This window comes from Sinohyriopsis cumingii, unplaced genomic scaffold (assembly GCF_028554795.1).
Source record: "Sinohyriopsis cumingii isolate HCF-2022 unplaced genomic scaffold, ASM2855479v2 utg001518l, whole genome shotgun sequence".
NCBI lineage: Eukaryota > Metazoa > Mollusca > Bivalvia > Unionida > Unionidae > Sinohyriopsis > Sinohyriopsis cumingii.
The window spans coordinates 155,870-227,958 of record NW_028316010.1 but is presented as its reverse complement, the minus strand read 5'-3'; the positions used below and the strand labels follow the sequence as shown (position 1 = coordinate 227,958).

Here is a 72,089-nt window from a genome sequence, read left to right as displayed (position 1 = left end):
CATACTCAACAGGCTGCAGTTGCTGGCAGACCGTGTGTACCCGGAATCACAGTGCGGCTTCAGAGCAGGCAGGTCGACGACAGACATGATCTTCTCCCTACGACAACTCCAAGAGAAGAGCAGAGAGCAAGGTCAACCACTCTACATGATGTTCATCGACCTCACCAAGGCCTTTGACTTGGTCAGCAGGAAGGGCCTTTTTGAACTTCTGAGTAAGATCGGTTGCCCCCCAAAACTCCTCAGCATGATAATCTCTTTCCATGCAGATATGAAGGGAACAGTCCTGTATGATGGATCATCCTCAACTTCCTTCCCAATTAACAGTGGTGTGAAGCAGGGCTGCGTGCTGGCACCAACACTTTTTGGGATCTTCTTCTCCCTGCTCCTGTCCTATGCCTTCGACACGTCCACGGATGGCATATATCTACACACCAGGTCCGATGGGAGGCTGTTCAACCTGGCACGACTGCGCTCAAAGACCAAAGTGAGAGCTGTGCTCATCAGGGAGATGCTTTTTGCAGATGACGCAGCTCTTGTGGCCCACACCGAGGAAGCCCTCCAGAGACTGGGAGACCGTTTTGCTGTTGCCTGCACGCAGTTTGGTCTCACAATCAGCTTGGAAAAAACAAATGTCAGCGTGCAAGATACCACCATTGCCCCTTCAATCAAAATCAACGGTGTCACCCTGGAAGCAGTCAACAATTTTACCTACCTAGGGTCAACCATCAGCAACACTCTCTCGATTGATATGGAGCTGGACAGAAGGCTTGGAAAGGCAAACACCATCATGGCTCGATTAACAAAGAGGGTTTGGGAAAACAACGCGCTGACAGAGCACACCAAGGTCCAAGTCTACCAGGCCTGCGTTCTCAGCACCCTTCTATATGGAAGTGAGACGTGGAGTACCTACATGAGGCAAGAACGCAGGCTCAACTCCTTCCATATACGGTGCCTAAAACGCATCCTGAAAATCAGCTGGCAAGACCGTGTTCCACACAGTGAGATCCTGCAGCGTGCAAGTACCCCCAGCATGTACTCCCTGCTAATTAAACGCCACCTTCGATGGCTGGGTCACGTCCGACGCATGAAGGATGGAAGGCTGCCAAAGGACATCTTATATGGACAACTGGCCACTGGCACAAGAAGAGTCGGACGCCCCTCACTCCGTTTCAAAGATGTGTGCAAGAGGGACAAGAAGGCATGCAACATTTCACCCGATGGCTGGGAAGAGCTGGCTGAGGACCGAGGCACCTGGAGACTGATGGTAAACAATGGTATATCAGTCGCTGATGTGAGGAGAGGCCAGTTGGCGGCAGAGAAACGTAAGAGAAAGAAGAACGCAACAGAAACCACAGTAACACAGACTTCCCAGTATGTCTGCACCAACTGCAGTAGGGACTGTCACTCACGTATAGGCCTGCACAGCCACAGCAAACGATGCCAACGGAGACAGACAACACCCCAAGGGCGCTATTCGCATGGTCTTTCGAGACCGAGTCACCAATGATGATGATGATGATGATCTGGACGAAGCTTGGAGTCTCATCTCGAACAAAGACGTATTGCATCAGTGGTATAAAGACTTGCGTGAACATTCTTGTCCACCATTAACCACTCAAGAGATCCATCGTATCGAAGCTCTCCTGAATCAGAGTGAGGAAACAGAACGAATAACCGTTTATTCGTCAGACATTTTCAAACAAAAAGTCAGGATCGAATTGACGACTTATTATTACCTGTGAAGAAGAAAAAAGCACACACAAATCAATGGATACCTGGGAACTTCATTACCTTTTGAACCACAGTTCGTATACGTCTTCTTGGAATCCTGTCGTCTGTGCTAAAGATGAACTCCCTCATCGCAAACCTAAAGACCATCTAGCTTACGTGATCAACACGGACGACAGTCATCTCCCAGGAACCCACTGGGTAGCCGTCTACTTTCCTCAAGAAGGATGTGTGGAATATTTCGATTCGTACGGATTGCCCCCTTTGGAAGACGATATCATCGACTTTATGAGAAGAAATGCTCAGACCACCCGATTCAATAATGTGAAATTACAAGACACAGATTCCTTGGTGTGTGGACAGTACTGTGTGTATTTTCTGCATCATCGCAGCCTGGGCTATTCCTTAGAACATTTAGTGACTCATTTTGATCCTCGTTCTTCTTCAAGAAATGATGTGAAAGTAGATCGATGGTTTTGTGACCATTATGCTTATCTTTTGTCTCAAGCTAGGAAACGTAGTGTCCATCAATGGCCTAATGATTTCCAACAGTGGAAATCACAATTTCATTCACAACGTTGTCAGCCCTGTTTAAAGTAGAGTGTGAATTAAAAAAACGTTTGGTATTTGAAAAAAATGTTTGATGTTATAGTGTTAGATTATTGTTAAAAAATGTTAGAGTTGTTGTTTAGTGTTAAGTGATTTTTGAAGCCTACGCGAATTTGCATAGGGTCAGACACAGTCTGATACCGAAGCCAGAAGAAATAGAGAATGTGAGAATGTTAAAAATCACTGAAGACCTGATAGAAGAGCTCTTCAGAGAAGAAATGAACAGGGAAAAAGAAGAATGGACAGAGAAGTACAGACTTCAGAGACAGCAGCAACAGCAGCAACAGGAGCAACAACATCAACAACAGCAGCAACCTGAAGCTGACAGAGGCTTTGTCGATTGCCGTATCGACACCAAAGAGTTCTTCTTCTCTTTCCGAAGAAGCAGACCTATCGCCAGAAAGTCTATCCTCAGAGGACATCGCATTCTTAGAAACTAAAAAAGAATGCCATAGCAAACAAAAAAACAGCCCTTTTCAGGGCTACCCAATACTCTAGAAAAGAAATAACTATTAATTTGCCAATGTGAGTAGGTAGAGTAGAGTAGTGTGAAAATAAACACTAACTTTTTCATAAAAAAATGTGAGGGTATGTGTTTGTGTGTTTGTGTTTGTAAGAGCTAACGTAAGTTGGTGTGGATAGTAGATTAAAATCATGTTTTTTGGGTTTTTGAGGTGTATATTTGGAGTTAGATTGGATTGCTTTGCGTATGTGGATAGTCAATGGAAGTGATTTATAAAAAAAAAATTAAAATAGTGATGGGTAGCATAAAAAGTGAGTGAGTGTTTCTTTTAGGTCCGCGCGTTGTTGTTTTTTTTTTGGTCATGGTCTAGGTAAGATGAATTTTATGTTTTTAGGGGGATGTTTTCCATCACGTCCGCGCTTTCAGTATAAATTGAAACTCGCACGGCAGTCCAGCTACCCTTGTTGTTTGATCAACACAAGAATGAATAGCAGAATAGTGAAACTGTTAGAACTCCAGATGCACCTGGAATATGCCAGGCGCATAGTAAACGAACTATCAGCGGAGGCTATCGTAGAAGAAGCAAGAATAAAGAAGGAAGAGGAGGAGAGAAGAGAGAAGGAAGAAGAGGAAAAGAAAATAGAAGAGAGGATGTCTTACAATATTCCCGAGACAGAGGATTGGGGTGCTGAGGCGAATCATCCCGCCTCTGCACTCTCAAGACAAAAAGTAAAAAGAGACTGGAGTCAAAGATGCGTGTGCGGCGCCAGGCCTGGAAGGTGCAACCATTAGATAGGTGCATCTGGAGTTAAAAAAAACAGCCCTTTTAAGGGCTACCCAATACTCTAGAAAAGAAATAACTATAGATTTGCCAATGTGTAGGTAGAGTAGTGTGAATATAAACACTAACTCTTTATTAATAGTGGAAGTGTATGTGTTTGTGTGTTTGTGTTTGTAAATGCTGAAGTAAGTTTGTGTGTTTGTGTTTGTGTTTGTAAATGCTGAAGTAAGTTTGTGTGAATAGTAGATTATGGGTTTATTTATTGATTCTTAGCGTATGTAGAGAGTATAGTTGTGGTTATATTATATGAAATGAGAAAGTAGGGGATGTTTTCCTTCACGTCCGCGCGTTGTTGGGTCATGATCTAGGTAAGATCAATTTTATGTTTTAGGGGGATGTTTTCCTTCACGTACGCGCTTTTATTATAAAACTAACAGTGTTGGCCATTGGAACCCATTCTACGGAATAAGCAAAGAAGAAGATGCCAGCAGCTTCAGCTTTATACAACGATCTTATGGGAAGTTGGTATTGGATGGTAGATGGATTGAGTGTAGTAGAAAGGGTTGAACAGGAATGGAGGTATGCAGTGACAAAAGACTTCGTCTCAAGACAAGTAACCAGCCTCCACTTATCCGTAAATATTGTAAAAGAAATGATAGAGGATGAGGAGAAGAGAATCCGAGGTTTAATTAACCCACCGTATGTCAAAGTGGGTAAGTTAAAAGAAGCGATAGATCATGTGACGAGTGCAAGGTGCTTTCTAGAAGACATTGTAGAATGGACAGATTGGTGTTTCGCGAAGTGGGGGTTAGAAAAACTTAAGAAAGCTGAAGAACTAATGAGGAATGTGCTGACCGAAGAGGTCAAGAAGATCAAAGAAAAGTGGTCAAAGGAAAGAAAAGAAGAGGAAAATAGAAAAAAAAGGGATGAATTCGAAAAACTGAACACAAACTGGATGAAAATCCAAGAGAAGTTCCGGGCTATGGGCCACCCGGACTGGCTGCCGGAAACAGAAAAGAAAAAGAAGAAAGGAATGATGGACAAAATAAGAGGATGGTGGAAGAAGTTAAGAAGTTAAAAGAAGAAGAAGAAAAACCCAAAGGCCCTTTTCAGGGCCAGCCATATTTCTCGAAAAGAGATAGCCTTTCCATTGCCTACCCCTTTTTTATTTTGTTTTTTATTTTTTTTTTTAAAATAGAGACCCTCCCTGTTTCAATTTTACATAGACCCTATACAGTCCCAAAGGTTTTTGGCCATGTTAATTCCCATAGACCCTATATTGTCCCACGATTTTTCTCCATGTTAAATTTACATAGACCCTATATTGTCCCAGGGGTGTTTTTAATGATAAGTCCCATAGACCCTATACTATCCCTATTCACTACTTTTGGGTCTATTTTTGAAAATGTATTCCAAAACCAAATTTTTCTAGCACTTTCTGCATTTACTTATATTCTAATTTGTCAGAGGCTTTCTCTTGTTTAAAAAGTACCATGCCAAATTTTTACCAGTTTCATTTAAAAAATAAATATAAATATGATTTGGATATTCTTTCATTCCCCCCCCCCCCAATAATTATTTCAGTTATATCTTTCTTAACCCTATTTGCTAAGTCCCTGCTTAAAATGTTATAGTTCATGTTAAGAAGGGAGATGGGCCTCCATTTTTTTAATTCTTCCCTATTCCCCTTCCCATTATATATTAACGCTAGAAATCCCTCCCTCGTTGAATATGACATAGTGTCATTTCCTAATAGAATATTGGTATATAAACCCTTTGGAGTTTATGATAGAACTCCGCAGTGAGACAATCTTTACCTGGGGATTTACCTCCCATTAGTTGGTTTATGGTGTTCTTAATTTACTCCCTGGATATAAAATCCTCACATAAAGCTATATGGTATGACGATATCTGCACACACGTGATTCGTTCTAAATATTCTAATATATTATTATGACTTATATTTTGAGACGAGTATAATTATGAGTAGTATTCTCTGATTTTATCCATAATGTTTATTTTCTCGGTCATTTCCCTGCCATTTCCTAATACGTTTTCAATATTTTTCGACTCCACTTCTCATTTTCTCCATTGTATACAAACTATCTGCTCGTTTATAAATGTTGTTAATTTCCCAGCTCTTATTTCCCTCCCTTTTTTCTCCTATTCTAGTAGTTTGTTTAACCTGTCTTTTTGCACGTTTTTGTAATTCTTCTGAATTTGGTTTATCTAATTCAGCTTTTATTTCTTCCTTCTCCATTTTTTTGGAGTTCCTTTTTTCTGTTGGAGTATATGATCGCTTTATTATTAAATTTATATTTTAAGACATCCCATTATTCAATTAATTCATTACTTCCCCTGTTTTTGATGTCTAATATTAAGTTACTTATTTTCCTTTCGCAAATTCTTCTTCCTCTAGTATCTTTTTATTTATTTTCCATAACCACTTTCCCTATTTCTTTTTATTTTTAATACTAATTTCTATTTCAATAAGTCTATCATCTGAAATTTTAAAATCTTTAATCTCTGCGTTTCTGTATATCTTGTTCTCCAATTTGATCACATAACATTTATCTAACCTTCATGCTTTTTCAAGTTTAGTCTTCTGTATATGTCTATTAAAATTTTGTTTTTTCAATACATTTTCCATTGCCCCTTTGGAGCTTATGTCATTTTGTGTTATCCTATCTCTGTTGTACCCCACCCAATTTAAATCGCCTCTCATTATTAATGTTTCCATGGTAAAGTCATTTAGGTGTTCATATAGATTTCGTATAATTTCCTGTTTTTTTACACCTAGTTGCTGGGAAGTACACATGTATTATGTACACTTTCTCTTTAATTACATGTAACATCCTCCCAGTACAAAATTTCCCTTCGTCAACTCCATCTCAATTAATACCCATTCTATTATTTATGATTGTCCCACTCCACCCTTTATGTCATCTTTTTAAAATTATTTACGATGACTATTGAATACTTTGTATCTTCTATCATGGATATGAAACCATCCAAGAAATTATTATGAGTTTCTTGGATACATCTAACATCATAGTCAATTAGTTCGATTAGTTTAAGTAGTTTTACCCTGTCCATTCACTTTGTGATAATTGGTGCTATCCGGACGTTTGCTACTGACCGTTACTAAGTTCTGTCTTTCCTTTAGAATCTCCAACGTTTTCCCGCCAAATTAGGGGTGGCTTTCTATGAGTAATTCTTTTGCTAAGAAATCTTCCCAGGATAACTAAATGTTCGCTTGCTAGTTAGAAGTTATAATTCGGCTCGAAATTGTTATCATACCCTCCGTTTCAATTCCGACTGGATGTCTCTTTGATTCGATCCAATCAACATAGCGGACAATGTCCTTCACGCTGTCTGTCCATGTGGGGACGGTTTTGAAGCACGCTCTGGTCCCTCGCAGTTCCTCTGATCTAGGACAAAACTGCAACACATGGGAAGAAAGTCGCTCGATCTAAAGCCTATGCTAATCCTGTGTCGGGTCGTCTCTCTGGTCACGGTAGCCTTGCGTAAGAGATTAGCTCTAGCCTGCGGAATGTTTAGACAACAACCATGTCCTGTACTAATACGAACGGGGGCTGATGAGCAAACGTGACAGATAGTAAATGTGGTGAGCATTTTGATAGTATGTGTGTATTTTGTTAGTATGTGTGACTCTATCAACATTTTAGACCCGATACACATTCTGGCTCAAAATATCCTCCCACATCTTAAATTTTAGTTAGACCTCATGTGCCGTCTAATGTAAACCTATGGAAATGTTAGCAAAGGATTTTTCGTTGATCCACAGATGTCAATAGATTTCCTATTACCTAGTATTACACCCTCGTATGACACCCAATCTCTTTCAATTATTACTTCAAAGTAGTCCATATGTGACGAAGTGTATGGTTTGGGTGGGGTGCTCCCAATGTTTTATTTAAACTATTACAGAAGTCCCACACAGGCTCTATGTTCTTGGAAGCTAAATTTAGTGCAAGGCTGCATTCATCAATCCCGACGGTTAGATGTTAAATAAACAAAAACTATGAAATTGAGTGAATAGCAATTTAATAACAATTCAATAATCAAATGAGTCAAACTTCCAATTACAACTCCTTCCAATCGATTCTTTAATAAGCCTACTGCATCGCTTGATTATTAGTGTGAGATGATTGATTTCCACCTGTCCTTGTATTTCAACTCATTTGTTGTGTCCTTTCTCTCTTTTATTTCTCCCAATTCCTTCTCCTCCTTCTCCCCGAGCTTTCTCCAAATTCCTTTTCCTCGACTTAATATAGAGCCTTTCTCCTCCTTCTCCTCCACTTTCTCTTCCACGACTTCTCTTCTGTCGACTTCGACTGTCTCTGCTACATTCTCAATTCCGTCTCCAGCTCCTGAAGACTTGGGACTCAATGGTACCGGATGTTCTGTCTAATAGAAAGCTTCCTGTGAAAACACAAGGAAGGTATAATCTTTTTCCTTAGCCATCTCATCTCACACCACACATATCCTATCATCAGATAACAGTTATTAAATTTATTTAGTCATGTATTCATTCACATCGAGATACCGTACGTTTTTTATATGGTAAATCAAATGTCATAATACAGCACTGTATCAATTACTTCTTATTCATACATCAATACATTCCGTCCCATCAGTACCTATTCCTTACCCGTTATGCTAAACAATATAACAATAATCGGATGCAAATTTTTACTTTACAACTCATACAAAATACGCAAATATTCAAATGTACATGCACTGATATATCGATACGTCCATAGTAACTAATCTTACAAACTTCATTAATGTTTCCAAATTCACAATTCAAGCATGTGTAAATTCTAATAAAACGCATTAAAAAATGCACTGTTTTACTGCGAAGTAATCTAATAGCGAAGTACAAAATTAATTCTGACTGCTTGCTAACATTCTACATAATTTCGCCTCTCATCTAATAATTTTCTACGTAAGGCTCAAGCACATTTCTCATATACGCATGTAAAGGAAACACTACAAATGTAACTGTACATACCAAACGATCTCAGTAGTTAAGTATGCATGCAAAAATAATTACAGTTATGATGCCGTAATATTCTGCAAATATCGAGCAAATAACTTGCTAACCTTTTCGAAGTTTAGTATTTCCTTAGAATCGACCTCCACCTTTTGCCGCCAAATCAAGAGTGGCTTCTTTCTCAGAATAAAACCTATTGATTTGCAATCCTTCCAGGCTAATACTAAATTTTCTCTTACGAATTCGGACAGTATCATTCGGGTCTGGATTTTAATCACACCCTTTATCTCAATTTCGATTGGAGATTACTGTGAACCTATCCAATCATACTTAGCGGACAATGTCCCTCTCGCTGTCTGTCAACGTGGGAACGGATAAGAACACGTCATGTTCACCCCGTGGACTTCCTTTTAATTCTTCAACATATAGGTATGATAACTGCAAGCCGTTGTTACATGATGAGATCGGTCGCTTTCGCTGACTCAAGTTTCCGGCCTTTCACTGGTCATGGTTACCTTGCGTAAGAGTGCAACAATACTCCCGCGACAATCTTTAGACGTGATACACACTGCAGCGGTAGATTATAGCTTATACACACGACTTTTAACTGGGCCTTAGCAAACATGACACCATACATGTATACCAATTAGTGTATTTATTGACAACTGATGCACAGAGGGAGTGAATAAACAAACTTATAGTGAATACATTGGTAATTTTATCAAAACTAAAAACGTAAATGTTATGTTTATCGATATTGTATGTTTAGTTTTGTATCCATGATTGTATATTCTTATCAACACATATTGCCCTCGAGGCCCCTAGTGGCCGAATGGTTTAAAACGCTCTCCGTTATGGATAACTCTCTGCAAGGGTTCGATTCTCTGGATCGGACAATGTGGGTATGTGAGCAAGCTAGCTGGTAGCTTCTGGTTTTGATTCTCAATCTTGAGAAGTACAGTCTTACTTTATTATTGTCAATGGCACGTATAAAGCAAACCGCCCTAAAGTCCACTGCAGGAAAGGAGCCGATAATACAATTGGCAACCAAGGCTGCTCTTAAGGGCGCACTGTATTAAGGTATATGCTTGCACATTCTTATTTACACTTTGCTTAGAGTTGGGTTTACTTGTTCAATTGCTTCAATTTTTCGATTGCATTTTGCATTTTGTATTATGTGCTTTGTGGCTTTTGCATACCGCAATTTATTCTGCAATTTTAATACAATTAGTACTTGTTATTTCAAACAGTTGTCTTTAATTTTCAAATATGTTTTCATATTTTGTTTAAATTTCCATTTTTCACAATACTTTTTTGTATTTTTGTATTTTTGTAGGTTTGTGATTTGCAGGTTGCATGTCTGCAATTGGCATTTGACATTTCAATTAGGTTTTTTAACTTCAAATTTGTGCTTCGAGTTATTTTTGGTGTGAGACCTCATGAGTGAAATTCACTTTCAAATTATTAGTGAGCTCTACTCGTACGAAACTAATCAGTCAGATAAATCTAATTCCGCCTCGGGAATTGTACCCAAATAGTGTTGTTGCTGTTCTTGTTGTTGTTGTAGAGTTTAACGCCATTTTTCAGCACACGATAGGCTATACATGACAGCCAGTATTAATGGTGGAGGAAGAACCCGGGAAAACCCCGGAAAGAATCACCGACCCACGAGAAGCTAATGGCAAGCTTTCTCACGTACCCACATTGGCCGAATCCGAGACTCGAACCCAGGCAGACAGAGGTGAGATGGCAGTGATCCGTAACGGAACGCTTTAGACCACTCGGCCAGTCGGGCCCCCTGCCCCCAAATAGTGTAGAATGGAGGAAATCTTGACTAGCAAGCACATGTATAAAGCGGCAAAGCTGGATTATTACTTTGCGGTTAAGTTGGTGAAGGGCGTTGGACAAGACTCTAATAGCAGATCACCCAAAGTTAATGACTGCCTCCGCTAATCAGACATACTAACAGCACTAAAACTTAATGGAGTTCCAATAGAACAAATTGAAAGCATACAAAATGGATGGGAAAATAGGTACATAATTTACTCTAAGGAATATGACACTCCTGTACTAGAGTGTAATGAGCTAGAGGTAAAAGGGTTAACAGCATCAGTGGCTGAATTTAACCACCAATCAAAAGACATGTTGAGCCAAAGACAAAGAAGATTTTTTTATATCAGGGCTCCCCTTGGAGGTGGACAACAAAATCTTAGTCGAGAAACTTCAAAAAAAAAAAAAAAGTTTACGATCCAAACAAAGGGACATACAATGGCCACATTTTGGGGTTACTAAACGGTACAAACGGGAGACTAATATCTATAGCGAAATAGGTCACGACGAAATTACCTACCTTCTTTTACGTGTTATGATTTTTGCTAAAATCATGGTACCGAGGGTGCGAACTTGAAAGAGCCTGCCCACGATGCAAAAAACAGGACATGCACCTAACGAGTGTAAAGAACCTTTTGTCCCTGGTACATATGCCGCGGCCGCTGCTTTAGCCAAGGGACCCACACAAAAAGAAATTGCTTTTTGTAGAAGACGAAGCCCAAAATGTGAACACCAATAAACAAGAAGCCCAAAGTGAGGCTAAATATAATCATGAAGCCCAGAACGGGGCACTAATTGACCAAATCAATGCTCAAGATATGACTTACCAAATAAAAGCGCAATCCAACGTGGATACCCCAGACGCAAACAGTGCTCAGGCACAGGCAAGTGACTTAACGGGGGCCCTGGGAGCCAAAGACTTCGAAGAGGGGGACCTTATTACCAAAAAAACACCTATTTTCTACTCCATGTAGAGAAAGATGAAGAAACACTAGAATTGGTGGGGAACCAATCTGAAACAAGTCCGGTCGATCTGATAGGGATTAAACCTCTTACATGGACACCGGCAAAAAAAAAAAACAAAACTCAAATACTCTTCCCAAAGTTCTTCTTTAGACGAGGAGGTGAGTGACACAGAAATCATAACAAAAAAAAAAAAAGGCATACCATCGGTTAGGGCCACAATCATGAAAATAAAAATAAAAAAGAATAGACAAGCTGACGAAACAGACAATGACAATGACAATTTACAATCTCACGGACTCAGGACCTAGGGATGACATGATAACGGAAGACGAATCGGACTCGAACATGATCATGGAAAATTCGGAGAATACAGCCAATCTAGAAAGCGAATTATGAATCCGACATTGAATAAATAACGGAAGAAGAAATTCAGAGATCCAATGCTCAAGATATGACTTATCAAATAAAACAACAACAGTAAATTAACCATAAATAAGAAAATATAAATTTTAAAAAAAATTATTTAAGTGATGCGGCACCTGGTAAAGTGTAGAACAAATGGAAGGAATACACTTCCAAATTGCGACTATAAACAGCAATGAATAGATAAAGAGAACATTGAAAAATTAACCGACGAAATTAACTTTTTGATGTAATTTTGACACAAGAAACACACAATGGATTCACATCTGAACTTAGATATCTAGTAGAAGGTAAACTGAACTCAAAAGTAATTTGTAATGACTACACTGACAAAGACATTAAAGGGGTGGGGTGGCTGCTACAATTATACATAATAAACAGGGTTTAAGCTGGGAGCAATGAGAAGTAGGGGAATACTTTAAAGGACGTCTACTTCATGTAAAGATATATCAGTGGCGTATAATAAATGTATACTTCCCAGCAAACTGAGGCAGATAAGAAAATTTTATTGAAAATTTATTTGCCTACTTACAAAATGTCTCCATGGAAAATGAATATTAAGAAGGGATTTCAGCTGGGCAGGGGAAGAAATTGATAGGATAACAAAATTAAGAAATAACGATAGGTTTTAAAAAATGTAATGCTCAGTTTATCTAATAAACACAAATTGAAGGACATATATAGACAATACATTTTAGTCAAACAAGAGTATATTTTTGAATAAAAGGAGGGCCAGTCAAGCAGGATAGACCGATTTTACGGTACTAACTTTAACCCACTAATATATAACAATGCAAAATTATTGGAGTTTAAATTATCTGACCGTAAACTAGTTTCTATCGAATTATAAATTAAAAACAGATGCAAATGGTGACCGGGGCAATGGAAAATAAACAAAAAAATTCTCAATGATGTAGAATTTGTGAATATAATACAAAGTGAAATCGTAGCTTTTAAAAAAGAAGGAAATACAGATATAATAAAAGAATGGAATAATCTAAAAATTATTGTAAAAAGAAGAGCGATCCAATATTCAAAAACAAGAGCGGAAAAATTTAAAAAAGAAAAGGAACAAGTAAAACAAATTTAGGAAGAACACCATAAGATGAAGCTAAAAAACAAATTGAAAAATAAAAGATAAAAAGAATTGAAGAAGAGGAATTTGAGAGGAAAATGATTCCAGCTGGGAAATTTGCAAACATATATATTATAGCTCAAAATTTTTATAAAAGGAAATTACTAAGAAAGGGTGGATACAAAATGTTAGAGAAAATAAAAATTAACAACGTAACGTAAACTGCAAAAAAAAAAACCGTCATCCTGAATAACATTTTCCAATAATATAAGGATTTATATACGACAGAAAGTATAGATCACGCCACAGTGGATGATTACCTAAGTGAGGTTGAATGTTTGATGATGTAAACAGAGCACAAAAGCTTATGTGATGATTTCATCTCAGACGAAGAAATATCGAAGAATATCGCTACACTTACAAAAAAGATATCAACAGGGAAAGACGGACTCACCGTGGAATTCTATCGAAAATTCCATGCTGAATTAATGCCGATCTTTAACGCCTTACACAATAACATTTTTATAAATAGTAAGAAACAAATATCAAAGTCAGTGAGTGAGGGAATAATAACAATATTATATAAAGGAAAAGGCGACATAGACGATATAAAGAACTTGAGACCCATTTCACTTTTTAATACAGATTATAACATTCTAAGTAGAATTCTAACTAACACAGTAAAAACTGAACATTGGAAAATAATTAATGTTAATCAAACTTGCAGCAGTAAGGGCAAAGACATACAAAGCAATATTTTAAATATCGAAACAATTATTGATTATATAAACGACACAGGATCGACTGGTGGCATGGTACTTTTCAATCAACAAAAAGCTTTTGACCGATTAGAACATAACTATATTCAGAAAGTACTTGATAAACTTGGTTTCGGAACAAAAAAGTTTTGAAAGTGGACCGAAATTCTGTACAAACGAACCACCTCATGCGTACAGATAAACGGAAAATGCACGAAAGATTTTGACATACAACGTTCAGTGATGCAAGATTGCCCACTGTCAATGCTATTATACGTGATGCGATTGAAATACAAAGTCACGAGATTAGGAATACTCTGCAAATACAAGGTATTCAAATTCCAAATCTCAGAGAGATATTTAAAATGTTCCAACATCCTGACAATTGCACAAACGTCATAAGAGAGGCTAAATCTTATCAAGATCTACAGAAAGAATTTGAGAATTTGGTAATGCATCAGGATATGAAATAAACCATGACAAGACCGACATTTTAAAAATAGGAAACTGGCGCGGAAATCACCCTGTAGAACCTCTGCAACTCCTTAGAGACGCAATATAAGCTCTAGGAGTTTTCGTCGGTAAGAAAAATGAATTAGAAAATAATGAGCATGTAAAAAATAAAATTCAAGGAAATGCAAAAATTAGGGCTTTAACGCCACTATGTATAATGGAGTGGGCCCAAGTGGGCAAAACATGCTTGTACTCAACTATTAGCAATACTATTAGGTCTATCATGATGGATAATAAAATCCTGAACAAACTGGATAAAGAGATAATAACTATATGTGGAATTATAAGTCTCGTTTTATTAAAAAAGAAACTATGTATAGAGCCAACTATACCGGGGGGGGGGGGGGAGGGGGGCGGCTGGGAATACCAGTCGCCTAGTACTAAAGCTAGCAAACATAATTAATCAATATATATTGGTTCGGGTTCAGCATGAGAAATAGACCGGAAAGTTATTTTAAAAAATAATAACTTGGCCAAAAATTGGAAGTGCCAAGAGGTTTAAGATATATTAAAGAAATTTTATTAAAATACAGAGTCATAGCAGATTCATGGCAAATATAAAATAACAAAACTTATGAGTGGATTAGGGAGGATATAACTAAAAAAATAAGATGCAGAGTTGAGCAAGATAACAGGGATAAACTGGACTAGAACTTGGTCTAATTGGGAAAAAATAAGATGTAGAGTTGAGCAAGATAACGAGGGATAAACTGGACTAGAAATTTGTCTAATTGGGAAAAAATAAGAAGTAGAGTTGAGCAAGATAACGAGGGATAAACTGGACTAGAAATTTGTTTAATTGGGAAAAAAATAAGATGTAGAGTTGAGCAAGATAACGAGGGATAAACTGGACTAGAACTTGGTCTAATTGGGAAAAAATAAGATGTAGAGTTGAGCAAGATAACGAGGGATAAACTGGACTAGAAATTGGTCCAATTGGGAAAAAATAAGATGTAGAGTTGAGCAAGATAACGAGGGATAAACTGGACTAGAACCTGGTCTAATTGGGGAAAAATAAGATCCTTAAAAATACAAAGTCTATTTTTTAAATACTTAAACAACGCCTGGCTTACATGCGAAGAAGCTGTTGGACATCCCATAATTAGAACAATAAAAAAATGCCCTTTATGTAAAGTAGCGAATTTTAAAAAACTCCATGCGATGACCCAATGTGACATAAATAAGAATAAGAGACTAATGCTAATTATGGAAATTTGCAAACAAATATACGTATCATAGGAACACAATTTTATTTCTAGATGTAAATTATGATAATAAAGTACTTTTAAAAATGAATGACTATATTACAACAATAATGTTATCCTGTGCACAGGTAATACAAATAATAAAATGATTTTGCAAAAATAGAAATAAACAAAATTGGGGGAGATGGGGGTAGGGATTCGGTTTACCACCCCTTACCGGTATTCCACCGACAAGTGCGGACTGGATCCCTCACCTAATCCCCCAACTCAAGAATATGGCTCTTTTTGTTTTAATGTCTGTGGAATGACAAAATAATTTGAAACAAATTCTATAAAAATAGATAAAGAGAAGGTTGGGGGAGGGTGGTTTCGGTTTACTACCCCTTATGGGTGTGCTATTGCCAAGCGCGGGCCGAGACCCTCATCCTCGCCTCATCTTTCGACTCAAAATATGCTGCTTTTATCCTGAGTTTTGTCGGGAATGCAAGATCCTCAAATTGACTGGAATATGACAATGCTGAGGTTTACTCTATGTCTTCTTGACTTGTGTACAAAAAAAATATTATTTTTTTATATTTATATTATTTTACAATTTGTAACCAACACATCTACAATTAACAGGGTAACTATTTAGAGTAGGAAAACAAACATAACACAATCAAAATCGTTTCCTTCTAAATTTAAGATCATATAAAATGTTAGACTAGGACGGATACAGGTGACCTTCATGTGGATGAAGTATGATGCGCATACATCGGAGGGCTACGTCACAAGGCGCCATGCGAAGTGAGCAGGATTGCGAAAGAAGGTCAGGAAAACCCACATGAAGCATATGGACTTTCAAACATAAGCACGGGGATTAACATAAGGTTACCCTTTCTAACATAGGAAGTAACCAATTTTGAACACTTTCTGATTTTTATTAGCAAATGACGATAAATGCTAAAAAGAGAGAGCCTAACCCGAGTCAGGTGAAACGTAACTAAATAAATAAAATGTGTACCCTCACCCGGGTACAGCCTGTCTTACTTATTATAAAACTAGATTAATGCGAGGATCGACACAATATGATCACTCAGATAAAACACTTGGTTTTCTTTTGATAACGACTCTTACACCGTTTACTCGCCAAAACTCTAAATTGGTAAATACAGTTTAAATAAATAATAACTAAACTGGACTTACAAAGTCCAAATATATATGATAAGAAAACTGGGATAAATTTTATGAAGTTTTGCCGTCCCTGCATACAAACTGTATAGCACACATACAATATAGCAATGAGACATATATCACACATGGGACATAGAGGGTCTATGGCAAAGATCACTAAAAATCAAGGGTAATACATCTAAAAAGGGGGATCAACCCCCTTCCAGACGAACAACCCTTCTGAGAACGCTAGGGAAGCAATGAATACGCCATGAAAATTTAGTTTTAAAACTCAAGTTTTGAGCTAGCTTCTTTATTAAATAAAATGAACACGCATGCCTCTAGGGTAACTCAAATATATACAAATAATTATATTTAGTGTTTTTTGGTTAAGTGGGGGTGGCCTGTCTGGTCACCCCCCCCCCCCCCGAAAAAGTAGCTTCTCGTGGGTCGGTGGTTCTTTCCGGAGTTTTCCGGGGTGCTTCCTCCACTACTTATACCGGTCACCATATATAACCTATCTTGTTCTGTAAAAAGGGCGTTAAACCCTATAACAACAACAACAACAACTCTCCCCCACCCCCACAGAATAATATTGCGAGTGCCCTGCCGCTGTCATATGCAAATGAATACAGCCAGGTCGTAATTAACCCTGACACTTGCTATTTGTATTATAGACTGCTAATACTGGGTGACATCTGCCCCACCTGAAGCATGGTCTACAGTACTACACACAACTAGCGACCAGAACTAAAATATACAAAATATAGTATGAATCCACGCCTGGGGATTACATAATCTGCACCGCACGTGTACCTTTTGGATAACTGTTTTATAAGCTGCAACTTTATTTCTAAATTACACAGGTGCTTTAGTTTTGCTAAATTTTCTATAATCCACGAGGTACGTGAAAGATATTGAGCTCCTTAACCTTGACAGATAAAACCAGTTTACTGTATTGATCCGATAATTCTAAGCATTATGGCTAAATATAGACGCAGGACAATTCCTAGCCTCGTTACTATATAAAGTAACATAACGGAATTCTATTCTATTTATAATTAGAATAATTAGAGGCGTCGTCTTTTGGAGGAAGAACGCAGTGGGTACGTAAAATATTGTCTTTATGCATTATTTTCCTACATCAAAACGATTTATATAATTTAGTATTAATTCTTACCACGTATATCTATTATCTTAATGCCAGCATGGTACACAGCACAGGGGCTCGTATCGTTGCTTACAATCGACCTGTCATACATGTACTATATAACATTATACAGTAAATGTATGGCAGGTCGATTTTAAGCAAAGATATACATATATAATGTATGGTATTAACTGAACCAAAACCGTATTTCCATATCTAGGCATACGTTAGTTTTCATTTTCTGCTACTCCTTCTCCGTCAGAATCAATAGATTTTAAAATGTGTCAAAACTGTGTATATTTATGCAATTAATGAGGTGCCTCGCGAAATGCGTTGAAATTGAAACGGCAAAGAGTGGATTTGACTAATCATTTTTAATCATGGACACTATCCGAGTTTCCTTTGCTTTCGAAAAGTTGGGCCTAGGATACTTAACTATGTTACATCGAGTCATTTCTGCTTGAAATCAATAGGAAAATTATATAATTTATGCGAAATTGCGAGTATTATAATCGCCGTATCTTTATTCCACTAACATATGAGACGAACTTACGTGTTTATGAAATGTATTGTCATTTGCATTTCTAGTCACATGACCAAACAACTCTAGCAACCTTCATTTCCTTGACAGCAGTGATCCACTAGTCACGTGATATCAACACTAAAAGATACCCTTTTCAATTTTGTTTACAATTATTCGACAATATAAAATAAAAATGACACGGCTCTTTCAAAAAAAAAAAAAAAAAAAAAAAAAAGACAAACAATCCTTAACATATTTATTTAGAAGACAACGACCAGAAACCTGTCGCTGTCCCATGAGTGTGTAGAAACCAGATTCATCCAACAGTCAGCACATGTCAATTCACGTAAGACAAACATAAACACATCATGGACACGTCCTCTATTCTTGATGAATACGACTTTCTCCAAACAAGTCAGGTCAGTAAAACGGAGTTAGCGTTTACTACCTCTTATTTCCAATAAAAGATTTCAGATAACGTCATAAAAAAATGATAACAAAACGACATGATATTTTGAATACATGGAACATTCATGAAAGTAGTCAATATACTTCACACACACACACACCTTGACAAAACCCGGTACCATCCCATAATCTGAGAATTGAAACAGGGATGGAAGCATTAATGTTGGTAGAAGTGAAATATATTGCACACTCTGTGCCAAGAAAATACCATTTTCATTTAGTATGCTCTGTGCATACTAGCTTGCATATAAAACTAATTTGAAAGTATTTCTGTAAATTAAGAATCCGTTGACAAATACAGTGAATTGTTAACTTCTAGATATAATAAAATATGTTCACTAGCGAAATTTGTTTATGAAACATTTAAAATAAGATATTATTATTTTTATTGGGAACTAATTTCAAAGATTAAATTGTATATATTTGTCAAGCCCCTTTTTAGCATTTGATAACCATGCCATATTTTTAATATTTCTAATATGTAATCTATAAGCATGCAAATGCTTATGACGATAAACTATGGAATTGATAGTCTTTCCTTTTTTCATGTGATAAGGGTAATTTTATTAACACAGTCAAAAATGCTTGCACTTTATTTTATAAACACATTTTCTGTGAATTTGACAATGCTTCTGTTATACAAAGTGATTCTGAACAGTAATATCCTAATTGTATATTATTTGCTTACTAATTGGCATGAATTTGGTTTGAAGTTTGCTTAATATCTCTTTCAGCCCACTCTCTGTTTTAAGTGGATAACTCACTTTAGCTGATAGACCTTGACCTCACAGAATTAGAATGATTCCATGACACTATGGTAGGAGCAAACCCAGTGGACCGCAGTATAGTCCATGTTTGAGGAAGGTATTTTAAATACAAGTGATGTATCAATTTATTCTAATGAGCACATCTTTAGGTGTAAGTGGTGTTTCCAAACATTAAAATGTGATAGGGTGAGTTAGAGATTTGCAGTTTGCAATAACATTGAAACAAGACTGTATAATTTAGGGGTGGTCACATTTTATTTTTTAGTAACTTGTACAGGCAAGTGGTTTCATTTAAATTGTCCTAAATTTTAAATGTTATGCCGAGATTCAGTTTGATGTTTGCATTTTAGTCCACAAAGAAAACAAAAGAATTAATGTTGTTCAACATATAAATTTCTTCAGTGGCTTAATTTTTTCAGTTTTCCATTGTCAGGGTTTTTTCTATACACTATTTCCTGTCTCAACATGCTGTAATCGGTATTTCCATCAGTAAGAATGGAAAGGATTTAGCTAGAATATAGGCTTTCCAAAGCTTCTTTGATAAGGATTTGATAAATTGCCTTGTACAAAGTCTTTTACCTTGAATTTCTTCTTGCAGTTATAACTAAGTTCAATGCACGGTTATTTCCCTCTGGAACACGCACATCATTTCTATCACAGTATACCTATGCAAACACCATGATGTTAAGAATTCAAGAATTTTAAATTTCTGATTGCTGATGATCAAACCTATATTTATCAGTATAGATGCATCATGGTATTCACAGCTTCTGTGCAGAGGAAAGAATATGAGCTGTGGCTTTTTCTGGACCTACATGTCTTTGAAACATGCATTTTCAATTTTGCATCAAAGAGCAAGGTGCTAATTTTAGTGCTCTGAACTTCCAAACTCAAGACTGTTCAAGGACAGAAATTCCATCAATAAAACAAAGTCTCAATTTTTTTGTATGTTACAACTATGATAAACTCTCAATATATATATATACACTTAAGTCTGACTATCATTATCACCGATCCTGACCAGCCAAACACATGTACTCTATTTTATCTTAATCCATTTCTAGATTGGTTAACTGTTTATATTTAGCATGTTATGGCCTTTTGTGCAGCATATTTGGCAGAAATAAAAGAAATCATTTTTGGAAATGCAACAAACTAAAAAAAATAATATATACGTTGACCTATGATTACATTATAAATACTTTGGAGATCATTTTACAAAAATAGTGCTACAGTGTATGAGAATTATTTGCCAAAACCTCAAATTATGTGTTTTAATTATCTGGTTCCCTGCTTTCTATGTACCCTGCATTGCATTGTACTCAGCTATACAAATTTGTAAGATAACAAATATGTCATACAGGGGAGTGCAGCTCAGGGACTATACGAAGCAGGGAACCAGAATATTGTTTTGATAGGTCACCCATGCTAGCAAGAACACTGTAACTCTTCCTGTCACATGGGTACATAACTAATGGCAACAGTACAGCAAAAATTTAGTTATATATAAAAAAACACACACACCATCAATTTATGACAGAAGTGGACATTTTTAACAAGAAAGCAGATTATACAAATGTGTTTTATTCATTATACTAAATATATTACAAAATTTGGGTACAGTATGTGGTTTGTAAAGTATTATTGAGGTTAGACTTGGACTTGTTTAAATGACTGGTGATATTTAGCACAGTTACTCGATGCGGGCTTGATATATTGAAAAAAGTAATGAGATTGTAGTATGATAGACGACGTCATATGTCAGAATGGGTCTGAGATAATTTTGTCACCCTCTATGATTTTTTTCCCTTCAGATTACTGTTTTTTAGTTTTTTAGCATCATGCCTGCTTCAAGCACCTGTGATATCTGGAGGCATCGGTAGGCCTTTTTAATTAAAAATTATCACGTTTGGGTGAAAAGGTGGTAAAATTTAAATTATTTTGAAGAAACAAAAACAAATGCATGGCATTTAACGTGAATATCAATCTATTTTATATATTGACTTTAAAAAGAACAAACAGTTGATCTGTACCATAATCATGTTAATAAAAAAAATGATGATAAATATTTTGTGAGAACTCATTGCCCATACACCTCTTTCACTCTGATTTCACAATTTAATGCTACTTCAAGAAGTGTATAATACTGCTCAAAATTGGTCACAATTACTTAGAAAATATCAAAACCTTTTGACATCCAAAATTTAATGTTGTAACATAGACAATTTACATCATAGAAATTTAGATATAATGTGATAATAAATTAGTGGTAAACCTTTACATTATTAAAAACTGAATGAAAAATTTGTCTTGAGTTTTATCCATATGACTGATAACCTTAGTTGAGCTTTCAAAGTATTGAATGTAAGTTGTTTTCTGTTTATTTTTTGGTCATTAATTTTAAAGATATGAAAATTTACCCAAACAATCTCATCATTACGGTATTTCATTCCAAAATGATTGGTGTGTGTGTGCTTATAATGGGCAGAAAAAGGCTTAAGAAGTACTTGAAACAATGAAAATGTGAATTTATTATTAAAGCTGAATGTTCACAAATCCATTCACATTTCAGCTTGAAATAACTTGAGGTCAAAATTTTGCAAAAGTGGCCAAGACCAATATTACGAATTTTAGACAATGCATGTGTTTGAATAGAGCTCATGAAGATGAGTTCATTTCTTAATTCAGCACACTTGTATTATGCAGAAAATTGTCCATTTTTACTTATTCTAAAATTCTGAAGAAAAAAATCATCCCTAGTGGCTGTTATTATGTTAACCATGCAGATGTGTCCTTTGAAATAGTCAGGTCACACATTCCTGTGACCCTTTTTAATGTTAACTATAACTTCACTCTTCGTTTCTGAAAAATGCATATGTTCAAAAAATATTATGTGTAGTGTAGTAATTGTGTTGATTTTATGTCATAGATTATAGTGTTTTACGAACTTTCATCAATTAGTATTTATTTAGACTAGAAAAATTTCATTTGTTTCTGACTTATTGTGGTAGAGCACACAATGTCAATCTGTCATAAATTGTGTCTGCTATTACCGAAAATAGAAAACTTCTCCCTTGTGCATCAACTGTTGATATTTGCAACTTTTGCAAACCACAAGACTGTTTTCAGCCAAATTTAGCACATTGTCATTTTGACATAAAGGCCTCAATGTTATATACAAATGATGCTAATATGCCCACACCAGTAACAAAAATAGAACAACATTTAAGTACCTTATGGAAAAACCCTCACTGAACATATTTTCATCAATTCTGAAAGAAAGCATCAAGAAACAGACTTTTCATGTTTGTACAAATGTTGCAAATCTACCATCATAGGGACCCTGAGTGGCCGAGTGGTCTAAAGTGCTCACCATTCTGGATCACTGCCATATCACCTCTGTCTGCGTGGGTTCGAGTCCAAGGCTCGGCTAGCGTGTGTACGTGGGAAAGCCTGCCAGTAGCTTCCCGTGGGTCAGTGGTTCTTGCCTGGGTTTTCCAGGGTTCTTCCTCCACCAGTTATACTGGCCGTTATGTATAGCCTATCTTGTGCTGATTTTCACCAGGAAACTATTTCTGAATGAAAATGGGATGACCCTGGGAGGCAGATTGGTCTAAGGTGCTCGCCTTTTCCAATCACTGCCATTTCACAGCAGTCCACATGGGTTTGAATATCAGTCATGGATGATATTGATCCCATGGGTCAGTAGTACTTACTGTGGTTTACTAGGTGTTTACTCTGCCAGTTTCTAATATAGATATATATATATATATATATATATATATATATATATATATATATATATATATATATATATATATATATATAATATTGTATTCATAATCAATAATTTACTTTAGCTTCCAGATACTTGATAAAATTCAATAATAAATCTGTCAGCATTCTACCCGATATCCCTTGGCAATTGCATGGTTCCCATGGTGAAACAAATCATGGTGAATGGCCGAAAACTGTTTGAGCTTAAGTGGACCTGATGACTGCAAACTGAGGAGGGGGTCATCATGACAAAAAAGCTGATAATGTGATTTTCTTTCTTGTTGATCAATGTTGTCATTTTTTCCTGGGTACAGATCTAACTTTCCAATCTTTTGTTTACAAGCATTAAGCAGTTTATTTATGGAAATCAGAAAATTGTCGTGGAGAAGTAATGAAAATATCAAGAGATTTGGGTAAAATCCCTTGAATCGTCTTTGCTCCATCTTAATTCGCATCAAATTCGATTACTATCATCTGATAGTCATTATTAACTTGTCAGAGTGAAAGTACATATACATGTATGTTGCAATCTGACATTAGTTTTAATATATATGTATGTACATTCAGCAATAAATACAAATTGGGAAAATACTCCAGAAATCGTATCTGTGTCATTGTGAATGAATTATCATGAGAATTTCATTCATATTTCAATAAATATCACATACAAATTCAAATTTATATGAATAATTTTATGCAATATCTTTATTTATACCATTATTATCATTTTATTTCAGATCCAGTCATTCCCATAGAGCTTACAAAAATGGATACAAGATCCCTTAAACTTTGCAAAGAGGCTCTGCAAGATGGAAAGGAGAAGGTCCACAAAATCAGGGTCATCGTGGTGGGACCTCCTGGGGCTGGAAAAACAGCGTTGATCAAGCGTCTTTTGGGGGATGCAAATATGATAGAAGGCGCGAGCACTGAGGGGATGGATGTGCATACAGATTTTTGTAAGGTTTCCTTTACAACTAAAGAATGGAAAACACAGGTGAAAGGTAGATATTTTGTCAAACGATTAGGTAGCCATTATTATTTGGATAGAATATTTTGTAACATAATATCTAGAAACATATCCTAGTGTCTGTGATGTCTAACTGTGCCTACAAGAACTCACCATAAAACCAAACCTAGATGTGTCTCGATATCCTGAATAAAGCATCTGTCATGGCATGCTGTCATTAAACATCATGGTTATCATCAGTTCACCTCACCATGTTTGTTATTAGTTTACCTGATCACGGCATTATGTCCATCGTCTGGCATCTTTCCATTTGTTTGGAAATACGTTGGAGGTGATGTTTTTCATCTAGTTTTGATCAGAGACAGAATATTTTCTTACAGATAATATCTTGGAAAGGATTGCCCATAAGTGCATGTTTTGCATATTAATGAGGTAATCTGATTGGTTGAACTTCTTGCCATCCTGGGGCCATATTTTTAATTTGGTTTTATGATTTTAAATGTTTTGCCTTTTTATCTTTATATTATTCATTTTTAATAATTGGCACCATAGCCATGATTATGCTGAGGTTAAAAGCTTACATATGAATGCAGGATCCAAGTTTGATCAAATATGAAATATATACTTGCATTATCAAGGTCTTGGATGAGTTATGTAATGAACAAGATCCATGCATACTAATAAGGTGATGTCTCATCCATTTGCCTGAGCTGGTTGCTATGGTGGCTTTATTTTGATCCTGTTTTTAAGATCCATGCTTATTAATGATGTACTTGTGCATCTGATTGGCTGAGCTTGCTTGCACTCAGGAAGCCATTTTTATTTTATTGGAATCTGATTATAATTGGAATAAAAGCTTGTTTGATCAATATCTTAGTCTTGATACAGAGAAAAACACATTTATATTAATGAGGTGATCTTGCATGTGATTTGCTAAGCTTATTACTATTCTGAAAGCCATAGTTTTGATCCAGTTTTCTTCAGAATTAGAATTTGGATTTAAATTGGCAAAATGTTGGACGGTTTCTAAAGTGAGTGAAATGCATGCCTATTAATGAGGTGATCATCCATCAGATTGGCTGTGCCATATTTTTTAAAATCTGTTTTGATCAGATTTCAGATATAGACTTATATGATCACAATCTTGCAAGAGTTGGATAAAGTGTGCAGCATCTGTGCATATTAATGAGGTGATCTTGTATGTGATTGGCGGGGTTTGTTACCATTCTAGAGACTGCATCCAGTTTTGATCAGACATGGTCACTAGAAGCTTTTGAGTAGTGTGTTTATGAGCAAGGTCCATGCATAATAATGATGTATGTTTGTATCACTTGAGTTCAGCATGTCAGTTTTTTAGTGACTGAACATTTTGTTTCCCCAATTCGTTATAGCTAAGCCACACTTCTTTATTGATCAAGATGAAAATGTTTTTCTGATAATTTCACTATTTGTATAGAGCAGACTGGATTGGATCGCAGTGGTCCATGAATTGTTGAACTTGCTCCTTCTGTAATAACAAAGTGATTTTTGTTTTCTTGACTTAAATTGTTTGATTTTGTTGAACATGGTTTCCTGCAGGAAAGTGAAACTGTTATAGGTTTGACAATCTTCAAACTACTATAGACCCTACCTAAACCAAAGGTCTCAGTAAGTAACCTTTGTCAGTATTAGCCCACAAAGATGGTAACTGCTCATTCTGGGGTCCCTCAAGGCTCTGTTTATAGCTGTCTCATATATCTTTTTATGCAGTATCTATATAGTAACATGTTAAACTATAGTAGAACAACAGTGAATACATGGTGCCAACTAAAGGTAAAGTTTGAAAAATGTGAAACTAATTGCACAAAATATTGTAAAGATAAACCATTCCAAATAAATGTAAATATGAGGTATGAACAAATACAATATGAAATATACAGATGCTAAAATTCTGTAAAATGTATCAGAAATAAGACTAATGGTAACACATGTGAAATCCTTTCAAACATATGGTCAGTATTTGCTATTATACAAGTTGCAATCCCTCAAAAAAGTCGAAAGATGTTTTTGGATGTTGTCTAAATATTTCTGTCTCACAGTGTGAAAATCAACACTCTTGATATCTTATTTATGCAAATGATCTTCCATTAAGTAACCAATTCACAAAAATACCAGATTGTTTGCAGATGATACACTTTTGTATGTGCCTATGTTGGTTGCCAATGTTATCCAATCAAGATTAAACCATATCCAGACCTTATTACACAAAATCACAATTAAATTAATTAGCAATATATTAAGGAAAAACAAAAATGTATGATTTGGGGGACATACAAAATATTTTTATATTAATAAATATTAAACTATTTCTTACAAAAAATGCTCATTGCTTAAAAATGTAAAGGATGAAGAACTTTTAAGTGTATTAGCAGATAACAATTTAGAATAGGTTGACCGTTATTGTTGACAATATTTTAAAAGCATTTTCATCCAGAATTGCCCTACTCAGTAGAGTAAAGAAATGTGTCAGCACCAACATGCATTCTATACTGTTATGTATACCAGGTAGATTTTGCCAACTCTGGATTATTGGGAAACTGTGTCAGGGAAATGGCCAAATCTCAGATTGACAGGATGTATCAATTTCATTTTTAGATGCATTCATTGATTATTCACAAGAAGCATTGTTTACGGAACTAAAATGGCTTGCAGTGTATGAAAGGACTGGTTTTTACAAGGCAGTTATGTCGCTGAATCAGTGTACATACAGGATTTATTTCTGTCTTATTCAACTCCTGATTTGTCAGCATCACATGAAAATGTTCATCCTTCAGAATTTTGAGCAGGGCATTTAGTGAAATCTTGCATTGCTCTTGGTACACTTCTGTGAAGTACACTTCCATTGCATGTTAAATCAGCAGAAAATGCTATTATATTGTTTAAGTAAAGATATCTTAAGTTGTTATAGTGGACAAGGACATTGTAGCAAACCTGGTCCTACAATGTTAGGTGTCCACCTTGACATCTTGGAGCCAAACAACATAAATATCAGGATATATGTCTTACAATGTAGGACTATAACAAGCCATGGTACAGAGTCTGTAATCAATTTGTTTTCTATTTTTAAGTAACTTTCTTCCCTGGCTAAGGAAACTAAGGGAAGTAACCCATGATACAGTATTGACTATTGAGAAGCAAGGTAACACTACACAACATTAGACAAGGTCCATATGCCTGCATGTAACATGTAGGTTGAAAATACACCCCCTGGAATACAATACATTGCAATACAATGATTAGCATTGTATGATGTTTTTTCCATACATGAGCTTTAAAACAGTAAATAAATTATTTGTATGGCAAACATTTCTTCAGGTTATTTGACCCATTTATTGTCATACCCATCCATCCACCCATCAGCTGTGAGTGAAAATCTATAAAACTCTACATTTGCAACCACATCGCAAATGAATACCCCTCACCCATTTTAGCGGGGAAATGATAGTATTAAAGTATTGTCAGATGAGATTGATAGTAAAGTGTGACCTTGCTATATGTAGATTCACATTCATGACATTTTTGCAAATAAAGACTGAGTTATATTAGAATAATTTATTCATACCTCAGGTATTAAAATCTACCGTATATTCTCGCGTATAAGCCTCTTCGCTTATAAGCTGACCCCCCCCAACCTGAATAGGTATAAACAATAAAAAGTGCATGACCCACGTATAAGTCGACCCACAACATCATAAGATGCATGTGGTAAGTTCTAAATGCACTTATTTAGGCAAACTTGTATTAGCATAAATTGCACATATACTTTTCTCGGTTGGCATCTGTGATTATTTTTAAAAAATGGTAAAAAACTTGTTTGAAAAGTAATTTATTTAATTTTCTGTTTTCTTATTGTTTCTGTCTAATTTAGATTTGTGTATAACTTGATTGAATGATGACAAGAATTAAGCATTCATGAGTTACTGTCACACTACCCCTCCATTTTGACTCAATTGTTGTTTGTTTATGCATTATTGCATTGGACATTTTATATCAGTGTGCCAGTAATTACGTTTTTATTTTGCCTTGAAATTGTAAATACCTAACTCATTAAAATGTGATCTCAGTATGACAACTCAATGAACAACAAAATGGTTTGATTCAATGCTCTCAATTAGTCTACTGAACATATTTATGTAATGGCACAACTGCATGTGCATTGTAGGTTTAAACATGTGCTAAATGAAGCACATTCTGATGAACTAAGTACATCTCTTGGAGTCAAATCATGGGCACCACTGCACTAAACTTGAATGATATCTCCGAAATACAATAATGAAGTTTCAGAAATAAAGCTTTGAAAATTATGCTAATGCCATAAAAGCTGCGGGCTGTAGTTTACTGTGATGTATGCGACCTTACAGCATACCTGTCAACTCTCACACTGGGAGGAATACAAAAAAAAAGATTTTTAGGGTCGTTCCTCGCCAACCTCCCAATTTCATACTATCTCTTGAATTTTGCTGAGAACTCCTGATTGTTACAATTAGTGTTTGATTTTCATTTATCCTTAAAAAGAAAAGTCCTACATACATAGATAATAACGTATGCAATCCGTGGAAGCCAATTTCTGTTGTATCACCTGTGAATATTGTGGTGATGAAATAATTACTTTACTAGAAAGAATTTGTATCTTCAATAAATGGAATGTTAAGTTTAAACATTATCCATGTAAATTTATGAATATTTTTACCTCTACAAGAATACAAAAGTCAGAAAATAAACCAGAACAAAAAATAAACCACAACAATATAATTGCTGACAATTAATTTCAATCCCAAGAATGATCACTATGAATGCTGTAACTCCAAATAATATAGCGCCATTCCCACCAAAAATACTTACATGAGTGAACACCTGGCATTTTTATACCATATATACGAATGTTAATTATCATCGTTAAATTAAAAGGAATGAATGAAAATGCATAACACGTAAAATATTTGTCCTCAAAAACTAACTCAGAATACATATTTTTTATTGTAAGCAATACTAAATGTCTTACAAGTTGACAATAAGGAAATAAGGTCAGATATACAATGAAGGGAACATAGTTGCCACATGTACGGTACCATGAGGCTGCCTATTTAGATACCTTTAGTTCAACAGAATTGGGAATCTTTTTATTTGCCAATCAATTGCTGGTACTTGCATAACACATATTAGTATAGAACATAGTTTCTTTGAATTATGATGGTTGGCCAGTCGTTTTCACAAAATATTTGCATCATAAGCAGGAATAATTTCTAATTAGTAGCGCTGGCTTTCTTGCTTGTTTAATCTTTAGCTATTGTGCAGTTTGGCCACAGCTGACCAGAATATGAAAATAGGGCATGTCCTGTGGGTAAATATGTGGCGTCACAGGGAAAAACAGTGCGTCCTTTGCAAATTTCGTGCATATTGGACCCAGAGGAAAGGTCAATATTTAGTGAAACCAAGGCTTTAAAAATGCTACAAAAAAACCTCCCGATTTTAGGTCCCAATTACCATAATTTTTTATTCAGTCTCTTACCTGGATTTTGGAAAGCTTACAGGTGTGCCTTACATTTTGTTTAAATAAAATACAGTAATCATGCTAATATTATGGAATGAAAGGCAATTACACATCAATGTACTGGTATAATTGCCAGTCAAAATTCCCTATTAACACAAGCCAGTTTCAGGGTTTTAATGATTAACTGGCCTGTATTGTTGCCGGAAAACAAAAGACAAATCCAGCCAACTATCAACAAAGAAGATGCCAAAACATCAAGCTTTCCATTGTGTGGAAAGTTATGATAGTGTTCAGCCAAAACACAAAACTAAAGTAGATTGATGATGATCTTTAAGCTGATTATAATGAGAATTTTAGCTTTTATTGTTACCACTCCTCATGAACATGTACATTATATTGGTTATGTGCCTTGTATAATTAAACATGCATACCTTTTCATAAATATTACCTCAGTTTGTACTATCGCTTGTATCATTGAAAGTGAGTGATTCAGCATAAAGGAAAGAGCTGTTAAGGACTAGCTAAAATGTTATCTGGAAGACTGCAATTTGATCTAAACAAAGAATAAAGCAAAATCTGCATCAATTTGGAAATAAATAAGGAATTAAGTGATGCTATGCACACTTTGCACTGTGTAAGTACTCTACATTATAATTTCAGCCTGGTCTCCCAGGTAAACTCAACCGGCCTGCGAATTATGAAGTCTGCATTTACCTTTTTTTAATTTAGTGTTGGAAAATTCAGAAAATATGCACATGCAAAATAATGACGAAATCAATCATAGTACTTTATGACAGTTAAATAAGTGTCAGGAGACTGAATATTTTTGTTTTACATATGTCTTAGGACACTGACAAAAATAATGTTTCATGTCCCAAGATATACAGCCATTACAGTAGTCAACAAAAAGACTTATAAACTATCAAGTTTAGACATTGGCCTGCAAATAAGCTGACCTTCCCCGCCTTCTTCCAGGGCTTTATTTTGTCCTAAATTATTTGGCTTATATGCGAGTATATATGGTACCCCATGTCCACTCATATGAAACTGTTTAGTGCTGCCTTAAGGGTTTCGGACACATCTCATCAACAACTCTTCCTATTAAACAAGTTACAATGAAATAAACATTTTGGTGTATAGATGATGAAAATCTCTGAAAATGTTTATAGCATTATCTTTGAATTGATCTTAACCCTTTACCTCAAAAAAACTCTTTTGAGTGACTGCTGCATTTTAGTGGAAGCATATTCCAACACCATAATCTGATTCACATAAAAGTGTGCACCATTATAATAATAATAATAATAATAATAATGAAGACTTTGTTTAATGAGGGGAACTCAGCTAGTTACAGAATGGAACTAATCTACCCTGAGGCCTACACAGATATATGTATAGATATATACAGAGTGTAGTCCATTACAGTCCATCTCACAAAAATATATCACATACAATAGTCTTATGTTATGTGTATAGGCTTGAATAAACAGTAACAAAAGAAAGAGTGAAAACAATGTAATAAGCTTTGAAAAATTTTACAAATAATTTATTTCTCTGGAAAAACACTATAAAATTAAAAAAATAAGAACTTACGGTTTTAAGAGTCAAATCCAAAAATAATCCAAGAATAATCCATGAATTGAATTTTAGAAGTCCTAATAATGATATGTTCTAATGAATTCAAGTTCAAGTCTTGACGAAAAATCCAAAATGGAAGGTGATGACATATACTGTAGTCAGTATGTCATTGTATCGTCTACAGAGTTTATTTTTATTCCAGACAATAATATTCCGATGTTTAAATTTCAGAATAAAATTTAAATAAATGTCTTTGTTCAGTAATTCTGTATGAGCACTCAAATATTTCCAGGAAAAAGAATAAATCTTTTAGAATCCAAATAATCTGAATAAAAATTATAACTCCACCTGACACAACAGACACTTTCCAATGTAGAGAAAAAAAAAACAACTGACTAATATCTCTGTAAATGAAGATTATACATTGACTTGAAATGCAGAACAGATTCCCAGATGAGGGTCAACTTTCCATGATCTTGAGAAGTATTTATGTCTGAAAACACATAGTCCCAGTTTGACCTTGACAAAAACAATCATTTTACTCTAAGAGTAAGACATAAAATAAAGTTGTTTACTTGTCCAGTGATTTCTGAATTCAGGTCGGGAACTAGGTCAGAAAAAGAATCAGGGTTTCTATTAACTGTAAGTTCAATCTAATTTCTGGAAAATATCAAATTCCTAGAAAACAAAATTACATTATTTTAACAAATAATGAAATTTTTAAAAATAAAAAGATTTTAAAACTACAAACAATTAAATTAAATAAAATATAAATTAAATCAAATATACATGACAATAGTAATATATATATATATATATATATATATATATATATATATATATATATATATATATATATATATATATATATATATATTTCAGACCCAAACTAGTTAGCTATATATGACAATTGTAAACACACTGTCAGATGAAATTATTGTCCTGTGCTCACTAATCAAAGTTAAACTCTTGCATAACACATTAGATACTGACATATAGTTATGTACAAAAATGTAGCTGGCTACTGGGCATGTGGTATTCATTAAGGTTTAGATTTCATCCATTTAATATTCTCATGGTGAAAAGTTGATATGCTAGAATATCTTTGGATTTCTTATAGGATATTATATATAATGGCCCATATATAATAATCTTCACCTCCTCACCATGATTAGAAACAATTACCTTGCTAGACTTTTTATATTCATGGTGAGGTGGTGGAGATGCATTGATTTGATTTATTAAAAAACAAATGCCATTTAATTTTTCTCTAGTTTCTCTTTAGAGCGTATCAGTACTCAAATTTATTTTGTTCATGCTGTTCCTTTCAGATGCGGAGCAATACTTTATGCTTCAGAGAGTTCAGAAGATTTTAAATAAGCATATTCAGGAGCAAGCGGCATTGCGTAAACAGGAGGTGTGGAGCATGATTGGTAAATCAACCAGAGCAGAGCAAGACGTTGATCAAGAAGACGATCCTGTATCTTCCCAACCAGTAGACTTGTCTTTTGTCAAGTTGAATATAGATGATAAAGATGATGTGGAACAGTCAGGCCCTGAGACAAGCGATGTTGCTGTTCCAGTGAATGAGTCTGACACGAGTCAGAAGAAGACGGATACATTGATGGAAATCTACCAGTTGGTCACCAAGAATGCTGACCAGCTAGAGAAGAATATGGAGGAATATATACCGCTATCAGTGTTGGACTTTGTAGGCAAACATGCATTCTACACTGCTCACCAAATATTATTGACGAATCGTGCTGTATATCTCTTGGTCATTGATCTCAATCAGCTAGTCAAAGAGCTTATAAAAGGGGGCCAGGGTTACCTAGATATAGAAGGGATAGAACTGTCAAAAATTCACAGTAAGTCGGGGAAGTTTATTTCTCAAGCACATGTCATAGCATTGATCTTGATATGTATCTATTTATGTACAACACCCTGTAACAAAGGAACAAAAGTACAACACCTTTGCAACAAAAAAACAAAAGTACAACACCTGTACAACACCCGTACAACACCTGTACAACAAAAGAACAAAAGTATAACACGTCCCTTACAAAAACTTAGAATTTCACTGTGTCCAGTAGTTCATCGTTTACTGGCTTTGTTTAAGGTTTTGCACTTTGCTCATGAGGTTTTGGCTTGCGTGTATACCATCCTAAGCAGAATCATAAAACATGTTGAGGTAATGCATTTTGATAACTTTTACACCATATTGCAAAACAGAGATCTCTGTGACCTATATTTCATGCTTTAGTGATTTTGTTACATTTTGTGTTAAAATTTCATTTTATGGGGTGCTGATTATGGGGAGATCATGAAACTTGATAATCTCTGTTTCTGCTGTCCATTCCATTTTTCTACTGCTGCTCAGTGTATAATTCAGAATCTTCATGATGTCAAAATTGATAGCAATGATCTTAGGACTCTACCTTATTACAGTTAGTTAATCGCTTTCACCTTTTCCTTGGAACTTAGTTTTTGCAACAACTTATTCCTTCATCTACAGCTCTTACAGAAAATGCCCTGTATTTATATAGGAAGTGGCATTGTTAAGCGAGCTATACTAGTTATAGGAAGTACTCTTTTGAATTACATTTTGTAATTTAAGGGTGAAAAGTTATGATGGCTAAGTCCTATTAGTTTTACTATATGGAGATTGTGCGTCATGATGACTTAGCTGAATAATACTGTGTTTCTCAGTGTTTAGCATTTGTCATCTTGATACACATTGGTGGTAGCTTTTGTCATCTTGACATTTATTGGTGTTGGCATTTGTTATTTTGATAATTATTGGTGTTAGCTTTTGTCATATTGATAATTATTGGTGTTAGCTTTTGTCATATTGATAATTATTGGTGTTAGCTTTTGTCATATTGATAATTATTGGTGTTAGCTTTTGTCATATTGATAATTATTGGTGTTAGCTTTTGTCATATTGATAATTATTGGTGTTAGCTTTTGTCATATTGATAATTATTGGTGTTAGCTTTTGTCATTTTAAGAATTACTGGTGGTAATAATATTAATTACCAGAGTGATTAATCCTGGCATCTAAGAAACACACAGCAGTTAGGATACTGACATTACTGACCTTATTGTATGGATTAAAGTGGGGTGTTTTATTGGCATGATGGAACAAATCTCAATGTGTTGAATTTAAAAATTGTCAAATATTCATTACATTGCCATCTGTAAACCCCAATATATGCTGATGGTGGTAAATTTGATACAATTCACACTAACATTCTGGTCATGTGTCATTGGTGTCTGTACTAGAAGGGTATTTTTCAACAAAATTGTCAGTGTCAAATGCTTATGCCAATAAAATGACTGCTGGTCAGGTGGTTGCTGTTGTTGTTGTTGTAGGTTTAACACCATTTTTCAGCACAAGATAGGCTATACATGGCAGCCAGTATTTATGGTGGAGGAAGAACCCGTTAAAACTCCGGAAAGAACCACCGACCCACGAGAAGCTACTGGCAAGCTTTCTCACATACCATCATTAGCCGAATCTGAGACTCAAACCCATGCAGACAGAGGTGATATGGCAGTGATCCATAACGGAAAGTGCTTTACACCACTTGACAACCTGGGGCAACTTGGTCAGGTGGTGGTGAGTGGCTGAACTGTTAAAGAGGAGATCATTGTGTGTGGAGTTGACTTAATTTTATCTTACATCATGAAGAATTAAAGTGTGCTTATATTCCTAACAAAATTTCATAAAAGTTTCAGGACTGAGGATAATTAGTTCTGTTTGCTGTTGCCATTGCTTTAACTCTAAGGTCACTGTATGCATGAAAAGGGGACATCACTCTTATTAACTGAGATACATTTAATTGGAAAAACATGTCTAACACAAATAAACCTTTGTGCACTACTGCTGGTAGTTTACTTAACCCGTTTCCAACATGCATTGAGAGTCAGTTCGCGAGAAATATTATTCAGTATAAATTATCCAAATAGTAAGGCAAGTAATTATAGGTTATTGCATTTGTATAGGAAAATATGAACAAATTTTTTGAATGGAAATACTGCACACCCTTGGGAGTGCAGTATATCCATCTGAAAAAACGAGTTAGGGTTTAAAGTCATATTATGAATGTCTGTGCCATTGAACAAAGTTCGCAGCTGGTTAGGAATGGAGGAATTTAGTTGTTCTGTCAATCTAGCTAAATTCTGATCTTCTCCTTCTGTGCATTTTCCACATGATGTACATGTGATTTGAGGAACTAGCGTTGACAACAAGCTGCATGTTTATGTTCTGCCATGGATAATTTGAAATCATAAGCTGGAGAAATATTACAGTTTTTAAATCTAAATTCTCAAGAAGATGCTGGATTCAACATTATTATTTAGAGAATAACAAATTCTTTTCATTTTGGAGTGCAGTACAGTCTACTTTGTAATGTGATTTTGATTTAAAAAATGTAGTCTGGATTATAGGCCTACATATTACAGTACATTTCCGCGATGTGGATCAGTATTTGGAAAACAACTTAATTCTTATTAGCAGAAAGAGCCACAGAGTACATTTTGAGATTTAGGATGCAAAAAGGCAAGTAGATTTATTCTCATTATTATTACCAGTTATAGATGGCATATTTTTATGCCCAGTCACTTGCATGGTCTTTGTTGGAGGGACACCAGCTTTCGACAGGGTTGTTACAGTAGTCTTCCTTACTGAATTGTTGGTAATTTTCCCCTGGGTTTCATTCCTTTTGCTGCAGCTCTTTCATCAGAGTTCCCAGTTGATTAACCCCCATCAGTCTCGGATAATACCTGCAAGTTTTAATATTTTGTCCAGTAAAATATATTTATTTATATTTTTTAAATGCATATGTTCATAAAAATCTGTTTTCTTACATTTTGCAAGGTTGGTTGATGCATTTCATTGTGAAAATTGTTTGGTATTCACAGAGTACACAATTTATTCCAGAGTTTTCCCATATTGCTTGTATAGTTTGATATTATATTATTTTCATTTATTTGTATTAATGTTTTTAATCATACAGCCATTGCTGCACATTTCTGATATCACGTTCAGTCGCCTGCTGTTTTGAACATTTCTTTTGTGATTCTATGAATTCATCAACATTGTCAACATTGGCATTTCTACTTTCAAATGGGTCATACAGTTGGTTTACTTTATCCACAGACAAATAAAACAAAATCAGAAGTCCTGGCATCTGCCTGCATTCTTTGTTTACAATAGAAAGTAGTTCCTTTATGCACATGAAACCGCTCCGGTGGCCTAGTGGTTAGAGCGTCCGCCTCGGATGCGGGAGGTCGAGGGTTCAATCCCCGGCCGAGTCATACCAAAGACTTACAAAAACGGTACTAACAGCTGCCTCACTTGGTGCTCAGCATTAAGAGGTTAGTGTTAGGACTGGTCGGCCCGGTGTCAGGATAATGTGACTGGGTGGGACATCATGCTACATGTCTGTGGCATGATGACCCAGTGCTAGACATCACTATAAACTGCCGCATTGCAGACATCGTAGCGATACGACTGAAAAATTGTTAAAGCTACGTTAAAAATCCAAATCACATCACACATTATGCACATGAATGCAATATGTGTATTTGCACACGAGTTCAGTATGGGATAATATTTCACGATTCTGACAATGTAAAGTTAATGGAGAAAAAAAATGATCATATAATAGCAGTATTTTTTTAATGACTGAAGAATTTGCAAACTTAAGCTTTATGTAGTGCAAATGTAAGTTTAAGTTGCTGAGAAAAAAGTGAAACTTTTGAGGAATGAATGGGTGCAATCAAATATAATGTTTAGTGTTTAGAGCACAGATTTTCCTTGCAATGTCTAAATCAGATATATAGTTTATCGGGGTTAGTGTTGAATTATAAAAATATATTGACCTTTTCTTTTTCTTCAACAAAATTCTTTTGACAGAGTTGAAAATAATTCACATTTTACATAATCTGACTTACACTGCTCTGGTGGCCTATTGGCTAGAGTGTCTGTCTTGGATGTGGGAGGTCGTGGGTTAAAAACCCCAACCGAGTCATACCAAAGACTTATAAAAATGGTACTAAGAGCTGCTTCGCTTGGCGCTCAGCATTAAGTGGTTAGTGTTAGGACTGGTTGGCCTGGTGTCTGGGTGGGACATCATGCTACATGTCTGTAGCATGATTCCCCAGTGCTAGACATAACTATAAAATGCCACACTACAGACATAGCAAAATGACTGAAATTTTTGTAAAGCTACATTAAAAATCCAAATCACACACACACACACACACACACACACACACATAATCTGACTTATGAATTTTCCATTTTAATATAATTAATATATTACATGTCATTATTGTATTGCTTACCTTTTCTGAAAAAAAATGACCTTTTTAAAATTAAATGCTCAAATTACTGGGCATTTATATTATTTTGAGAATTTTGTCACTAGTTTCATCACCTTGTATGTTAATTGCAGCTGACTAGCGGTAGGTATTGTCCCAGGAGGTGACTAGCGGTTGGTATACTCCCAGGTATCTGATGTTTAATCAGTAAAATGTGATGAAAATTTGTGACAGTACTGTTACACAAAATAAACTTATCTGTATACATATTTATAGTACAGATAATTTTATTTGATGTTGTCACAAATATTCATTGTATTGTATTGACAAAACATCAGACTTCTGTGGTATAGTGTTGCTAATGCATCTACTCAGACTCCGCATGTTGCATATCACTTCTGGTTTCATCAGGTTGCTATTTGCATCTGTATTCTTATGTACAGCTTTACACATTAACTAGTCATATGTCCTTGTAGGAACATCTGGAATGCTATGGAACTGAACATCTCAATTCCTATAGTAGATGCAGTACAGTGCCTTGTATTGAGATTGAAGAGGGGGGGTAAGATTAAGAATGACCAGGAAGGCAAGTAATGGTTAGTGATTTTAAAAAAATTGCAGAGCAACTCAAAATTGGGTGTAAAAGAATCACTTGTTATTATAGTTTTGTTACAACTGATATAATCACAGATACAAACTTATACATATAACTTCCACTGAAATAATCATGAATGACCAAGATACTCGCTGGAAATTTGAATGATCCGGCTGGGTACACTTTTCCTCCTAATTTTGCTCTCACGAAAACATTTCTTATATATTCTTAATAATCTCTTCTCAGCACTTCTATTGACTTAAAAGGAATGATATTGAAAACATTCCCATCCATCCAGGTATCTACTCATTGCAGAGCTGTTTGCATGCTGTTTTGTTAAAGTAGAGCCATCTGCTGAAATGGCATGCGTTTATTAACCGTTCATATCACGTCTTCTTTCAGTATCATCCAGTCAGGATAATCATTGTTTACATATTTTGGTTTTTATGTCAGATTGGCAACATATGTTGGTTCATAGTCAACAAAGTATATGACAGTAATGGATGAAAATTTTACAACAATGTCATTGAAAAGTTATATAGCAAGTACATATTTTCATGCCAGCCAGAAAATATTTATCCAAATTAGTCCAAAACTATTCAGGTTAAGTTCACAAGTACACAAGTATTGAATTCAAAAATCTCTATTAACATTTATACAGTATTCATATGGCTTTTTCATTTTTTATCTTTATATTTCACAAATATTGTGAGGTAGCTTGTATAATGAATTTTCATGAACATTTTATGAATATTATGGTATAGAAATGTCACCATTTTCAGTAAATATCTTAGAGTTATTGAATTGTTCATTTACCATGCTTATGATAATTCAAGAACATTTAAGTTATTATAATGGTTCAAAAAAGTTCATGTATGATGCAGCAAAATTCATGAAGTGTTCATGAACTTACTTGTGGAACTTTCATGAATATGTGTAAATTAACTGAAATTAACTGATCATGAACATTTCAAAAATAGTTTATGCACATTCATGAACAGTTCATGAGTGTAGACAAAGTCATGAATTTGTTCTTGCAGGAGTGCTTCCTTGTCATGTAAAATGGAGAAAATCAGGAACTTTTCCTGAAACAATATCCTCAGTCCATGATACACATCTAAAAATGAACTTGTTAAGGGGATATGGGTCCATAGAAGTATGAAGATAGTGTATTAAGTACTTTACATTTGAATTGATCAAGAAAGTCAATGTTATTCAAACCTCACAATCATTTAAAGTGTATATGGTCATTCAAAATAAAGGAAGACAATTTTCACATATCCCCACATAGTCTTATGGAAAAATTTGGATACAAATTTTAAAAAAGCAATATTTTTTTGTACTTTTTTGGAGTTTTTTTTTGTAAAGTGTCTTTCCTGTAGCAGGTAAATTTTGTATTTTTCCAGTGTGAGCTTGTATTCCTGTCTATACCATATACAGTATATTTGATGGTAGCATTGATGATTTGATATAATGTCACACGATTTGTATTAATTTGATGCAAATTATTTTTTAATGCCATAATCAGATAATGAAAACTTGAATTGAATATAGTATCATCCAGATAAAATATTATTATTATTGTTATTAAAATTATTATTATTATTATTTTTATTATTATTATGTTTATTATTATTATTATTATTTATGCAATCATATATAAATTAGTTTCTGTTCTCTCTTCAGACCTGATAGGGGTCTGGCTTAACTCCATCCATTCCTGTACACCATCCCCTTTGTCTGGCATACCCCCTGTGATTCTTGTGGGAACACATGCAGATATGATAACACAGGTATGAGACTGGATTTAAATGTATCTTTAACACTTAGTTTGGAGATTGAATCTGAGAGCTATAATGAAAGTTTGAACTTCTCATGTACCTTCTTAGAACATATTACAGTTAAAGTCATTTTGAAGTATATACATCTATTAGGGTTTTACCTACAGTACAGCACAAGTGTATTTTCAGAACCCCATGTTCTGCGATGAAGCTTTGCGACAGAGCAATATAATACTAACAAATCACCACTGTGACTGTGCTGGTGTGCTGATGGCATCTCCACCATAGAGTGGCTGATTGGCATTATTGATTGACATTCCAAAAGCCAATCAATGAAGACCACCCATGGAAAGACCGACACGTCATGAGTGATTAATGATCAAATGCCATTTCACTAATCGGTGATCTTTATTTCAATCCTATATTTGGACAGTAGTTATTAATTTGAAAAGTCCTGTATATGTTTTGCATTTAGAAAACTGATGTGCACTGACTTGATGAGAGGCCCACCTTATTAAGTGTATCTTGAATGTTGTAAATTTATCCTACTGTTTCAGTATGAAAAGTAATCCACTGAAGTATGGACAATTCAATTCTAGATAGCAGCAAATTCTGTTTAAAAACATCATCAGGTAATAGTCTTTATTCTCTTTGCAAAAGCTACAAATAAAAACCACACTGATTAAATAAGATCTTGTACACTGACAAAATTTTGTTTCATTTCTCTCTCTTGCTCGCACACATACACACGCTTGCACGCATTAACTCAAATGTGATTTCAAGTTCTTGTTTTTTAATTGTAATTTGATAATGAGAATATTGTTGCTGTACAAGTACAAGTTGCACTTAGTTTCTTGACAATGTTGTCTCATATTGTTGCATACAATTTTACCAATAAATAATACCCATAACTAATACATGTTCAAACCATCTTAATCATTTTGCCAACATTACACAACATAACAGCTACGTATGCTCTAAGTGCAGACGAGCTTGCACAATGAGATATAATCCTCTCTCTCTCTTTCTCGTTCACTAATAACAACAACACATTTTGAGTACTTTTATTTTTATTTTAATTAGATTCTTGAGTTGAGGACAGAATGAGACAGAAAATATAGATTTTCTTTATTATACGTTTGAACCATTAGGTTAGCGAGTAGCGTGTGTTGCATAGAACTCGTTCAGGTATGAACCTTTATTTTTCGTACACGGTCAGTACCACCAAATGATAATTATTTATTTTACATATAATTTTTTTGTACACTGAAATTCATAATTATTTTTTTCTGTACGAAAAATAACATGAAATACTGAGAAAAAAAATTTAAAAAAGATACATACATACATATATATATATATATATATACACACACACCTTTATTCCCCATGTCAAGTTCCCTTAATGATAGTTTTGTCCATTATATCAAATGCATACAAATTCCTCTGTCAGTAATTTATACTAAACTATCATTATATCATCATGCATGTGTTTCTAATAGATAATGGAATTTAGGAATTTTAATACTTAACATGTTAAAATAAACACTAATTATTGCTATCTGCATATAATGTTCATTGTTATACTGTTATTTGTATATTGTTAAGAGGGCCTCAAGGGAGAATAGTCCTTGACTAATGAGTCACACTCTATAAATAAAGCATTATTATTATTATTATTATTATTATTATGATTTAAATTTGCTTCACACCCACACATATATTAAAAATCATGCTTTTGACTGGATCATTAAAATCCAGTTGTTAACTGTCTTGTCAGCTTACTAATCAAGTCATTTCATAGGATTGAGTGTGTTTATGTGATTTGGATATTTGATGTAGCTTTAAAAAAACTTTGAGTCATATTGATACAATGTCTGCAGTGTGACAATTGATATTGATGTCTAGCACTGGGGCATTATGCCACAGACATGTAACATCATGTTTCCCCGTAAGTCACATCATCCTGACATCTGGCTGACCAAGTGCGGCAGCTGCCTGTACCATTTTTATGTCTTTGGTATGAGTCAGCAGGAGTTTGATCCCCCCCCCAAGCATCTGAGGCAGATGATCTAACCACTTAGGTCACCAGAGTGGTCACAATTTATGTGCATTTTACAGTATAAAGTCCGAGAAGTTACAGTTAGTTGGGATGGATGGAATGTTTTACAGTGAGTCCTCAGATGAAACTGGTGTGTTCTACTGCTGAATTCTTGTATTGAGATTTTTAAAAATCTTTGTAAGAAAGACTGAGTCATGTCAAGACTCAGTGCATGGTCAGAATTACCCCCCATTTGAAGAAATCTTTACTCCATGTTTAATTCCTGATCACCTCTACATTTCATTTGCTGTATACATCTTTTTCTTCCCATTGTTTACAACTTGAAATATTCAAGAATAGTCCACTTATAAACTGGGGGGAATATAAACCTATAAAATGTAAACACGCATTAAATTTTTTAATTTTAATATTAATATTGGGTGAGAATGCTTTTGCTGCTGGGGATAATGGGGAATTAGGAACAGAGCTTACGAGTATGTCATGGTATCTGTCATGGAGAAATTAGAGATAGTTGAGATTTACATCAATATTGTGGACAAAATGTTTAACAATGAGTTCTCATATGAGGCTGGTGTTTCCAATTGACACCAAACATGATAGACAAGTAGACACCAAGTATTTTGTCACTGAAATAATCTATTGAAAGTTTAAAAATCCAGACTAAGTAAAAAGATACTAAGGGAGTCATGTCAGGATTATAGTAATAGTTATAAATTCCTTCATATTCATAGAAACCTTTACCACATTTTAATTAAATGCTTAAATTGGTGCTCAACTGATTACTTTAATTAAACTGCGATTTTGTACCTTCAAACAGTCTTAATAGTTACAACAAAGCTATTGACTGATAAGTCATGGACAGTAACTAAGGCTACAGCATTTGTAATTTAGAAGCGTTTGCTAATTGCTACAAAGTGCCTAATTCTGGGTGTAAAGACCTTTAAAAGGTTTAAGAAATCAGAGAAGGAAACATTATTTTGAACCATGTACACCATTCCCAGCTGCAGAACTTATGACACAGGGAAGAGACATTCCAATACCTAAATTGTCTAAAAACCAAAATCACATGAAAATCTTTTCATCTTCAGAATTTCAAAACTTTTGTCTTCCAAATTTGTATTTTTATATATATCTTTTTAAGGAGCAGGTTTAGGTGTAAAAACTTACTTTCAATTTGTCTTTTAATATTATTGTGGAATTGACTTTGTCTTGTAAATTGTAAGATACAAATAAAACAGTTGCAAAATAAAGGTTAACATATCATTGACAGCAGCAGCTGTTTTGAATATGACTTAGAGATAGAAGAGTTACATCTTGTTAAATTATTGTTATTGAGACTTTTTCTTTACCTTGATACATGTTGGTTGTTGTTGTTGTAGGGTTTAACGCCATTTTTAAGCACACTATAGGCTATACATGGCGGCCAGTATTAATGGTGGAGGAAGAACCCAGGAAATCCCCGGAAAAAACCACTGACCCTCGAGAAGCTACTGACAAGCTTTCTCACATAGCCATATTGGCTGATTCCGAGACTCGAACCCATGCAGACAGAGGTGAGATGGCAGTGATCCATTATGGAGAGTGCTTTAGACCACTTGGCCACTTGGGGCCCCGATACATGTTGGAAATTATTGCTTCTTTCATATTTTTAAAAGTATACATTACAAAATTGAAAAGAATGGGTGACTCAGAGGGGATATGCAATAAATACAACACCATATAAGTGTTTTTTTCTGAGTTGTGAAAAAACTCATTGGACCATATGCCTCTGCCTAATGGCCTGGACATATTGATATGCCACATCAAACTTGTTCTTTCCACCCATTCGGAACCAAAAAGCATCTAGTTTTGTCTAAATATGTATGCTCTGTTAATCAGATGTTTGACATGGGTCATGTATACAGCTGCAATGGCCAGATGGAATATTGTGACATGGGTCATGTATACCAATGCAATGGCCAGATGGAATATTGTGACATGGGTCATGTATACCAATGCAATGGCCAGATGGAATATTGTGACATGGGTCAAGTATTCCAGATGCAATGGCCAGATGGAATATTGTGACATGGGTCATGTATACCAGATGCAATGGCCAGATGGAATATTGTGACATGGGTCATGTATACCAATGCAATGGCCAGATGGAATATTGTGACATGGGTCATGTATACCAATCCAATGGCCAGATGGAATATTGTGACATAGGTCAAGTATTCCAGATGCAATGGCCAGATGGAATATTGTGACATGGGTCATGTATACCAATGCAATGGCCAGATGGAATATTATGACATGGGTCATGTATAGCAATGCAATGGCCAGATGGAATATTGTGACATGGGTCATGTATAGCAATGCAATGGCCAGATGGAATATTGTGACATGGGTCATGTATACCAATGCAATGGCCAGATGGAATATTGTGACATTGGTCATGTATACCAATGCAATGGCCAGATGGAATATTGTGACATGGGTCATGTATACCAATACAATGGCCAGATGGAATATTGTGACATGGGTCTTGTATACAGATGCAATGGCCAGATGGAATATTGTGACATGGGTCAAGTATACCAGATGCAATGGCCAGATGGAATATTGTGACATGGGTCATGTATACCAATGCAATGGCCAGATGGAATATTGTGACATGGGTCATGTATACCAGATGCAATGGCCAGATGGAATATTGTGACATGGGTCATGTATACCAATGCAATGGCCAGATGGAATATTGTGACATGGGTCAAGTATACCAGATGCAATGGCCAGATGGAATATTGTGACATGGGTCATGTATACCAATGCAATGGCCAGATGGAATATTGTGACATGGGTCTTGTATACAGATGCAATGGTCAGATGGAATATTGTGACATGGGTCAAGTATACCAGATGCAATGGCCAGATGGAATATTGTGACATGGGTCATGTATACCAATGCAATGGCCAGATGGAATATTGTGACATGGGTCTTGTATACAGATGCAATGGCCAGATGGAATATTGTGACATGGGTCATGTATACCAATGCAATGGCCAGATGGAATATTGTGACATGGGTCATGTATACCAATGTAATGGCCAGATGGAATATTGTGACATGGGTCAAGTATACCAGATGCAATGGCCAGATGGAATATTGTGACATGGGTCATGTATACCAATGCAATGGCCAGATGGAATATTGTGACATGGGTCTTGTATACAGATGCAATGGCCAGATGGAATATTGTGACATGGGTCATGTATACCAATGCAATGGCCAGATGGAGTATTGTGACATGGGTCATGTATACCAATGCAATGGCCAGATGGAATATTGTGACATGGGTCAAGTATACCAGATGCAATGGCCAGATGGAATATTGTGACATGGGTCATGTATACCAATGCAATGGCCAGATGGAATATTGTGACATGGGTCATGTATACCAGATGCAATGGCCAGATGGAATATTGTGACATGGGTCATGTATACCAATGCAATGGCCAGATGGAATATTGTGACATGGGTCAAGTATACCAGATGCAATGGCCAGATGGAATATTGTGACATGGGTCATGTATACCAATGCAATGGCCAGATGGAATATTGTGACATGGGTCATGTATACCAATGTAATGGCCAGATGGAATATTGTGACATGGGTCAAGTATACCAGATGCAATGGCCAGATGGAATATTGTGACATGGGTCATGTATACCAATGCAATGGCCAGATGGAATATTGTGACATGGGTCTTGTATACAGATGCAATGGCCAGATGGAATATTGTGACATGGGTCATGTATACCAATGCAATGGCCAGATGGAGTATTGTGACATGGGTCATGTATACCAATGCAATGGCCAGATGGAATATTGTGACATGGGTCAAGTATACCAGATGCAATGGCCAGATGGAATATTGTGACATGTGTCATGTATACCAATGCAATGGCCAGATGGAATATTGTGACATGGGTCATGTATACCAATGCAATGGCCAGATGGAATATTGTGACATGGGTCATGTATACCAATGCAATGGCCAGATGGAATATTGTGACATGGGTCATGTATAGCAATGCAATGGCCAGATGGAATATTGTGACATGGGTCATGTATACCAATGCAATGGCCAGATGGAATATTGTGACATGGGTCAAGTATACCAGATGCAATGGCCAGATGGAATATTGTGACATGTGTCATGTATACCAGATGCAATGGCCAGATGGAATATTGTGACATGGGTCATGTATACCAATGCAATGGCCAGATGGAATATTGTGACATGGGTCATGTATAGCAATGCAATGGCCAGATGGAATATTGTGACATGGGTTTATATGTCAAAGGAAGGCATATGCAATTTAAGTAAATACTTAGACCCTTGGATTTGTTCTGTTTATGGTATTCCTTGAAACATTACAAATACTTTGCAAAGGAAATCTCCTTAACAATTCCATAATAATATTTAAAGTTTTAATATAAATATTCTTATGATCTTTAAAGGAATGAAATTTTCGATAAATATTATAAACATTACAGAGAACTGTATGTTTGGAAATCTAAAACTAGTGTAAATAGTAATATATCTCTGGATTTATGTTTACAATAGTAAATTGACCATAAACAGTAACATATCTCAGGAGTTACATTATGCTGTCTGATCTTATACAAAGCAGCAGCATCTGAACTCTCACAAGCCATCAGTATCATTAGTACTTTGATCTATGGATTGCCATAAAACTTTGGAAATATCATGGTCACTGCCAGAAAGTGTCATCCAATGGCTATGCTCCCACAAAGTCTTTTAAGAGTAACTGCTCTTTATTTATTTGTAGTCAAATGCTGTGCATGGCAGAATATTGTGAATGCAAAATCAAAATAAAAAATCCATACGTTAATGAAAATAGATGGACTTCAGTTGTTTGAATTTGTTGGCTGATGTTTAATATACATCTAAACTCTGTTTTATATAGGACACCTAATTGTTTCTGACAGTAAATGAGAATTGCTTTAGTAATGAGCTTCTCAGATGAGTAAGTTACTTATCCCATTAATGAATTGTCTTTTAATATTAATCAGTTTCTAACTAGCTTGTAAATAGTTAAGCTCACAAATTCTAATTACAAATAATATAATTTGTGAAATTTTAATTTTAGGTTGAAAATTACTTCCTTGTTCCATGCATGCTTAGGGAAGCAGCACCAGAAGAGGTTTTCTACCCGATGACACCTGCAGTCAAGAGAAGCTCATCAGTCCTGTGTTATATGTTTGTAGGAAAATTCATGCCGTCAACCATTTTCCATCACCTTCTTGCTGCCTGTGTGGCTAACTGGACCATAGTCACAACGGAAACAGAAAGTCTCATCTATTATGACTGCTGTGTCTTTGACCTTGGCAATCATCACAGATTGACTTTGTTCTTCAAGGAACACGCCATATTAGCTCGAGTTACAACAGTGGGGATCAAACAAAAGACTCCATCTTTCAGAATATGTAATGATGTTCGAGATTTCATCACCATGAATCTCCGCAAAGTCATGGAATACCTGAGAGAGAGTCTAAGGTTTGAACTATATATACAGTGCCCCAAATCTGAACCAGACAGTGTAGACTGTGTACTTTCTGTTAACATACTGAAAAACCATTTGGATGTTCCATGCCATTACCATGATCGCAGTCACTTAGTTCTGTCCTATAATGTGCTAAAGTTCTGGTTCCCAGATGAGGTAAGAAACAGCTAATGTGTTATTTTGAGTACTTGCATGTTAAATACAGGCACAAATTTATTTTAAATTGCAGCTGATTTTGCAGTGTGGCAGTTACATGCCCTTTCAAATCCATTATGCCAATACAAGGTATTTGAGATAAATTATAAGGCTTGTGTTAATAGATCAGAAGTCTTTTTAATGCATGGAGATACATTTGTCATAGCTAGCTTCTGTGAGAGCAATATTGCTGTACTATCCCCAGCATCACTTAGCATCCACATATGTAGAACCATATGTATAGATATATCAGTACAGCTTCACTTCATATCTGCCATTTTTGTCCTCAATCGAAGGAAACAGTTTGGGGTTGACTCAGGGTCCTTATTCTGGGGGAGGCTGTGAAGGACCCATCATTGTAAATATATAATACATTAATCTACATTTCTCAGTACTTAAATCTACCTCATGGCTATAAGTTCTTGTTTAACTCTGTCTCCACGCATAATTTTGTATCTAGGATTTTAAATCTTGGTGAGAAAACACAGCTTGCTAAATACTGTGCCATTATTACACAAGTCAGTATTGCTGATATTTTATGCTTCATTCATTGCAAAAATGTGGTGTCGCATTGCTGAAGGTGTTGGTCTCATGAACAGCAAGTTTAATTCCAACATTTTTCAACTAAAGGAATTAAAATACAAAGTAATTATCTCAGTTCCTTTCAAGGCTTTTATAAGTCCCTGATTCCCAGGTTTGGCTTGATTTTCAAACATCTGTATATTTACTACTTGACATATTTAACGAGTAATGGATTACCAGGTCAGCATGAGCAAGGGACAACTCATTGATATTAGTGCATGACAAATGAGTACCAATTAAATATGGAAAACAAAAATAGTACAGTTCCTACATTCATAGGTCACATGCTTCACTTTGTACTCAAAGTTTTTGCTTTTAATACAGTTAAACAATCTTCATAAGGTGGAGGGACCTAGAAATGGATCCCCAGCAGAGGGCTGGATATTACAGTAAAACCCACTTATCTCATCCTTGGGTATCTTGAGAATCATTGGACGTTGAGCATTTTGGTTCAGGCCTGAAAATCTTTTTCTTTGTTATGCTAATTTTCCCTGCTTATCTCAAAGCCTGTTAAGTCAATGACTCCATTATGTCAGAGGTATATTTCAGTCATAAGTGACATGACAGCCCACTTGTTTCAACAAAATACAACTTTTAATGCACATCTCAGAGAAATTTTGCAAGATATGATTAGCAACAGAGATCGATTTTCACATGAAATTTGGTTTGGTTAGTTACATTTTGCTACTAGTCACTCATATTTGGCTAATGTGGGTATGTGAGAAAGAATGCCAGTAGCTTCTTGTGGGTCGATGGTACTTTCTGGGGTTTTCCCTGGTTCTTCCTCAACCATTAATACTGGCCACCATGTATAGCCTATCGTGTGCTGAAAAATGGCATTACTCCCTACAACAACAACAACAACAACAACTAGTCACAAGTCAACACTAACAGAAGAAAATACTTTAAACTCACATTTATCTTGTTTGATACCTAGTAAGGAGAACTGGATAATGTCAGCATCAGTCTTACATACAACAGTGGGGCAGTACTCATAATTTTTATTTTGGCTGAACATTGTCAAAATTGAGTTTAAATGCCCTTGTAGCACAGTTTTAGCCTCTCAGTATTCTTTTCTGTGAATCCCATAAAATCTCAATCCAATTGAAGCATTACTTTTCCTGAGGTCTCCTTTGTGAAATTAATTCACTGATAAATACTGATAAGACTGAACTCACTTTTAAATCGGATTACACTGGAAAGTGACACTTACTTGTTTGAATAGACATTATTTGTACTGTTGCTACATTATGCAAATGAGCATCTGTCTCTTCTTAGCTGCATTACAAAACATTCCAGAAAGCAGTGGCAAGTTTAAGAGACATGCTGTCGTTAATCCTCCCAAAAAAGTTTCATTCAGCAAACAATGATTGACAATAATTATAATTAGTGAGCTGTACAGATATAAAGTCACTGATCTGCTGGGGTAGCTTTAGCGCTGAAGGCAAATAAGACAGTCTTGTGTTCTGTAGCCTAATACAATAGTTGGTATGAACCAATGGCAATTAAGGCTTATTAGAGACATGGGTAATTTTAGGTGTTCAATAGCCTGTTAGGAATACAATGTCTTACCTTGCCTGAATGCAGTTGTTAGAGTAGCTAGACAGAGCTAAGCCATAACCATAAGAACATGTTTTGTTAATGTCCAGATCAAATACAGTGGGTTCTTTTTATTCAGCTAAATAATAATAAATTAAAACAGTTTGCATAATACATGTTTATCTCAATAGCCATTTTAAAAGAAAGATCCCCCTAACAACTCCATGATCGTTTCTTTTAGGCATTATGATATATTAGTTGAGGTTGGATGTGTATTAATGTTTAATTTGATTTGGATTCTGTCTTCAGCCATTACATTTTGGTTATAGTGACATTACTGTATATCATTTTTCATGAAATAATATCAGTAATTAGATTCTTGTGCATGGCAGCCGCAGGTACGGGTATATCATGTTTATTTCCCATTCTTCAAGACAAATCCATTACACTAACATAGGGGTGTTCAAGTTTAGATTGTATTTGTTCAGGAGGTGAGGTTATTTTATTTACTGAGGAATGTTACAACCATGATATGTTCACAACAAAATATACATTGACTGTGGAATTAAAAGAGAAAATAGAGTACTTACTGTACCTTTATTTCAGAGAGTGTATGTACACACACATGAGTAATGTATTGACAATACTCTCTTGGTATTGTTTGTATGTACAGCTGGACTCTAAATTCGGTCTAAAAATGTATGAAATCACAATAGTTGCTTCTAAAGTAAAACAGTTATAAAGCAATAAATGATCTTAAAACTATGACCTGTTCATTGGCAAATTTTAGTAAACCTAAGAGTAAGAGATATGAATAACGGTCAAGGACATCTTTAAAATTAGGTTACTGGTTTTTATGAACTTGGATATCTCAGGACCCAGTTATGTCAAGAAATGTTTGACATCCTAATGTAATTGTGATAGTCAGGTTGGACTGTAATATAATTTCCCAGCGCCTTTAAAGAACTTAAGAATGAAAGTGCTGAAATTAGTCACTGCGCTCACTGCTTCTTTCAAACAGATTAGTCAGCACCTTTTGCTTGACAGTCCTGGTGGGCAACTCAGACTGAAAGGAGGAGGGAAATCATATAGAAAAAGAGTGGCCCCTGACATTGGGCTATTGGAATTTGTTGAGCTCTCAACACAGAAGTTGAACACTGTTTCAGGTTTAGCAAAGTGTTTATTCTAAAGGCTTATATAAATTTGTGTTGCACATGAATAATCTCATTACATAATTACTTTATACAGTTTGAAGTTTTTATTATAAAACTTTTTCTTTATTTTAGGCAATACAGAGAATAGAAGGAGTATTGACTGGTAAGACATGTAAATTAAAATGTTTCAGTTTCATCAGCTGAAGACTGAGAATGCATTGATTTATTTTCCCATGATTCCTCAGTTGGGTCCTGAATTTTGCTTAGTATAAAGGAAATCAGATTTTTCACTTGATATACATTAAAACCTCTCATGAAAGGCCACCCCTTTTGCCAACAAAAAGTGGTTCTTCAAGATATATAATTTATTATAACAGTTTTTGGTAAATATCAGTTTTAAAACCGAGTTTAGTTTTGGAAATATTCTGATAATCTCAGCACTGTTATTGTATTGTATTTTAACTGCATTGATATAAAAATAATATAGAGTTAAAAGTACATTGATCATAAATATTATTGTTTTTATGTATTGTCCATGTGCTGTCATTAGCAGTAAGGCATTTGAATTGCAAAGTAAATTATAAGGTAATAATGACCCAGTCCATTAATTGTCAAGACAGCTAATATAGAATTTACTCAGTACATTTATTTATAGCCAAAACCTGTTACCCATGACATAAATAATAAATTAATCAAGTTAGTAAACAAAAGGATGTAATATATATATTTAACTGAATACATGACAGTGATTACCAGCTTTGAGTTTTAATAGCAGTAGCAATGATAAAGCATCAAAGCATCACACCACTCACCACTTGCACCACTCACACACCACTCATCACTCGCACCACTCACCACTTGCACCACTCACGCACCACTCATCACTCGCACCACTCACCACTTGCACCACTCACCACTCGCACCACTCACCGCTCGCACCACTCATCATGTTAGCTTGAGTATCAGCTCAGCCATAATGGTTATGTAACACATATTGACTGTAGCTTCTCATGGGTTCTGGGTTCTACCTGTAGTCTACCAAGAGTTGTTGTTGTTGTAGAGTTTAATGTCATTTTTCAGCACAAGATAGGCTATACATGACAGCCAGTATTAATGGGAGAACCTGGGAAAATCCTGGAAAGAACCATTGACCCATGAGAAGCTACTGTCAAGCTTTTCCACAGAACCACATTGGCCAAACCCGAGACTTGAACCCATGCAGACAGAGGTGAAATGGCAATGATCCGTAATAGTGAGTGCTTTAGACCACTTGGCCACTTGGGGCCCCTTTGCCTAAAGTACTGGTCACCATGTGTAGCCTATCATGTGCTGAAAAGTGGTGTTAAACCCCACAAAACCAAAATCTAGTCCTTTCTGGATGGAATATGTAATTTTGATAAGGATTTTGATGACTGTTGCACTACATGGGCAGTCTTAGGAATATACATATTTCTGGTTTGCCGCCTTAGAAATGAACACAAATCTGGTTTACAGTCTTTGTTATGTACACATGTCTCGTTTACTGTTCTTAAAATGTAGACAAGTCCAGTTTACAGCCTTTCACATGTACATAGTGTGATTTACAGCCTTTCGCATGTACATAGTGTGGTTTACAGCCTTTCGCATGTACATAGTCTGGTTTACAGCCTTTCGCATGTACATAGTCTGGTTTACAGCTGTTGGAATATACACAAGTCTGGCTTACAATCTTTTGCATACAGCTTTACCTTATCATACAAGGGTTTGAAAACAATAATAAGGGACACAGGTGTTACAACATTTGTACAGACAAGAGAGTGAGAGGGAAAAGTAAGTCAATGAAGAGAAGAAAGAGTTTGCCTTGAAAAATTCCTAATTGAAAATGCCTTTTGACTTCTATCCAATTTCTTCAATAATTTAAACAAATGTAATACTCCTTTGAATAAACACTTAAATATGCATAGGTATATCCTTGTTTAAAACATAAACACACATGTGCATGACTAAAACTTTGTGAAAATTGATTCCTGAAGGTAAATAATAAATGATTTAATTTGGTAGAGTTATGATTAGTATATACTTTAGTTTTAAGTGCTCATTCATGTGAAATCTATAGAATTAGGTGAAAGATTAATTTTACATTTGAGTGTTTTCTTTCCTGAAATATGATGTAAATTGCCTGATTTATATCTTTGAACCCTTTCAGAGGAAGAAGGTTCTGATTCAGATGATGATTCTTCAGAAAATGGTAAAAATAAATCCCATATAGTTTTTTCCTACTTTTGATTGAACTTAAATCCTTTTTGGATTGCCTGATTTTGATTTGTGATTATTTATGTTTGCTTAGATCATTAGTGCTGCTTTTTTGCACTTGATTTTCCGATGCATGCCAGAAATAAAAAAGTTATTTATATTCAGACTTAGCATAAACTTAATTTTACATGCAGTTTTTTTGTATCTGTTGTGAAAATAAATTTTCATGGATGAGAAGACTGTGCAAGTATTCTTAAAAGTAATTGTAAAACTAAAATGAGGATTGAACCCATAACCTCCCTCATCTGGGGCAGATGCTCTTAGCACCTGGCCACCGAAGCAGTGTGTAAAACTAAAAGAGGAGAAGAAATATTCTGGCAGTGAAGAGAAGAAAGATCATGCCTTAAAAATGTCTAATTGAAAATGACCTTTGGTTTCAGTTCCATTTCTTCAATAATAATTATGTTCCCTTAAAGAATTTAACAATTTAATTTGCATTTGTGTATTTCATTTCAACCTTAAAGATATACATATATCTGCATGACACTATCTTTGTAAAAATTGATTTTTGATAGTAAATAATAAATGATTTAATGTAGTAGATATATAATCGTTATATATTTTAAACTGAAGTGCTCATTTATGTGGACTATATTGAATCAGGTCAAAAATATATACATTATTTTACATTTATTTGAGGGTATATTTTATGAATATAGCGTAAAGTACCAGTTGAGTTTAGTATGTTTTAACTCATTGTTGAAATGTAATTTAAAGTACTAGATTAATATGTTTTAACTGTTTCAGAGCAAGAAGATTCTGAGGAGGATGCCCTTTCCTCAGACCGTGGTCGTAAGTACATTTAAATGCCATGTAGCTTTTTCCTGCCTTTAATTGAACTTTAATGCTTTTTTTAAAGCCTGCTGATGAGTTGAGATTATTTCTGTTTGCTTAAATCTATTGTTTAGCTTATTTTCACTTGATGTTTGGTTGCTTTTGAAAACTTGTCATGGTTTCATAAAACATGGCAAAGCTTTATATTTTTCTTGATTACATGTCTTCCTGATATTTGGATATTTCTATTGACGTTAGCATATGGGCAGTAGACATTAATGAAAAAATGTCTTATATTCCATACAATTATAAAACTTATGGGCAGACTTGATGAGAGACACCATGTTGAACATTTTTAAATAGTAGAAATGTATCCAACATTTTTAATATGAAATGAAATTCTGTGAGGTTACGGACAATTAAATTCAGATAGCAGCTTCAAATCTGTAAAAAAAAAATAGATAACTAAAACGAAAACACTGAATTTACACCATCCCACAGAAAGAATAAGATGTCATACATTATTTAGAATCATATACCATCTCATGAATCAAGTGATCCTAATTCAGTAAAACATTTTCACTTGTATAATTGATAATACACTGTAATGCAACATCTGGGGATTCACAGGAAAGCTACTTTATTAGAAACTTTAATAGAAATGGCATAATAGCAGATAATCATTACTCAAGTGATCTGAATGAAAGACAATGAACAGATAAATGCAAAAAAATTAATAATAGTTGTTATAATTAGTTCCAAGGTTGCTCTTTCCAACACTGATTTTTCTTTTTAGGTGAATCAGAGACTAGAATAGCATTTGGGTTGTACTGAATGATTAAATATACAATCCTGATTCCATAATAAACACAATGCAATGTTCACTTAACCCTGGGTACATCATTTTTTGTTAACATAATGGCAAATAAAACAAACCTGCAGAAAAGCTATTGTTGTGTTTTAGGTAATAAGCTGTGTTGATGGTTTCTGTTGTGCCTGTTGTCTCCACTCTCTTTCCACCCCAACCATGTTGAATGGGGTTCTCAAAATGCATGTGAACTGTACTGTATGTACATTGTGTTACATTGATTTGAGGGCTTTCTTTGCTGATATATAATATAAAGGACCAGATTAATAACATATGTTTTAACTCTTTCAGAGAAAGAAGATCCTGAGGAAGATGCTGTTTCTTCAGATCATGGGCGTAAGTATAAATAAAGACCCATTTAGCTTTTTTCCTGCCTTTGATTGAACTTGAATGAATTTTGTTGAATTAAATGTAAAGCACCTGATTAGATTTTAATTCTTTGCAGAAATAGAATTTAAAAAGTACCAGATTCAAAATATGTTTTAACAGTTTGCTGAAATAGAATGTCATTCACCAGTCTATGATATATGTTTTAGGTCTTTGCTGAAATATAATGTTAAATACCAGTTTTATGACTCAGATATGTTTTAACTCTTTGCTGAACTGTAATGTTAAATTCTAGTTTTATGATATATGTTTTAACTTATTCAGAGGAAGAAGATTTGGAGGCAAATGTTGTTTCATCGGAACATGAGTGTAAGTACATGTACAGATAATTCCTGTATATCTTTTTTCTGCCTTTGATTGAACTTAAATTCATTTTTAATTGCCTCTTTATGATTTGAGATTATTTCTGTTTGCTTATATTGATTGTTTAGCTCACGTTCACTTGATTTTCGTTTGCTTTTGAAATTCTGTCATGGTTACATAAAGCATGGCAAAGCTTGTTTTTACTTTATTACATGTCATACATAGAATATACTGAGTTTGACATTTAGTATCAATTTAATTACACATGCATTTCTTTTTATAATTATTTTTGCCATTAATTGTCATGGATGAGTACTCAATACATATGTATAGTGTTAAAATTAATTGTAAAACTAGAGAAGGAGAGTAAATATACTGGCAGTGAAGAGAGGAAAGAGTATGCCTTAAAAAGCCTTAATTTAAAATTCTATCCCATTTTTTTCAGTAATTTAACCATACATTCTGCTTCCTTGAAAGTTTTTGTCAAAGACATGTATAATTTGTTGCATTTACTTGAGGTTTCTTTTGTTGGAATATAATGAAAAGTACCAGATTTATTGTATGTTTTAACTCTTTGCTGAAATGTAGTTTAAAGTATGAGATTAATAATATATGTTTTAACTTTTTCAGCGGAAGAAGATCCTGAGGAAGATGCTGTTTTATCAGATCATGGTCGTAAGTACAAAAAAATCCCATTTAGCTTTTTTCCTTCCTTTGATTGAACTTGAATGAATTTTTTTTAAAATATAATGTAAAGCACCAGATTAGATTTTCATTCTTTGCAGAAATAAAATTTAAAGTACCAGATTTAAAATATGTTTTAACAATTTGATGAAATATAATGTCATGCACCAGTTTATGATAGATGTTTTAGCTCTTTGCTGAAAACTAATGTTAAATAACAGTTTAATGGTATATGTTTTAGTTCTTTGCTGAAATATAATGTTAAATACCAGTTTTATGATAAATGTTTCAACTCTTTCAGAGGAAGAAGATCCAGAGGAAGATGCTGTTTCTTCAGATCATGGGCGTAAGTATAAAAAAGTCCCATTTAGCTTTTTTCCTACCTTTGATTTTACTTAAATGTGTTTTCTTGAACATAATATTGTAAAACACCTGATTTATAATATGTTTTGTCCCTTTTCTGAAATATAATGTAAAGTACCAGATTTAAAACATATGTTTTAACTCTTTACCAAAATATAATGTAATGTTCCAGATTTATGATATATGTTTTAACTCTTTCAGAGAAAGAAGATTTTGAAGCAAATACTGTTTCTTCTAAACATGAGCGTAAGTGCAAATAATTCCCATATATCGATTTTCTGCCTTTGATTGAACCTAAATTCCTTTTTGGTTGACTGCATATGATCTGAGATTATTTCACTTTGCTTATGTATATAATTTTGCTTATTTTCACTTGATTTTCAGTTGCTTTTAAAATGCTGTGATGGTTACATAAAGCAAGACAAAGTTTTATTTTTCTTTATTACATATTGTACATAAAATAAACACCAGTTTGACATTTAGATGTATATATTGACAGTTAACATCAACTTATTTATACATACATTTTTTTTATCTCTTGTGAATATACAATTGTATATCATACTAGTTTTAAACATTTCTCTTTACTTAATCAAAATTTCACATAGTGATAGAAAAAATACTTGTTTTACTTAATGACCATTCATCACATGAGTTAACAGTAAACTTGTTTTGGGGGTGGGGTGGGGTGCAAATGTATCTTACCCTGTTTGTTTTTGGACACCAAATTAAAGAATTTAACATGTTTTTTGATGATTAAAAAAAGTAATTATTTTTTGCCAACATATCAGGAATACGGTAGTATTATTTTTGCATTCATCATCTTCTCATGCAAGAAAACTTGTTATCCAAAATAGGACTTGGAAATCCATATTTGTGGTCTTTGAAAGTCTGGGAAAAATCTTTGAATTGATTATAAAGAATTCTGTATGATCCCTAGTAATTAAACCAAACAGTTTGCTTCCTTAAAGGATTGAATTACTTAATAAGCATATTTGTATATTCATTTAAACCTTAAAGATATACACATATCTGTGTGATGCTATCTTTATGAAAATTGATTTTTGTTGGTAAATAATATGTTATTTCATTATTGAATGTAATAGTATATGATTGTAATATGCTTTAAATTGAAGTGCTCATTCAAGTGGAATCCATAGAATTGAGTTCAAGATATGTACATATCTTTTATGCATTTTGCAGGTTTTCTTTGTTTAAATATAATGTAAAATATCAAATTTATATTATATGTTTGAACCCTTTACTGAAATGTAATGTTAAGTACCAATTTTGTGATATATATTTCAACTTTCTCAGAGGAAGAAGATTGTGAGGCAAATACTGTTCCTTCAGAAGATGGGAGTAAGTAAATATAATTATCATATATTAGCTCTTTTCTGCCTTTGATTGAACATAAATGCTTTTTGGATTGCCTGCTATGATTTGAGATTATTTTCTTTGCTTAAATCTGCTTAGTTTTGCCTGAAATGCTGTCATGGTTCAATATAGCTTTACTTTTCTTTATCACATGTAAATAAAATATACTGAGTTTGGTGAAAGGCTATAGTTAGGCTGCAAGGAACTTTGTTAAAATATGTCATTGATTTCATGCTTGTAATTTACTTGTTAATTGGGTCCAAGATCAAGCGTATGTATTCTCTCTCGTCATGTCCTGTGAGACATGAACTCAGACAGCAGAACTAGAGAGAAAAATCCATGCCTTGGAGATGAGATGTCATTGAAGGATCCTGAACATCTGATACTTAGACCATGTTTCTAATGAGGATGTGCACATTAGAATCCAAACTGCAATTGGATTATATGAAAATCTTCTAACCACTGTAAAGAAATGTGAACTAAGGTGGTATGGTCATGTCACATGCTCATCTGGCCTGCCAAGGACACTCTTACAGGTCACAGTGAGATGAAGCAGAAAATGAAGCAGACCAAAGAAGAGATGGGAAGATAACATTAAAAAGTGGACAGGCATGGACATCCCAAAGACCAGTGGAAAAAATGGCAAAATGGAGAGAGATTGTCACAAAGTCATCAGTGCACCCATATGACAAGCCAGGTTATGGGAAAAATGAAAAAGAAAATGAAATGAATGTTACTCAAATCCAAGTAACACCTTTGCTATATTATATGTGATAGTCAGACTGGAACAAGATGTATAGAAAATTGTGTGAGCCCTAAGTGCTATTTGACTTCCAAGTTTTAGGACCCTTCCACATGAGTATGAAAGTCCCAAGACCTAAAGTCTAATCATATTCAAAGGGGCTTCACCTCATTACTTGGAAAGAGACAATACCAAAGTCATCCACTTGAAGACTCATTCAACCAGACTTGATTTTTCTGATGTAATGGCTGGCTAAAAGAATGTGATCCAATACCACAATGTAGGATTAGCCATTGACCACAACACTTAAATTTAGCCACTGACCACAACATTTAAATTTAGCCACTGACCACAACACTTAAATACAAACCAACCTGCAGTACTTGGTTCAGCACCAATGAACATAACATATGATCAGTAAGAGTCATGAGTTTGTAAATTTGTACCTTGATTTATCATCCTTCAGCAAATCCAAAGAGCTGCATGAACCCCAAAGTGAAGAAAGTGCCCCCCCCACCAACAAAAAAGTGCAAGCCAAACAAGGATGCAAAGTATGATGGACATCATCTTTTGCACATTTAAAGAACAATTGAAAACAAATTGGCCATGGATCAAATATAATAGGGATACAGAAAAATGTGTTCAACCTTTTTGATGTTCCCTGATTTAGCCAACAAATCCAGTGCCCTTAAACTGTGGTACTTGAAAATTAAAGGTTGATTTGACTTAAGTTATATTAATCTTAAGTCCTGTGACATTGACATCAAAGACCATTTAAGACTACTGGAAATTTTATTCAGATCAGTAAAGAAAGGAAACTGCATTATTTGAAAATAACGTTTTCATTTATTAATGCTCATACATATAACTATGCTTTTGTAATCAATTTTGATGTTCCTCACAAAACACAACAAGTCAGACCTGTTTGTATGCATGTTGGACCAGGCTTCCTCAGAGAGTGACAGGTCCTGGATCTGCCACCCAGTGACACTATTTTCAAGTTGTGAGTGAAGTGTTATTATTGATATTTAACAAAGTATATGCCCCATTATACATAGTGAGTCAGTGTTACATATATGAAAGGCCAGTCATGTTCTGTACAGGTAAAATGAGTCAAGCATCATCTACATAACTATGAAATGGATGTTAAAAGCTGAGTAAGAAAAAAGAAAGACCCCATTTACTCCAGTCATTACATATGGTAACTTCATAGACAAACATTTTAAGGTACAGTAGTACCCAGTGCAGTGCAAGTGAAAGCACAGTAGCATGATTTCTCATTGTGACAGTGGCATTGTGTTGGTTTTCACAACAGATAAACAATAAGAACCTTTTAAATATGGCCACTCCTGACTTCTAATCCTTTATTGGGGTCCCAGGTGGTTGAGTGGTCTAAGGCACTTACCTTTACAGGTCATTCACACAGCTCACCATTGTCCACATGTGTGAGTTTGAGTATCAGCCTGACCATTGTGGTTATGTAACAAAGCTTGACAGTTACTTCCAATGGGTTGAGGTTCTACCCAGGATCTTCCCGGGTTCTTCCTTTGCATAAAGGACTGGCCACCATCTGTAGTCTATCATGTGGTGATAAACCCCACAAAACCAAATTCCTTTCATGATGGAATTATTAATTGTAATAGGGATTTTGATCACTGAAATGGCATTCAGCTTTACCTTGTCATTTGAGGGTTTGAAAACAATAATAAGGGCCATTGGTGTTACCACAGTTCTCCAAACTAGAGAGGGAGAGGGAGGATTCCAGCAATGAAGAGAAGTAACAGCATGCCTGATTCCTAATTGAAAATTCCTTTTGACTTCCATCCCATTTCTTAAATAATATAACCAAACATTCTGCTCTTTTGAAGAATTGAATGCTTTAATATGCATAGGTGTATCTTTTTTCAGACCTTAAAGATATACACATATCTGCAGACTACATCATTGTGAAAATTGATTTCTGACGTTATTAGATACATTATTTGATTTGGTAAATGAATATTATGTACCCAATATTTTAAATATAAGTGGTGGTTCATGTGGAATCTGTAGAATTGGGTCAAAGATTGTTCATTTTTTTGTTTATTTGAGGATTTTCTTTGCTGAAATATAATGTAAATTAACAGAGTTATAATCTGTTTTAACACTTTGCTGAAAGATAATATAAAGGACCAGATTTACAATATATGTTTTAACATTTTCAGAGGAAAAACATTCTGAGGATGATGCTGTTCCTTCAAAGCATCGGCGTATGTACAAATAATTTCTATATAGTATTTTGTCTTGCCTTTGAACATAAATATGTTTTGGATTGCTTGATTATGATTTAAGATTATTTATATTTGCTTAAATATGTAGTATTGAATATTTTCACTTGATTTTCATTTGCTTTTGAAATTCTGCCATGGTTTCTCTATTTCATGTCGTACATTACATATACAGAGATTGACATTTAGATATTTATATTCACATTAGACATAAACTTAATGCAGTTCTTTTCATATATATTGTGTTAATAAATTTTAATGGATTATAACACAGTATATGTTTTGTTAAAAGTAATTATAAAGCTAGATGTGATTTGATTTGATTTGGTGTTTTAACTTAGCTCTAACAATTTTCCAGTCATATTGCTACAATGTCTGCATTGTGGCAGTTTATAGTGATGTCTAGCACTGGGGCATCATGCCGCAGACATGTAGCATGATGTCCTACCCAGTCACATTATCCTGACTCCAGGCCGACCAGTCCTAACACTAACCTCCTAATGCTGAACGCTAAGCGAGGCAGCTGTTAGTACCATTTTTGTAAGTCTTTGATATGACTCGACTGGGGATTGAACCCACGACCTCCCTCATCCGAGGTGGATGCTCTAACCACTAGGCCACTGGAGCGGTGTGTAAAGCTAGAGAGGGAAAGGAAATTTTCTGGCAGTGAAGAGAAGAAAGAGGATGCCTCGAAAATTCCTAATTGAAAATGCCCTTTGACTTCTGTCCCATTTCTTCCATAATTTAACCATGTCTTCCACTGCCTCAAAGATTTGAATAATTTAATATGCCTAGGTATATCATATATGTCTATTTAAACCATATTCACATATTTTTTAGATGAGGGTTTTCTTTTCTGAAATATAAGGCCAATTACAAAAATTATTATGTTTTAACTCTTTGTTCAAAAATAATGTAAAGGAATAGATTGGTAATATATGTTTTGAAATATGAAGTACCAGATTTGTAATATTCTTTAACTCTTTGCTGAAATATAGTGCCAGATTAACAATATATGTTTAAACTATTTCAGATGAAGAAGACTCTGTGGCAGATGCTGCTTCTTCAGAACATGGGCGTAAGTACAGATAATTCCCATGTAGCTTTTTTCTGCGTTTGATTGAACTTAAATACTCTATGGCTTGCCTGCTTATGAGCTGAGATTATTTCTGTTTGCGTAAATATGTAGTGTTGCATATTATCACTTGATTTTCAGTTGCTTTTGAAATGCTCATTTGGGTGAATATAGGATTTCAAAGCTTAATTTTTCTTCATCACATAACTTAAATAAAATATAATTTGCATCAACTTAATTAAACATGCATTTTTTTTCTTCTTCTATTTTGAAATTAATTTTCATGGATGATAAGAAATAGCTTACAAGTATGATGTGAGATCTTGTATTTTTATAATCATAAAGTTCCTTCTTGATTGGCTATAGTGTTTGTCCACCATTTCCATTATCTTGCCCTTCTATCTTGGTATTATAAAACCTTGTGTGACACCTTCATTAATCATTACAATCATATTTAAGCACGTCAGTGCCCAATTTTTGTTGTTGTTTTTTTAAATATTTTTGGGGGGAAATAGTCTTGAAATCCAGCTGTTGTTTTTCTATGACTTTTAGTATAGTCTCTACATTACAAATTATTTCTTTTGCAAAACTGGTTTGATCATTAGATATGTTTTCATTCAATACTAACTATTTTTTGTTGGCAGTACATTCTGATTCTAATTTGTATACAGCATTAGATAGAGAAAGGATTTCTTTGTTAGAATTACAGGAGTTAAACTTAACATTAATGAAACAAGTGGTTTGGAAAGGTAAGAAGTGTAGTACAAAAACGTCATCTGAGGTTAAAAATAAAATAATAGTGTCTAACTGGACATATAGCACTTAAGATTGTGGTGGATTTGGATAAAGTGCAGACAAAATTTTAATTAAAAATAGAAATGATTACCAATTGTTTGAAACATTGATCACAGTGATTTTTAACACCAGATGGTAAAATGCAAGTTCTTAAAACATTAATTATTCCAAGTGTTGTATTTCATCACAATAAAGGGTGTAATCTTTTTCACTTTACTGCTGAAATCAGACTTAATGCCAGCTTGAGAAAAGAAAAAATGAAAATATTAAATTTTAATACAGATTTATGGCATAAAATAAATACTTAAGTTTTTAACAAGAAACTCAAATTTACAACAGTTTTACCATTTAATTCATATTTTATACACAAAAAATTGTCTAATTCTGATAAATATCCTTTTGTAACAACTTCCCCAGAAGCAATGCCTTATTTGTTTTTGGAATGTAATGTGACAAAATGTTTGTGGAATGATGTGTTCCACTGGATTTGTAGAAGAGGTCTTCTCATATATTGTGCAAGGGGTCCTCTTTCAGATTGGGGAAGAGGTCCTCTTGTCCACAGAATGATCATTGTTTGTTGGGCCTTTGAAACTGCGGGTTGTTTAAACCATAAAATTAACAAAACTGGGTACCAAATGTTGTTGTTGTTGGTGGTGTGGTAGCGTTTAACGCCATTTTTCAGCACAAGATAGGCTATACATGGCGGCCAGTATTAATGGTGGAGGAAGAACCCAGGAAAGCCCCAGAAAGAACCACCGACCCACTTGTATCAAATGATTACTGGTGACCTACACAGAATAGTGATTTCATGGTACATATATTAGTAGACCAAGGAGGTCAGTGTTAATGATTAAACTAATTAGCTATAGATGAAAAATCATTGATTTCAGCTTTCTGCATTATTCCAAAGTAGACATAGATACCAATGTTGCATTTTAGCAATTTGTCATGCATGGAAAAGATGCCACCTGACAGTTGTCTTTTTTTCAGCACTGTAAATTCTAAGGGATTCTGCATTGGCAGTGCCACATCTACCACAAGGATGTATCCACAAACAACTTGATGGCTCAGGACAAGTGGCCCGTTCAAGAATATTTGGACATACCATGTACTTACAACCATAGTTCCCTGCATCTAGGCTGTCTTCTAATGAGGATTATTTTATGTGTCATTTTTTGAGTTTGCTGTTAGTTAGAATTTTGAATTTTGATGATAAACTGGTTCAGAATAGTTACTTTAAATGCATTTATCATTTACAAGTATAATGTTAATTTTTATGATTATGATGATCATTATATTTCCACATTGAAGGAAAGGCTTAGCTTAGTCAATATATAGAAAAGAAAAAATAGTAGATTTAGAGTTGAAGTGTTATCCATATTTCCTTGTAACAAATTAGTGAAAAAAAAATATGTAGTTGTTTACAGAACAATAATTCCAGTTGTCATGACTTGAATTTTTTAATCAGGAGTAAATTTTGCAGAATATTTTCAGTTCCCAATCAGATTATGATGTAATTTTTGTGAAGCTTTATCTGTACCTACTCTTTATACCATATTAATACTACACCTTCCCCCTACCCCTGCACTCTTGACTTCTTATCAAACTTTTCAGCCACATATAAACTCACCTTTTTGGAGTTCAAATGATTTAATTTAACAGGCCTTTCCTGCACTCTAGCACTCACCTCTGACCATGTAGCCAATACAAGGAAAATGATGGGCTTTACAAGTGGCTCTACATTCATAAATTACTGCAACATGATGCTTCTGTAGCTGTTATTGATATGGTCATATGATGCCACCAGCAGCTCTCACTAAAAATGACATGATTTGATTTTGGAAGATTTAGGTGGGCAGAAAGTGAGAACAGTGAGTGGTAAAACAAAATGTTTTGGATGCACACTTAATATTGACAAAACAAAAGCAATAACATGGTTAAAAAAGTCATGCAGGGTGACAGAAGTTCATCAGATCATTGCTTTGACCTGGACTGGCACTCTTCATCTCTTTAATATTATACAACAGTCATTGACCTTTGGTCAGCCAAGATCGGGCACAGTGTGAAGAGGCTAATGAAAGAAAACAATGAGCTACTTACAATTAAATACTTTGCTGATGAAATACGCTGATTTGACAAAAGAAATGAGGACAATTCAAATTATAAGGATTAAATAGTCGTGGTTGGGTACCATTGAAATATAAATTTTCACTAATAACTTGCAGAATTTACATTAGTTTGACTATATTTACTTTGCCAGTGATTAAGTTAAAATATTTAGTTCAATAAATATCCAACCATGATAGTATAATCTTATGTTAGGATGAGAGATTGTGAGTATTATAGTCATATTTTTGTACAGTACATAATTTTGGTAGCAGATATTCAATACATTGGGTTAGTAACTTAAAAACTGAAAGCACATAATTTATTGTAAGACTCATTAGAAACTAAATTTCCCCAATACGTGTATTTTATAAATGCCACAGTAGTTCAAAATGTTAATGTACGTTTATGCCAGTGTAACTTACTGCAGTTCTAAAAGCTAAGACAGATTAATACTTATTAATTCAAGGTATTTAAATTCATTGATGTAACTACCAAATTTACCTTTGTTTGGTCATTTTCTATAAACAGTCTTTGGCAGGATCAAAATAGTTCCATGTTAAACAATAAAATAATAACTATTTTTACTTTAATTCAGAATTATATACTTTGTTTGCTACAATTCTAGCTTCTTTTAAATATGTGTCATTTTAAAAATGTTTAAATGTATACATTTATGGTCAGACTCTTTTATAGGTCAAGGCTTTATACTGGCAGTAGCATCATTGGCAGCTTAAAGTTATTTATTTCCTTTGATTAAGTGTCAAAAGAAAATGGAATTAAATGGACTTCTGTTGTACTGTTGTTCATTTTAAATTTTGGTCGTTCATGTGTTCTTGTTTTTTTTCATGGCACCATTTACTTCTTTTGGAACTGAGAGTAACAGAGAGATAGAGAGGAAAAAAAACTAGTAACAAATACTTGGTTCAGCAATTTATCAATGTACTGTGTTTCCCTATGTGGACATTAGTAATATGGAAAAGATATTGTCTCCCTTTGCAAAAAGTTCACATGACCATAACTTTAGAGAAAGGATATTATTGCAAAATGCTGGTTTTTCATAGAGTCCTGGCTTTTGCAGCATTATTGGAAATGTTGTGGATTTTATTTAAGTTGTATTGATTTGCTTTAGCACTTTCCATTTAAAAAAATGATAATGTAAAATCCATAAATGTGGTACAATAATTTACCTGTATGGTAGATTACAGGTATATCATGCTTGGTATGTGTGTTATGAATGAATGAAGACTGCATACAAATTTACCCCAAGCTTCTTGGCAAAAAAGAAATAAAAAGATTAGTACAATAATAAGTAGGATTGAATAAGCTTATTTTTAAACGAAAAGAGCAGCTGGAATTCTATTTAGAAAGTTTATAGTGAACTCATTTGGGTACACATAAATCAGAAGAATAAAATTTGCTCATATCTGTTAAATAGCAGCATTGTCACTCATTTCATAATGTATAACATAATCAATTTAAGGACTGCAACCTCTATTGTCCCCAAAATATGGAAAACTGCAAAAGTTGTGCTTATTGACAAATGAGGTTCTAAGAAAGATGCAGATATCTAATGACCAATTTTGATGCTACCAAATTTGTTAAAACAGTTGTAAAGGCATGTCCATAATTCGTTCATGTCACATTTTACCAAACACATGCTGTTGCACCCTAACCAGTCAGGTTTTAGACAGGCTCATTCATTTGAGACTGCATTGGTCTCAATAACTGATTCATGGTTTCAAGTACTTGATCAAGGTAAAATAATAGGATCTGTATTTGTTGATTTCAGGAAAACGTTTGACATTGTGAATCATGAAATCTTTTTAAACAACTGAAAATGTGCACTATTAAATGGCTTACTTCATACTTAAATGAGAGAATTTAACCTGTTTATGTAAATGACATTATGTCTGAACCTGAACAGTCAATATGGAGTTCCACAAGGCTCAATTCTAGGTCCATTACTATCTATAATATTCAGGGTTGATCCACCACATTTATTGAAATCGGTGCTTGGTGGGCAATACACTAATCTAGTTCTACATGAGCAAAAACTTTTGACAATAATCACACTAATTTTGACAATAATTACAATAATTTACCTGATGAATTGATGAGTGGCTTAACACCTGTCCATTTGTGCCATGAGTATTTATTATACCTCAGCATATATAGGATGTGTGATGATGTTAAGTACTCAATACAGTAAAACAAATCACTAATCATAGGATTACCAGTTACAGGTAACAATAATTTTAAGCCCTCTTTGTGTGCGTGTTTGTATGTATGTGTGTATTTCGATATACACACACACATGCACACAAAGTGAGAGGGAAAGTTGAAATATATACATGGGTGTATATTGATAAAGATGATTTATGAATCCTATGAATTTCAATGAAAGTGAAAACTATTTGTATTCATGAATGCCTCAGGGCATCATTATGTGTACTACCCACCTTATTGGCACTAATTGCACATTGCATGTATGTTGACTACGTGGATTAATATGCAAGAATGTGTGAGGGAAAGTGCATCTATTGCTGTATCTGCATGCTGCTTTGTATATTTGTGTCTTTTTGTATTTTATGTATAAAAATGTATTCCATTTATGAGGTCTTCAAGGTAGATTAGTTCTTCCCCTAATTGTATTACGCTTTTTAAATCAAACATTTTAAGTGGTAGATATGCATATTAGAGCTTTGAGTGGTTATGGGAAATTTAAGCACAACGCATTATCCTAAATCATTACCATTGTTAAAATGTTTGAGTTTTGGGAAAATGTTTGTTGATTGGTTTTTGCAATAAACACTACTGAACATTTATATATATGTAAACATCTTTTTTGTATATTACAACAACTATAGATTATTATAGATCTAGTGATACTGACCAAGGGCAGATTGACTTTTAATGAGGTTTATATATGTTTGTATGGACCATGTGACAAGTCCATAATTGTATTTTATTTACAACATGACTTTATACTTTTCACTCTACAAAATATGTTTTCCAAACATACAGAAATATACAAAGTGTTACATGAAAGCATTAAGTACTAGTCCTTGTTTCCTTTGATAAAATCTCTTCATGGTTAGAAAGGGTGAACCAGGAAAGGGCCTGAAATACATCCATGTATCCTCCCTCCCATCTATCCAATTTCAGATTAATTTGTAAAACGGGACTTAATTTTTATCTACTTCAAATATTTGTCTGTTTACTCAAATTTTTTATTTAACTAATATTTATAAAATCAAAAGATGTGTTTACAATGTAATTCTACCATTGCTTTAATTTGTATTGTTTTGTTTATAATAATTAATATTCTGCTCAAGGTTCTGTTCTAGTGTTACGTATTGCCAACACATCATGTCCTTAACATATTTTATTACCACACTCCACGTGAAGAACTTCATGGATTAGACATGAGGATATTATATTCTAAGAGACCTATGTCAAATCAAATGTTCACATTTTTCACATCGATTGGTGTATGGATTATTACCACCCTGTGAGAAGTAATAAATATGAAGTGAACTTAATTACAGTAAGACACTTTCTCATGACATATCACCAGAGAAAATCTTCAACTTTCTTGAGAGAATGCAGCTTATCTAACAAGTTTTGACTATATTTTAAGGATTTGACAAATTTTACTTTTATCTATAATTTTCTGTTTAATTTGCAAAATATTAACATTCATATTTGTATTTTATGGTATGAATTGTTAATATTTGAAAGCTTTATCATTCACAAGTATTTTTATAATCATTTCTCAAACTTGGAACTTGAACTTTTGATTCACACCATATAGCTTGTGTTGACATGTAATTAAACCTTGATGATCTTCGGATCACTCTTTCTATCAGAAGTTGTTCAGATTTGAATTACGTCCCCTGTTTTAATAAAACTTTGCATATTAAACCAAAAGCCCTTAAATTGCATAAAATTTACCTTATTAGTTGAGGCATCTGTATCATGTGGACACATTCCTAGTTACCAAGCTGACAAAAGTCAAATTGTTGTCAGGAATGCCATTTATAGGATAAGGTAAAATCTCATATGGAGGAGGGAAGAAGTGTTAAGTATAACCAATCTGAGGACAAAATTTGTAACTTAAGTATAAATGAGGATACAGCGAACATGAAGGAAACATTTAAATTAGCTATACCTGCGTAACTGGAGATAATGCTAACATGGAGGTGACTACTTGTATGACATGTCCATGGACAACATGTCCAGCATGAATGTGTGTGTGTGTGATTTGGATTTTTAACGTAGCTTTAACAATTTGTTAGTCATATTGCTATGATGTCTACAGTGTGGCAGTTTAAAGTGATGTTCAGCACTAGGGCATCATGCCGCAGACATGTAGCATGATGTCCCACCCAGTCACATTATCCTGACACCAGGCCGACCATCTAACACTAACCTCTTAATGCTGAGTGCCAAGCGAGGCAGCTGTTTGTACCATTTTTTGAAGTCTGTGATATGACTCGGCCGCGGATCGAACCCACTACCTCCTGCATCATAGGCGGATGCTTTAACCACTAGGCATCCAGCATGAAGCAGAAAACTTGTGAATTACATATTCCTGGGGATATGGCCAACATGGAGATGACTACTTGTATATACATTATGACTGGGGACATGACCGACCACATTTTTCATGCTTCCCATGTAAGTAGCAAAACTCAGTTTTAGCTTTGTTTGGTATAAGTTTATGGGATGGTCTGTTGTCAATTGTCCATCCAACCGTCAGGTAACACAAATTTGTTACCAAATCTCTCCTAAGCTACTTGTAACATTGCCTTGAAACTTTATATGCACATTCAGTGTATAGTTTAGTTGATCCTATATGAGAATGGTGCTGCTTGGGCATCCATTGTGGCTGCCACAGTGTCCATCTTGAAGATACAAGTATTGCTACTCCTCAAGACTTTTTTTGATGTCTTGTTAATCATAAATAATAATGGTGCCAATCTCGTATATACAATGGCCATTATGGCATCTGGAGGTGCCCAATAGTACCGGTAAACGTGTTTACTTGAGTAATTATTTTTCTGGTGGTACATACCACTGTATTTTTTCAATGTAATGGTGCGTTGATATTTTCCGTCAGTAAGGAATGTTATGAAAATTCCTGAGGACTCTTGTAAGACTTGAATTTTATTAACAACCCAGTTTTCATTATTCAAGATAATTAGAAAAAAAAATATTTTTTTTTAACTAAATGATTGTATATTTGGATCAAATCCAACTGTCAGAAAAATATCAGATTAAAATTACCCCACATCTTCTCTGAAGTATGCTTTTGCATGACATTCCTGTGTGGTGGTAAGCTGTGGTGACTTTTTCGTCTTGACTGAGAGCTGAGTTAAGACACTAAGACGATCCCAAGATTGTCTACGAATTTTACAGATGTCCTACCTGTTACTCTCAGCCATACATGAAAAGTCAGTTCTAACTACCTTCCTTTGGTTGGACCCAAGTAATATGTTTGATTGCCTTGGAAGAATTGTACGAGACTATATATGAACGATACCCAAACTTAAAACAACAAGGAAACCGAGTGGTTGAAATGATGGAGCTGAACACAGATGGACGCATCGGGTTTTAACACAGAATGGCCATTTCTCAACTACTACTACAATCATAGAATGTTATGTTGTGCGTATAACACCCTACGGGTGCGAAAGCGATGACGTTCATTATCGTGTACCTTGATTCTTTACTGGTTTTCATAGTTAACGTGATGCCATTCGTTTACCAACCTACGAATATCATCCATACCCATGCACGTGCAAAACAACTCAGAATATCAACACCACCTCAACGAAATGCACACTTCAAAGAAAAACAAGCATTACATGCGGCTTTGCCTGGCTATGTAACTTAGACAGTCGATTCCTAAAGTTCAAGGGTAAATGGACTAAATATCTGAATGGACTTGCATCTAAACAATCAGCCAGAGCTTGATTTTCCCCCATGGGAGAAGGAAATAAAGTCAGGTACTTCATTTGTTGTGTGTCACTTAAAGAATGGGAGCTGAGAAACTCAGATTCCTCGGAACATGCTTCTCCACAATGTCACTACCTTCTTTGAGTCGGACCCAAATATTATGTCATTGCTTTTTTTTATACTATGTTGTTTAAGAAACCATATTGGCTAGGAGTCAAAAGCTGAACATTACCATTCACTAATTGGAGCTTACAAAATTAGATATGTAATATTCAATAATTGCCAAGAGAATTGAAAGAAAAGATGCACAAAGTTTGGACTAGTATCGCAAGAGGCAAATCTCAGTTTGCCTGGAACTTTTGTTATATAAAATTCGCAAGAGGTGAAAGAAGCAAAGAAATAAATTATATTCATCTTGGTGAAGACTCTTGTCCTCAGAGTATACATCTTTAAAGAGCTTACATTTCAAGAAAGATAACCCCATCGATACATACAGAAAGTTAACCTTAACATCGATCACCTAACTTTGTAACAAGAGTGTGAATATTTAATCAAAAAAAGACGTTCATGTGTATAACTAAGGACATTGATAATCTACCTGATATAGATATAAAAGTTGACCATGTCACGACCATTATCAGATTTGTTGCAACAGATTCAATGGAAGGAAAAGTCAATGAGAGGATTCAGAACTTGGAGAGTAACCAAATCTTTTTTACAATATTTGTTTGCATTGACATTGGGATTCCATGTCATGTGTGTGTTAATAACTATGCGTCTCGGATTTCTTTTAACAGCATATTTTTTGTGGACTATTTACGAACAGTTGATTTCAAGACATCATGGTTGCTCCCTCAGATTTAAATTTGTATGAGACACTCCTTCTTTCGAAAGTGTTTCGCTTTCTGATCGATAGTTCTATACCTCTTTCTGAAGACAGATTCGTGACGCTTTATCGACTATTCATAATTTCGAAAACGTGTGTGTAGTTTGGGA

The 72,089-nt window shown here is 34.6% G+C and overlaps 2 protein-coding genes across 2 annotated transcripts; both read left to right on the top strand.

Moving 5' to 3' along the window:
• The first annotated feature begins 17,573 nt into the window (after positions 1-17,573).
• LOC149772058 (uncharacterized) lies at positions 17,574-44,118 on the top strand. Its single transcript, XM_089947925.1, has 6 exons — positions 17,574-17,629; positions 19,399-19,528; positions 23,946-24,209; positions 32,615-33,151; positions 39,895-40,001; positions 43,930-44,118. Exons 2-6 carry the CDS (start codon positions 19,516-19,518, stop codon positions 44,116-44,118), a joined length of 1,110 nt encoding a protein of 369 aa, XP_089804051.1. The 5' UTR covers positions 17,574-17,629; positions 19,399-19,515.
• Positions 44,119-47,192: 3,074 nt separating this feature from the next.
• LOC149772057 (uncharacterized) lies at positions 47,193-69,003 on the top strand. The gene is made up of 13 exons (XM_089947922.1): positions 47,193-47,782; positions 51,229-51,259; positions 53,282-53,323; positions 54,136-54,180; positions 55,322-55,366; positions 55,682-55,726; positions 56,351-56,395; positions 56,706-56,750; positions 56,969-57,013; positions 58,085-58,129; positions 61,091-61,135; positions 62,187-62,231; positions 64,014-69,003. The coding sequence occupies exons 1-13, from the start codon at positions 47,240-47,242 to the stop codon at positions 64,019-64,021; spliced, it is 1,029 nt and encodes a 342-aa protein (XP_089804048.1). The 5' UTR covers positions 47,193-47,239; the 3' UTR covers positions 64,022-69,003.
• Positions 69,004-72,089: the final 3,086 nt, after the last annotated feature.

Bases quoted from the DNA above. Each gene is read 5' to 3' on its own strand.
- LOC149772057 (XM_089947922.1), top strand. From the start codon at position 47,240: ATGCTTAGGGAAGCAGCACCAGAAGAGGTTTTCTACCCGATGACACCT. The intron at 47,783-51,228 runs GTAAGAAACAGC...TCTTTATTTTAG, and splicing joins AGTTCTGGTTCCCAGATGAG to GCAATACAGAGAATAGAAGG. The intron at 61,136-62,186 runs GTATGTACAAAT...AAACTATTTCAG, and splicing joins TGTTCCTTCAAAGCATCGGC to ATGAAGAAGACTCTGTGGCA.
- LOC149772058 (XM_089947925.1), top strand. The intron at 33,152-39,894 runs GTAAGTCGGGGA...TTCTCTCTTCAG, and splicing joins AGAACTGTCAAAAATTCACA to ACCTGATAGGGGTCTGGCTT. The intron at 40,002-43,929 runs GTATGAGACTGG...TCTGTTAATCAG, and splicing joins ATGCAGATATGATAACACAG to ATGTTTGACATGGGTCATGT.